The 60,948-nt window shown below is 50.8% G+C and overlaps 9 protein-coding genes across 9 annotated transcripts; 3 read left to right on the top strand and 6 right to left on the bottom strand.

Annotated features, from left to right (window-relative positions):
* Positions 1 to 8,240: 8,240 nt before the first annotated feature.
* Positions 8,241 to 11,066, bottom strand: IUM83_19082 (serine/threonine protein kinase; the record flags this gene model as incomplete). Its single annotated transcript, XM_067944111.1, has 3 exons — positions 8,241 to 8,761; positions 8,850 to 9,004; positions 9,928 to 11,066. 3 exons carry the CDS (start codon positions 11,064 to 11,066, stop codon positions 8,241 to 8,243), a joined length of 1,815 nt encoding a protein of 604 aa, XP_067784745.1.
* A 183-nt stretch (positions 11,067 to 11,249) lies between these two features.
* Positions 11,250 to 16,736, bottom strand: IUM83_19081 (adhesin-like protein; the record flags this gene model as incomplete). The annotated part of the gene is made up of 1 exon (XM_067944110.1): positions 11,250 to 16,736. One exon carries the CDS (start codon positions 16,734 to 16,736, stop codon positions 11,250 to 11,252), a length of 5,487 nt encoding a protein of 1,828 aa, XP_067784775.1.
* A 1,320-nt stretch (positions 16,737 to 18,056) lies between these two features.
* On the bottom strand, positions 18,057 to 19,406 carry IUM83_19080 (Adhesin-like protein; the record flags this gene model as incomplete). The annotated part of the gene is made up of 1 exon (XM_067944109.1): positions 18,057 to 19,406. One exon carries the CDS (start codon positions 19,404 to 19,406, stop codon positions 18,057 to 18,059), a length of 1,350 nt encoding a protein of 449 aa, XP_067784748.1.
* Positions 19,407 to 26,072: 6,666 nt separating this feature from the next.
* IUM83_19079 (Rab3 GTPase-activating protein catalytic subunit) lies at positions 26,073 to 28,732 on the bottom strand (the record flags this gene model as incomplete). Its single annotated transcript, XM_067944108.1, has 6 exons — positions 26,073 to 26,119; positions 26,212 to 26,303; positions 26,380 to 26,540; positions 26,629 to 26,717; positions 26,794 to 26,931; positions 27,631 to 28,732. 6 exons carry the CDS (start codon positions 28,730 to 28,732, stop codon positions 26,073 to 26,075), a joined length of 1,629 nt encoding a protein of 542 aa, XP_067784787.1.
* Positions 28,733 to 42,321: 13,589 nt separating this feature from the next.
* On the top strand, positions 42,322 to 43,714 carry IUM83_19078 (uncharacterized protein; the record flags this gene model as incomplete). Its single annotated transcript, XM_067944107.1, has 3 exons — positions 42,322 to 42,821; positions 43,497 to 43,553; positions 43,627 to 43,714. The coding sequence occupies 3 exons, from the start codon at positions 42,322 to 42,324 to the stop codon at positions 43,712 to 43,714; spliced, it is 645 nt and encodes a 214-aa protein (XP_067784780.1).
* A 7,076-nt stretch (positions 43,715 to 50,790) lies between these two features.
* IUM83_19077 (Carbohydrate-binding protein) lies at positions 50,791 to 53,217 on the top strand (the record flags this gene model as incomplete). Its single annotated transcript, XM_067944106.1, has 1 exon — positions 50,791 to 53,217. One exon carries the CDS (start codon positions 50,791 to 50,793, stop codon positions 53,215 to 53,217), a length of 2,427 nt encoding a protein of 808 aa, XP_067784786.1.
* Positions 53,218 to 53,370: 153 nt separating this feature from the next.
* On the bottom strand, positions 53,371 to 54,243 carry IUM83_19076 (uncharacterized protein; the record flags this gene model as incomplete). The annotated part of the gene is made up of 1 exon (XM_067944105.1): positions 53,371 to 54,243. The coding sequence occupies one exon, from the start codon at positions 54,241 to 54,243 to the stop codon at positions 53,371 to 53,373; it is 873 nt and encodes a 290-aa protein (XP_067784779.1).
* Positions 54,244 to 55,826: 1,583 nt separating this feature from the next.
* On the bottom strand, positions 55,827 to 57,034 carry IUM83_19075 (uncharacterized protein; the record flags this gene model as incomplete). The annotated part of the gene is made up of 2 exons (XM_067944104.1): positions 55,827 to 55,887; positions 55,956 to 57,034. 2 exons carry the CDS (start codon positions 57,032 to 57,034, stop codon positions 55,827 to 55,829), a joined length of 1,140 nt encoding a protein of 379 aa, XP_067784784.1.
* A 330-nt stretch (positions 57,035 to 57,364) lies between these two features.
* On the top strand, positions 57,365 to 58,592 carry IUM83_19074 (uncharacterized protein; the record flags this gene model as incomplete). Its single annotated transcript, XM_067944103.1, has 2 exons — positions 57,365 to 58,434; positions 58,517 to 58,592. 2 exons carry the CDS (start codon positions 57,365 to 57,367, stop codon positions 58,590 to 58,592), a joined length of 1,146 nt encoding a protein of 381 aa, XP_067784785.1.
* Positions 58,593 to 60,948: the final 2,356 nt, after the last annotated feature.

Genomic DNA, 60,948 nt, shown 5'->3' with positions numbered 1-60,948 from the left:
CGCCCCGCGCCTACTGGATGTTCGCGTTTTTTGTTGTTCCGCGGCGATGCCTAGCATCGCCACGACGGCCACCTCCAGGGGGCATGGCAGCTGTGCACTACCGTGCAAAGTGACCGATCCTTCCGCAACGGAAGCATCGCACGTTACCTCCCTGCTGCTGGTAACCAGCAGTTGTTGCATTCGAGAGGTCCATTGGTTCTGGACCTCCCGACCTCGCTACCGGGTGTGGTTGCGGCCCCAGCACGTTCACATGCAGTTTAGCCTGCCGCAGGCTAAACTCTTCTTGCATGGCAAGAGTAATCGCAGCTTCGAGAGTACTCGGGTACTCTCGGAAGAGATAGGTCTTCACAGGCCCATCTCTAAGCCCCTTCATGAACGTGACGACCTTGGTCGCCTCGTCAATCGGGTTAGTCACGATATTTGATACCAAATATCGTGCGCGCTGCGCGTAAGCATGGACGTCATGCTTACCCTGCTGAAGGTCGAGGAACTCCGCCCTCGACCGGAACTCGTTTTGCGGGGGCTCAAACGCTTGTTTGAGCTCCTCTTTGAACACTTCGTACGTGCTGAAGCACGTAGGATTGGAGAGTCGGCGTCCATACGCCCAACTCCTTGCGCGTCTGCCAAGGCAGGACATGGCGAACGCGACCTTCGACAGCGGGTCGACGATGCGTCGAGCCGCTATGGCTGTGTCGAGTTCGACAAGCCATCGGAGGAGAGGCTCACCCTCTCTTCCCACGTAATTGCTTACGCTCAACTTTAATGGTTGAGCACGCGGTGTCGTCCCTGACGACGCTGTCACTGAGGAAGCAGCGCCACGCTGCTCCTTCATGATGAACCCCAGAGCAACACCATGTTGCTCCGTCGGCGATAGTGTACGCAGCATTGTAGCTATCGCCGCTTCTCCAATGACTGTTGACAGTCGTTGGAGGGCCTCCCACTCTGGGTCAGACAGGTGGGGGCAGTCAGCGCGTGCAACATGCGTTGCAGGCGTGTTGGAGCTCTCCATGGGCACCTCCGTGCTCATGGGGTTCTCGGCTCCGCGTTCGTACACCGCGCACGAACGTCAAGCAGTCGGTCGTTGGACGGACTACAAAGTGCTACCAGGTGTAGTGGGTCTAACTTGACTCACTACTCTAGCTTACACGTTGCGCTACGTGTATGAGGAAGCGTAAGTACTTAGTAATTACTTAGGTTAATTATATTTGAGTACACAAATATACGTTAACTTAGACAAGACTCCAAGTAGCTAGTTTAAGGTAAAATGAGAACTGTATTGCTTGTAAATTGATCTTCCTCTAAAATCTGCTAAAAACTGTTTATCATCTATGAAAGGGTTGGCAGCGGCTGGCTGTCAGAGCCCCGCTAATATGCATGTCTCTGATTGGTAGAAAGATGCTGCTTTCTACCAATAGGATCTTTGGGTATGTGCGGACCACTCACTGTGGTGGCCCACTTCAACGTATCCATCGGTGTGTCTTACACCAAGGTGAGGAAGTCTCCAAAACTTTTAACAGATAACCTATCTGTTAAATTCACAAGTGGCTTGCAGCCACTTGTACGTGTAACCCCGTTACAACTTCCAACACTCCGACGGAGTCGGTAGTGATTGTAACGGAGCCTGCGCGAATGGCGCAGGCTTTACGCGTTGGCATACCTCGCAAGCACGGATGTACTTGCGCACCCACTTATACTGGTGGTGCCAGTAGAAGTCGCGCGTGAGAAGGACGTAAGTCTTCTCACGTCCGAGATGTCCCGCAGTCGGGGCATCGTGATACTCGTACATGATCCTGAGTCGCAGGTCATGGTCATTTGGCACGACAACGCGATCCGCGTTGTCGTCGACTGCGTTGTAAAGTAGTAGTCCTTCGTGCACACGAAAGCGGTGTGCACGCGCTCGAAGGTGCTTGGGCAGCTTCTGACGGGACTTGTCAGAAGGCGCTGTGCCATAGGCCAGCAAGAGCTTCGCGTCCGCGTCGTGCGCGTACGCGGCCTTCACATCATCCACAGGGACGATGTGGGTTTGGTCGATCGCATGGCGTCAATGGCATTGACGTCAACAGCTTCTGCATAGTCCGGCCGACATGATAACGCGTCGGCCACCACATTCAATCTTCCGGGTTTGTATTCGACCCGGAAGTTATACTCCGCAAAGAATGAGAGCCACCTCGCCATTCTTTGTGATATGTGTGGTGACTTCACTGCAGTGCGCTGTGATGCATGGTCGGTGTAGGCCACAAACGGTCTACTTCCAAGCAAATACACTCGGAACTTTGCGAGTGCATATTTCATGGCAAGACGTTCCTTGTCATGTACCGGATAATTACGCTCAGCTGGCTTCAGCTGACGCGATTGGTAGTAGACGACACGATCACGGCCCTCGTGATCGTGCTGCATCAACGCGCATCCGATCGCGAAATCGGATGCGTCACACACTACGTGAAATGGGCGATCTTGGTCAGCCACTGCCAAGATCGGTGCCTCAGTCAAGCCCCGCTTGACTGCATCGAATGCCTTTTGGCAATCGGGTGTCTAATTCCACACAGCTTCTTTCTTAAGAAGCTGTGACAGCGGGCGGATCTTGCCCGCATAATCCTCCACGTACTTGCACAAGTACGTGGCCAAGCCAAGGAACTGCCTCAGTTCCTTGACACTTGAAGGCGTTGGCCATTCGTTAACCACTCTGACCTTTTCCGGGTCAGGGCGAACACCATTCTTCCCTACGAGACACCCGAGGACGGGTATCTCGCTCGCCCCGAAGATACACTTCTTCAGGTTCGCGTAGAGCTTATGCTTTCGCATAAGCTCAAGTAGCTTCCGGAGATGCATCCTGTGCATCTCTACGTCGGTCTTTCCGTCCACAGCCCGGCTGTGGATGAATACATCATCGAAACAGCTCGGTGCGAAGTCGCGCACCGAGCGCAACAAGTGCGTCACGCACCTGTTGAAAGTCGCAGGGGCATTCTTAAGCCCCTGTGGCATTACTAGCCATTCCCAGAGCATGCCGCTTGGCGTGCTCACTGCCGTGAGAGGGATATCGCTCTCACGCATTAGGATTTGATAGAATCCATCTCGCAAGTCGAGAGCACTGTAAACGGTGCTCCCGGCCATCGAATCGATGATAACATCTTTTCGCGGTATCGGCGTCTGCGCCGGTACCGTCGCATCGTTCAGCTTGTTGTAGGCATGAACGATGCGCCATCCGCCCTGTGGCTTCTTGACACAGAACGTCGGAGCACTGTGCGGGGACTTTGATTCCCGCACTTGTCCTGCTTTGCGACGACTTTCAAAGAAGTCGTCGATCGCTTTCACTTGCTCTCGCGGCAGTGGCCACTGCCGCGTGACACAGTACTTCGTGCCCGGCACGAGATCAATCTCGTGCTGAATGCCCTTATCCTGCGGAAGCTCCGCAGGAATCTCTTCCGGGAGTACGTCTTTGTACTCCCTCAACAGTTCGTAATAGGGACTCGACTTCAGCGAGTCCCAACCTTGTTCCTCGAAGCGCTCTCGCTTCGTCTTCGCACTGAGAGTGTCTTCACTCTCAGTGGTACTTCCCATGAAGAGCTGCCTCAGCTCTTCGCTCTCGCTCGCCGTTCTTTCGCTGTCCGAAAGAACGCAGACTTGCTCGATGCGTCCATCGTGCAAGTCGCGCGTGAAGCGCTTCCAGCTCATGGCTGGAAGCGAAGTCAACTCCGACGCCGTCGTCGGAGGACTAGCGAGTTCCATCCCACGATACTGGAATCCAGTATCGGTGCGCGTCAAGACGCTTAGCGTCTCGACGTCCGGCGTCACCGCCCCAGTCTGCCCAGCAGACTGTTCTTGTTGCGTCTCGGTCCCGGACCGAGACTTGCGCAGCGTTCTCCGCTTGCGCCGTCTTCTTGTTGTGCGGAGCCCGGCTCCGCACAGTTGTTCTTCTGGTCCAGGCCTGGCCGTGGACAGTTGTTCGCCGGCGGACCCTGTCCGCAGGCGCGCGGTATCAAGCCCGGCTTGACCGCATATTCCTTCGTGCAGCCCGGCTGCACGGTAATGTGTCCCTTCACCGGCAGACCCTGTCTGCGGGCGCGTGATATCAAGCCCGGCTTGATCGCATGGCGCTTCGGCGTGCAGCCCGGCTGCACGACAGCATGCAAATTGCGTCAGTGCGGTACGTTTGCAACCGTCCGCACTGTTTGCAGCGTCAACTCCCGGAATTGACACGCCTTCGTCACCTCGACGCCATTCATTGGCGGAGCCCCTCATGACCGAGGGTGCGTCGGCTCCCGGAGCCGATGCGTCGTTGTCGGCCTGACCTCTTCGGGTCAGGGACTGTCCCTAGCACGCTTTAACGTGGGTGTTGGTTCCCGGAACCAACACATCTTTTTCTTCCGACGTCGGCAGCATTGCCGACGTGGGTCTCACTTGTGCACGCCCTCGCGCACTTCTTGAGCACTCCGGGACAGCAGCATAAAGCGCTGTCTCGACTGGTGAGCCGCGCGCACCTGCTGGTGCGTGCGCTGCGGTAACAGGGCCATCGCTCTCTGTTCCGCTGTCGCGTCCGAAGCGCACGAGCGTGCGCTTCTTCCAGTCTATCACCGGATCATGCCGTGCAAGCCACGGCATACCACGTCGAACTTATCGTCCAGGTCCAGGACGATAAAGCGTTCGACAAACACTCGTTCTTTGTACGAGAAGCGCACGTTCACGACGCGCTTCTCGGTCTTCACGATGGCACCTGTTGCCAGTCGTACCTCCAGAAGACTTCGAGGTACATTTACCTCCTCGAAGTCAAGTCTCGACAGGCTTCGTAGTCGAACAAAGTTGTTCGACGCGCCTGAATCTACCAAAGCTCGAAGAGAGTCACTCGCTCTCTTCGAGTAAACCTTCAAGATGACTAGGTTTGGCCTGTCATCTTGTTTCTTGCAGTGAGAGCTCGTCTCACTGGGGGCTGCAGTCCTCAGTGTCGCGTGCCCATTGTCGGCACGCGCGACTGCATTACCAGTAGGGCGCCCCGCGCCTACTGGATGTTCGCGTTTTTTGTTGTTCCGCGGCGATGCCTAGCATCGCCACGACGGCCACCTCCAGGGGGCATGGGAGCTGTACACTCCCGTGCAAAGTGACCGATCCTTCCGCAACGGAAGCATCGCACGTTACCTCCCTGCTGCTGGTAACCAGCAGTTGTTGCACTCGAGAGGTCCATTGGTTCCGGACCTCCCGTCCTCGCTACCGGGCGCGGTTGCGGCCTCGGCACGTTCACATGCAGTTTAGCCTGCCGCAGGCTAAACTCTTCTTGCATGGCAAGAGTGATCGCAGCTTCGAGAGTACTCGGGTACTCTCGGAAGAGATAGGTCTTCACAGGCCCATCTCTAAGCCCCTTCATGAACGTGACGACCTTGGTCGCCTCGTCAATCGGAGTTAGTCACGATATTTGATACCAAATATCGTGCGCGCTGCGCGTAAGCATGGACGTCATGCTTACCCTGCTGAAGGTCGAGGAACTCCGCCCTCGACCGGAACTCGTTTGCGGGGGCTCAAACGCTTGTTTGAGCTCCTCTTTAACACTTCGTACGTGCTGAAGCACGTAGGATTGGAGAGTCGGCGTCCATACGCCCAACTCCTTGCGCGTCCGCCAAGGCAGGACATGGCGAACGCGACCTTCGACAGCGGGTCGACGATGCGTCGAGCCGCTATGGCTGTGTCGAGTTCGACAAGCCATCGGAGGAGAGGCTCACCCTCTCTTCCCACGTAATTGCTTACGCTCAACTTTAATGGTTGAGCACGCGGTGTCGTCCCTGACGACGCTGCCACTGAGGAAGCAGCGTCACGCTGCTCCTTCACGATGAACCCCAGAGCAACACCATGTTGCTCCGTCGGCGATAGTGTACGCAGCATTGTAGCTATCGCCGCTTCTCCAATGACTGTTGACAGTCGTTGGAGGGCCTCCACTCTGGGTCAGACAGGTGGGGCAGTCAACGCGTGCAACATGCGTTGCAGGCGTGTTGGAGCTCTCCATGGGCACCTCCGTGCTCATGGGGTTCTCGGCTCCGCGTTCGTACACCGCGCACGAACGTCAAGCAGTCGGTCGTTGGACGGACTACAAAGTGCTACCAGGTGTAGTGGGTCTAACTTGACTCACTACTTTAGCTTACACGTTGCGCAACGTGTATGAGGAAGCGTAAGTACTTAGTAATTACTTAGGTTAATTATATTTGAGTACACAAATATACGTTAACTTAGACAAGACTCCAAGTAGCTAGTTTAAGGTAAAATGAGAACTGTATTGCTTGTAAATTGATCTTCCTCTAAAATCTGCTAAAAACTGTTTATCATCTATGAAAGGGTTGACAGCGGCTGGCTGCCCCGCTAATATGCATGTCTCTGATTGGTAGAAAGATGCTGCTTTCTACCAATAGGATCTTTGGGTATGTGTGGACCACTCATTGTGGTGGCCCACTTCAATGTATCCATCGGTGTGTCTTACACCAAGGTGAGGAAGTCTCCAAAACTTTTAACAGATAACCTATCTGTTAAATTCACAAGTGGCTTGCAGCCACTTGTACGTGTAACCCCGTTACAGTAGATACCCATAATTAATTAATATATATTTAATATTTAGTGATGGACTGTATATAGATAGAGTCGATAATAATTATGAGTTCAGTACGTCGATAATAATTATGAGTTCAGTACTAAGTTTTGGAAAGCATAAGTCGGAGACGATTGAAGAAGTTTATGCTTCTGACCCTGGCTATTGCCGTTGGTTGTTGAATCAAAAGATTCTAATCGATTCTAACCCTGCGATTGGTGATTTTCTGAAGGAAAAGTTCGTTAATGATGATGGGTCATTCCTGATGACCTGGGGAAAGCACAAAGGTAAGACGATCAAACAGATCTATTCCTTTGATTGTGATATATCGATTGGTTGAAGAAGAATTACTTTGTTAATGAGAAGATGCCTAAGCTAAAGGAGGCTCTCAATGAGTTTGCTTAAGTTTTGATGAATCGGAGACAATTTATTCACGAATACTCTCACCAAAGTGATGACTTCAGTGATCACTATTGCATATATCGAAAGGTTATGAAAGATGTGCGACTACAGCGTCTATTTTTTTAATAAAAAATACTTTGTGAATCGGTCCCTTACTACCATTTACTATAGTCCGGACCCCACCAGCCAAGATCTTGTGGGTATGGCATGGTGCTTATCCACTAGGAATGCTTTTCTTTATTACAGTGTTTAGCGAAGTTCCATCTCTCCATCGATGATCCACATAAGCAAGTGATCCATTCATTTATTGGAGCTGAAATTATTTTCTTCATCATATCTTCACCAACTTCTGGTGAATGCACTTTATCGTAGGGAATTTCGAAAGTGGATGCTTACCGCAACGCTCATGCAATGGTCTCGCCGTGCACTTGAATCCACTGTCTAAGATATAATTGCACATGATTATTACTAGTAGTATTTATTATATACTTACGAGATTTTTGTCTTAAGATCAGCTAACTTCTATCATCCTTTATACCTTCTTTGGATGTACACCCATTGTTGCTGTGTGCGGTGCTCGGAGGTGTGGAGGAGTCCTCCTTCGCACTAGGCGCTACTTAGCGGCGGTGTCGACGCTGGTGGTCAGGAAGGTGCAGAGCAGTGCTCGTTGGTAAATTACGGTCAGAAAAAAACTGGCGGTGTTATGTGCTACTTTCATCTGTCTCAGTCGTATCGCCGTCATTCATCTAATGAAAATATATTTGATTGCTAGCTCATTCACAGCTAAGGCATCGCAATGCCAGTAGGAATAAAATGCTATACGTACCGTTGCATGAAAGTCGTGCGAGCCCTTCTGTGAAGAAGAACCCTTGGATAGATTCTCGAGACCAACCAATTTATTGGCTTCAAGAGCGAGATCATTCTGCAAGTCAGCAATGCTTTGTGCTTTAGTATTCCATTCTTCCAGTGAGTGTGTTGCACCATACTGTTTCCGTCTAGCGAAAACGGACGCCGACGTCGGCGCACAGTAGCTACAAATTGCATGACGTGCACGTTGACCTCACGAAGGAACTCCAGTTTGTCGTGACTGGAAGGCTGAAAACGCAGGGCATTCAAGCTTTGCGTGTCGCCTGGGTCAAGCACCGTTGGTGCCTGCAAATATTGGATCAATTGCTCGACCTCGTAGGTGAGATCGTCTTGAGAGGCCTGGATGTCTGCCAAAATCTCTGCAGCAGCACCCAGGGGTCCAGATGACAGCTTTCCTTGGGTATCAACGTCACACAAAACTCGATGATAGCGGATAAACAATCGCGACAAACTGCAGCATGTCCAGTTCAACGCCACATAGCAGCTGCGTTCCACGTTCAACACAGCGGTCCACCTCAAGGTCACGGTCACTTTGCCCCGGTGGCATCACAACATCATGTGCAGCGTTTTCCATCGTCTGCCCCGGAATCGCCGCATGTTGAGCAGGCACTTGAAGCACTTTCTCTTCTTTCGGCGCGCGGGGTTTCTTCTTCCTTGTCTTCTGACGTGTCTGCGCAGACTCTTCCGCTCCCTCTGCCCTCACTTGTTTCGATGCTGCAGCCTCACATTTTCTCTTCTTCGGCGTCTTGGGCGTAGCAGCAGCTCTCCCCGTCCTCTTCACCGGTGCGGCGTCAATCGCTATTGTAGCTAGCGCCGTTTCCATTAATTCAGCCAGCAGCACACTCGAAGGACGTTCATCTCCAGCTGCAGCTTCGGCTTGCATTTGGCTTTCAGCACTGGGCGGCCAAATCTCCTCAGCTGACACCAGCCCTGCAGCAACAAAGAATATTACCGTTCGTTTTTTATGTTTACTTTAAATTGAGCTACCGCTGAAAGTTAATGATTGCGGTCCACCGACCGTTCTCCAGCACGTGGTCGATGAGCCCTTTGTCGTAGTCGTTCTGGCGCTCGTAGATGCGGCGAGGCCGCTCTGCCAGCCGGCGGCCTCCAGTTTGGGCCAGATGCAGCGCCAGAAGACGACGCCGGACACCAGCGGCCGATCGCTCGCCATGTCTAAGGAGCAAGAAAGGCAACGAGCCCTTCAACGAGATTTTTCAAAAGTGCAGCCAAAATCTACCTGGCGTTTCAAGATCAAATCACTAACTTTCGCAGGTTTTATGATGCTGCTGTCAAGGAGCTCGTAGCTACGACGCAGTTGGTTGAGGCTCGGAGGAGAATTGTGGAGGTGCATGGCCTGGACGTCAATAAAGAATTTCTCGACCGATTGACGTGGCGTTTTCGAAAGCCACGACATTCGCGGTGTCCGTCCTCACGTCCTATCGGGCGATGTCCCAGAAATCGTCGTGGTTGATGCAACTTGTGGCGGACTTGACTGACGTTCAGAACGCTGGGAAGGACACAGATTTGGCCCAAGTATTTTCACCTGGGGGAAAGACTCGCGATAATTTGATGAATTATTGCAGTCGCAACGACCCCAACGCATTGGATGACAAGTCGAACTACGTTATTTTGATCGAGCGTCATCGTGGAGTGCAGGCCAACCGGTTGCTCCCGTACCTTCTTACGGTGCTCCGGAAATTTATTTGTGACTGTGGCGACTACCGCCTTCGACAGGATGTTGTAGGAGCTTGTTCTTCACCAGGTCGACTGATTTCAATTATGTGTGCCGCCGAGAGGCTAAACAAATCTACTGGTAGCTTGCGTGAAAGTACATCATGAAAGTGGTTTGATCGCACATAGGTGTAGCCCGTGTAGTTATGCTTTCACCATACCTTGACCACCTTTCCTATGTTGTTCACAATTTTCAGAGTGAACGCGGACGAAAGCAGTAAATAAGTACATTGCAGTAGATGGTGCAGCTTAGCTTCAGTCATTCTACTTTATGTCTATCCTCTCGAAGTGATTGGGCATTAGAGGCGTCGTTGTGGAGTGAAGTGAGCGCCATGCTGTTTGTGCGAGACTGAAATCTACTAGACACTTTCTCGTTCTTGAGCCAGTTGGTCTCCAGTGCATCTCGCATAGTGAAGCGATCTCGAGGGTTTAACTGAAGAAGGCCTTCAGCAAATTCCAGGAGTTCCTCGGATAGTTTGCAAATCGCTGATTGTTCGAGATACATGACTTTCAGGTAGGAGCGCAGCCCCACACGCGAGAACATGACAAACCCGTTGTCGTCCAGCTTAGCAGCATCGAAAAGCGGTTTCTTAGTGAGCAGTAGGATAAAGATGATCCCCACAGCCCACACATCCGCCTTCTCGAGGTCGATCCTCTCTCCAGGCTTGAAGGCTAAAACCTCTGGCGCAATGTACGTCTTGAGCGGCGGTGGAGGTAGCTTCGACAGATACTGGCTCTGGTTATCCGATCCCACGAACACTGCGTGCTCGAAGTCGCCGATCTTCAAGATGTTCTCGCTGGTGACGAAGACATTTTCCAGCCCGAGATTGCAGTGCGCTATGCCGTGTTCGTGGAGAAACTGTAAACCTGAGCAAATTTGAAACATGGCATCGCACGCCTCGCTTTCTGATGGTGAGAACGTGAGTCGTAACCCTTGCTGGGGACTTTCGATGTAAGCGTCCATCAGAGTGCCAAGTTCGCAGAATTCGACAATCTCATGAAGCCTTTCGCTGGCGGTATAGTAACCAAGTAGATGAACCACGTTCCGGTGGATTGGCTGCTTGAACGTCTCGCAGAAGTTGACAATGTAGCACATGATCTCCAGCTCATTCTGTGCCAGCGTCCTGGTGTCACAATGCACATGTAGTCGAGTGCTCTTGTCTACGAAGAGACCTTTTTGTCGCTTGCGAAGCAGTTTGTAGTCGCCGACGACATCTACGCGACGCGCAGGGTCCACTTTATCGCACAGATTCCACTCCACATTCAGCGCGCGAGGGCTTGTGAATATTTGAGGAATGTCGTCTGGTCCTGGAACCACCAAGCTTGATCGAACGAAAGACTTGTGCCGCACTGCCGCAGTCACGTGTGGCTGGAGCTTCTCTTCGAAGAGCTGTTTCTTAGATTTCGAGCGCTTCTTGAGCAATGAACGCAGCTGTGGCTTCTGTGAGGTGTCGTGCAGGAAGTCCATGAAGAAGTCGGCTATCGCCCCGATCCAGTTGCCCATAGTTCCTCGTTTCCTGTAAATGAAAACGCCACGCTGCAGTTTCGAACTACATGTAGGGTCAAGAATAGCGGGCCGCTATCACCACACCATCGAAAACGCAACCATTTATGCACTTACATTGTTCCCAATTACGCTACGCTACGACATTGTGAACGCCTCACTGTCTCGCGTGCTATTGCTGATCTACACGTTTGGAACATCCTTTTCGTCGCTGTCACTGCTGGCTTCGTCGAAGTCGATCTTCTTAGCCACGTGCTCCAGTGCTGGGTCAAAGTCAACAGCAGGAGCAGGATCCGTCTGCTTCTCGACTTCGTTTGTCACGACGACCGTCTCCTCCACTTCAGTGGAAACGACTTCTTCAGCCTCCACGGTAGCAACCGATGCTTCAGTTAGCAACGCATCGTTCTCGCTGAAGGTCTCTTCAGCTACGATGGTCGATTCGATCGCTGGGTCCGTTTCCAGTTCAGTCAGTTCCGCGACAGGCGCTGTCATTATCTTTTTGTGTACAGAAGACGCCGATGACTTCTTGGATGAGCGTGAAGCCAATCCATTCGAGGACGACGCGCCCACGCTGGAGGTAGAAGATGATCCCCGAGAGTGGGTACGCGCAGTAAGCTCCCGCTGCTTCTCCTTCCGCAACTTCTTTTGAACCTCAATCTCACTCTCCTTTGCTAGCTTTGCAAACTCATGAGCTTCCAAGCCACGGCGAACTTCCTCAGCACTCAATTTGAGCGCTTTTTGTTGTCGTTCGGAGAAAAAGACGCGTAGTTCTTTTTGTCGCCTCTCTGACTTTGCTGCGTTTTCCTCTTCAAGGCGTTTGCGGCGTTCGTATTGCTTTTGAGCTCGCTCTGCGTAACCAGGGGCATTTTCGTAATCCAAGTATCTGGGAACCGTCGAGTTCAGCTTCTTTCGAGATACTGCTGACCGCATGAACGGCTCCGGTGGTCCTTCGATCGTCACTCGTGCAGAAAGCGAAGCACGCCGATCAAACGAATCCAGTACACTCTTTACTCCAGCGGAACCCAGGCTCTTTCGACGTTCGGCAGCGATAAACTCTTCCTTTGTAATGGTCTTGTGGGTGGCAACGTGCATAGACCCGGACTGGATGCCTTCCATGACTTTGCTCTTGACGCTCGAATACCGCTTGTTTCGGGGCGGATTCAAGGGTGCTGCGACTTCAACATCTTCGACTTGCTCAACTGCCTTCTTGGCTTTGTAAGAGGCTGTAGGTGCCATAATGGAGGCACGCTTCGGTGCCACGGGAACTGTCGGACCAGCAGTGCCCTTTGACTTCGATGCATGATTCTTAGCGGACTGAAATTCACTGGACCCAGCGCTACCTGAGACGTTCCTCGCCTGCCATGAAGCCGTAGGCGCTGTGATGGACGTTCTCTTCATCGGGACAGGGACTGTAGTAGCCGCTGGTAGAGGCTTGACAAATCCAGTTGGACCAACGGTGCCTTTTTTCTTCGAAATCGCATGGGGCTGCTTTGGCGGAGGGGATGCTCGATGTGCTTCCTCAACGTCAGCGGTCTTCCTCGTCATATAAGAAGCAGTTGGTGCCGTGATTGAGGCTCTCTTCATCGGAACAGGCACAGTTGGGGCAACAGGCGGGGGCTTGATCAATCCAGTGTCGCTAATCGTACCCTTCATTTTAGATGCTGAGCCTTGCTTTTTGAACTGTTGCGATGTCTTGTGCAGCTCGTTCGCTTCGGCTGCTTTCTTGGCCATAGACGATGCAGTCGGTGCTGTGATCGATGCACGCTTCATTGGGACAGGAACCGTAGTTTTTGAAGACGAAGACTTCGCTGATCCTACCGATCCTGCAGAAACCTTGCGCGTCAGCTTTGGAGACGCTTTCGAAGCATGAGCTGAAATGTTGTTTGAAGAACTGGATCTGTGTTTCGAATCAGAGGAAACTCCAGGAAATGGTTTGTCTGCTGGGCATGTCTTCGTCGATGATTGAGGTTCAAACTCATCTTCACCGTCAGTCATTGGACGCTCGCCTACCACGACAGTATCCTCCGTCTCAATTGTGTTATCATTCTCCATCACAAACGACCGCTCCGTCGTCAGAAGAGGACGGGGTGTCGACTTTGTTTCCTGTTGGGGCTCCTTTATTGCTTCGACATCGGTCGGAAGTTCAAGGGGTCCATTTTCAGCATCCGTGATGTCATTTGTGACTTTTGGTTGACCTTGTTCGGTTGCTTGCTCGCGAGACTGGACATAGAAATGTTCATTCTCAGTGCTGGTATCAACGCTTCCAAGAGCCGCGCTTGATAGATCAATTTGCTCACCCTGTTCAGACTCATTGATATCCAACTCCACCAGCCTATCACTCCGAGCCTCTACTTCAGCAGATTCTTGGTTTGCACCATGGCTAGCAGCGCTTCCAATTGTATGAGTGGCGGTTGTATCGGCTTTCACAGCTTTCGCGTGCTCAACGATGTCCACTTCGGTTTCGATATTGTCAGCGTGCTCTTCACTAGTTTCAACACCTGTTTCCTGATCCTCAAACGGCTTGATAACAGCATCGGTTGCGTCATCGATACTCATATCAGTTGACTCCACATCTTCGATCACCGACTCGCGATGATCTAAACCGGGGGACTCAATGTCAACACTTGACACAACCTTCTCGACCTCCTGCTCAACGTTAGCCTCGTCAACTGGCGTTTGGTTGTCCTCAGAATGTACAGGCTCCCCGAGATCCAGCTCGTTATGCGTACTTTCAGCGCTTAGAATTAGAACTTCCTTCTCGACCACTTGTTCAATGATGGCCTCGCCAACTAGCATCTCCTCGGGTTCGTCAGATATCCCAACGCCCACCTCAGCAGATCCATCGATCTCCTTTTCAATGATAGACTCGGCAACGGGAATCTGGTTCTCCTCGTGTTGGACAGACTCGCCAACATCTAGCTCAGCTGGTCCGTTATCAGAGATGGGACAGTATTTATCAAGTTTCTGCTCATCATCACATGATGTTTGGTTCTCCTCTGGTGAAATTGCCACACCGAGATCGAGCACCGCAGGTCCGTCTTCAGCACTTGACACGTCCTTCTCGCCCTTCTGTCCACTGGTAGCCTCATCAGCTGATGTTTGATACCCCCCAGACTGGTCTGCATCAGAGTTCTCCGTGATCGCGTCATTATCGTTGCCGCTGAGTGCTGAATCTGCACAGGCAGAATCCGTGACAACCTCAGCTTGACCCTGACCATCATCAACAGGGGAAGTGTTTGTCTGGTTGTCCTCCTGGCTGGGAGTTAGACCTGTTTGAGGCAAACCATCTTCCCCATCTTCTATTTTCACCGACGAAACCTCCGGACAATCCACAGGTTTGTCAGTCGTAATTGCATCCAGACTTTTGCTCAATTCGACGTCAGTATCAGCGTTTTCCTCGGTCGGTTCGGTCGCAGTAGTATTCTTCATCTCCGATGGAGCTACATCAGCGTCATTTTGATTGTCTCCTAGGAGAGTATCAGAGTCATCGCCAGCAGAGACACTCTGTGCTTCTTCAGAGCTCTTCACATCGGTCGACGTGGTGATAGGTGAGGGGGCACTGTGCTTCAATTTGATCTGATCTGCAGCCTTTGCTGCTTCCTCCTGTTGTCTTGTTAGAGCTTCAAACTTTGCCTTCTCAGCACCGACGTGGACACTGCGTTGTCCTTCTTCGGGGAAAAACTCGCGAACAGTTCGGAACTTCAATTTGTCAAGAGAGTTGTCCTGCTTTGCCTGCGCCTCGAACTTCTGTTTTTCGGAGCCAACACGAACGCTGCGCTCCTCGGGGAAGAATTCACGAACAGTTCGAAATTTGAGACTGTCAAGCGATTGTTCGCGCTTTCCTTCAAAACGACTAGCGATGCTTTTCACGGGTGTCACGGCCTCCGGGGAGCCGTCTCTAGTCATGCCTGGGGAATCACTGGCGGCATGTCCATCATCGAAACTGAACTTTTTCCTGCTGCCAGCTGCATCAGGAGTACTGAGGCTAAAGGGATCAACACCATTTCCAGACTCTTTCACAGCAGTGGCCTTGAGTTCGGGGGACGGAGCAGGTGACGCACCGTCTTTCCCGGGAGACTTAAAACTGGATCCAATCTTGTACTTCGACTTCGCTTCTTCTTCAGCCTTAGCTTTTAATTTCTGTTGTTGTGCCTGAGCCTCGTACTTTTGTTTTTCAGCACCCACACGAATACTTCGTTCCTCTGGAAAAAACTCACGCACGGTGCGGAACTTCAGACTGTCTAGAGATTGTTCGCGCTTGCCCTCAAACCGGCTGGCGAGACTCTTCACAGGTGACATCCTTTCCGACTTCGCTGGTTGAGTGGTTTCCGCAGGCATTTCTGACGTCGGTGGGGTAATCTTGACCGTTAGCAGCTCAGTGTCTTTGCTTCGCACAGTATCCATCGATTCTGTCACGGCAGATGCACCATCCTGAATAGCTGATGATGGTACCACGGGTTCTTCTTGATCTAACTTGGATTCGGCTGGTTCTTCGGCAGGCTCAAGATCGAGATCAAGTTCGAGCGAAACGGGCTCAGTCACTTCGACGGCAGTGCTTCCAGCTTCTTCTTGTATCCTTTCCTCCTTGGCAGATTCGACCACCGAAGACGTAACCTCAGTGAGATCCACATCCGTGGATGTTTCAGTAACCGTTACCTCTCTACTCGACACGTGACTTTCAACGCTTGATTCATGAATCGTTGTAGCCTCTGCGCAATTCGACTTCTCCATCAACAAAACAGACGCTTCGTCGCTCACCGGCAAAGAATCCGCAGCAGGGGCTTTCGAGTTCGCGTCGTTCACCTCCACATCATCCACAACAGCAGTAAGCGATGCATCCTTGTCCACATCATCCGACGACTGCGCCGTCGGAGCATCCGTAGGCGCGTCGACCCTCTCCTCATCCACTGCCTCAACTGCAGCAGCTTCGTCCTGAGTCTGCGCCTGTTCACTGGACCTCCTGCTGGACGGAGGTGACTGCCTGGCCGCCTCGGCCTCCTTCTCTGCCTGCCTCTGCTTCTCCAGCGCGTCGTACTTCTCCTTCTCGGCGCTCACGTGGACACTCTGCTCGCCGTCCGCGAAGAAGCCTCTCTTGGTGCGCAGCGGCAGGTCGTCCAGACTTTTCTCCTCGGCCACCTCCAGGCGCTTGACCGCCGTCTTGACGGGCGACGGGCTCACGAGCTCCAGCTTGGCCGCCGACTCGGTGCGGCTCGGCAGCGGCTTCTTGCGCCCCACCTTGAAGCGCGAGAAGAGCGAGCCCACAGCGCGGGTGCCCGAGGCCTTGATGGAGTTGATGGAGTCCAGCGACGACGTGCGCTCCAGCTCGGGCGGCGCCAGCTCGTCCTCCTGCTGGTTGTCCTCCTTCTTCTGCTGCTGCTCCTCAGAGGGCTCAGCCTCCACTTTGCTCTCCTCCTTCTCGTCCTTCTCCTCCTTCTCGTGCTGCTGCTCGTCCTTCGCCTCGTCCTGCGGCTCCTCGTCGTCCTGCAGCTCGGACTGCGCGCGCTCGAGGCTCTTGCGGCGGCTCTTCTTCTTCTTTTTCTTCTTCTTCTTGCTCTTGGCGGCGTCGGCGTCCGTGGGGCTGGCGGCGGCCTCGAGCTGCGGCTCCGGCTCGGCCTCGGCCTTCGGGTCCACGGCCACGGCGGGCGGCGCCTCGGCCTGCAGCGTCTCCATGGGCGTCAGGAGTGAATGCGCGTGCGAGTGCGCACTTTGACTTGTGGCGTTCGTCCCGCTCTCGGATATGTCCTGAAACTGCGTGTTGCAGGGCCGTGAAAACCCGCGGAAACCGATGTTAAGGCATGTTGAGGGTTTATGCTAGTGGGAAGGCGGGGAGAAGGGATGCAGTGCTTGAACTGGGAACAGGATCACATGGTGGAGGACAGGTCCATGACGGAAGACAGGATGACGTGCGCAACCTTATTCGCGCGAAAAACTTGGCCGGCATAGAGCGCTCGTGTGATTTTTGAGGCGATCTGTTGGGACGGAAGTTCTTCTCGTTCTTGAGATGAGGTGGTTGGCCGTCTATCCCGGAGAACATTGGCGCCGCATTTCTCGCCTCCGAAATGGCAGTGGCGGTAGTACCTGGTAGAACGCAGAAGTGCGATACTACTTCCATTGAATACAATATACACGAGTATGTACATGTTCGATACTTCCAAGCGCCTATCGGCGGTTCATGGGAGTAGATGTTCTCGGTCCGAAATGTGTACAAGGTGGTGGCGGTGAGTCAGGCCGGAGCGTACAGTATGCGCACGATCACCGCGATGTACAGCTTCCCTATTGCGGCTGTATTGGCCTTCGAGAGGGGTCAAGTGTCGCGACGATCATGATGCAACAATGATCATGATGTAACAATGATGCTCAGCAAGCACTGTTTGCGCAGCAAGTATTTCACTTGAAGTGATGAAGAACATTTACTGCGATCAACGAAACCGTGTATGTTACTGCCAGTAACTTACTAGTCCCAAGTTGTAGTGACCCAGTGTGCTGATATGATTTTACGAAAGGAATTCGAAACGATCGAGGCAATAAACAAGCAACAAATTCTAGGCAAGAGCTGCATTTTTGGCGTTGCTCTTCATGCGCAGATGAAAGACACCTTCTTCTGCTCGACGGTATAAGACAGCAGGAAACTAACGATAGAAGATTTAAACTATTCAGTACATTTTTCAGGATACACCAACCTAAGGGCCCCAAGTATGTGTTGCGACGCCTGACAATGACGAGACTAATGCGCGTCGCCGCGTTTGAATCCTATTTCCACGCGCTACGTGTGGTAGACTACGGCAATATGGTGCAACAAATAGGGACGAGTTGATCTACGTTACGTTGTCTTGCAGAGTCGGTAATACAGGTGTAAAATGGTTGTGGATGAGTACATACAACCGCCCCATCATAAACTTAAAGTAACGGTAGCAAGAAGTGATGACAAGATAACTTACGTGAATTACAATTGCTGCATCTGTATACACACTCTTGCACGTACCAACTAACTCACAAATCCAAGACCATAGCGGCAAACCCATCGGCATCGTCCGCAATGAAGTCGTTGACGAAAAGACTTTCCCAGCGGAGGACCACTGACGAAAACGCCTTGGCCAATTCTTCCAACAGCACGCTGCACTCCAAGCCGCCGCTCTCGAACTGCCCCACACCCTGAGCTAAGCAGCCCTGAACGCGCGTACCGTCCTGCAGCTCCTGCACCGTGTCTTCGAACACGTAGCCGTTGCACTCATTCTCGAGCGCGTACTCGCCGTCCGTCGGCTCGTCGATCGTGCGGTCGGCGTACACCCAGCGACTGGTTGAGCCGGTGGGTGGTGCGGCGACCGCCAGGAACCGAGCGTTCACGGCTTGGGTGAAGACTTTGCCGGGCAGAGCTTTCACCAACCTCAACACCAGCACGTTCTCGTCGAATACTTGAAGAATCTCCATCTTCTTCACTTCCGGGAAGCTGTCCATGTACCGCTGCGGATCTACAGCCTGCATGCGCTTGCCCAGCTCGAGCGCAGTGACGCCGGGGAAGAACTTGCGGTTGCGCCCGAAGTACTTGTCGCCTTCGCTCCAGAAGTCGAACTGCCAGCCGAAGATCACGGGGGACTTGACAGGCTCCACGTCCGACTCCAGCATGGTCACCAACTTCTGCGTCGTGTCCTCAACTGCGTGGTACACGAGCTCGCGACTCCACTGTCGCGGAGCATCGTCGGTGATGCAGTGCACGATGTCGTCGGGCAGCATCTCGTCCTCCAGCTTGACGGGCGTGCCCAACGGCACAGGCTCGATATCTTCAACACGAACTGCGGCCGCATTGGCCGCCGCGAGCTGCTGTGCCAGCAGTTGGTTCTCGTGCTGCAGCGCCTGGATGCGCTCGTGCTGCTGGCGCAGCTCCCACTCGTGCGACTGCATCGTGTGCGCGATGAACTCCTCCAGCTGGAAGACCTTGGTGCGCAGGTCCTCGGTCTCCTTGCGCTGGCGGTCGCGGCACCGCCGCGACGCCGCGCGCACCTGCTCCCTCCGGCGCTGGGCCTTGTGCTGCTTGATGGCCTCGGCGCTCATGCCGTCGGTAGGGAACGCCTGCTTGGCAGCGGCGGTCTTGGGCGCGGGGGCCTTGCGCTTCTGCGGCTCGACGCTGTCGACGCGCTCGAGCCCCAGCAGCAGCTCGTTGGGCTCGTCGTCGGACGGCCAGCTCGCGTCCGTGCGCGGCGAGGCCGAGTCCAGGTCGTTCTCGGCGGAGGGCGGGGGCGTGAGCATGCGCTTCTTGCTGGCGGGTGCGCGGTCGCAGTCGCCGCTGCGCTTTGCGCGGATGGCCGCGAGAGGGATACTGAAGCCCAGCGAGCCGCTCCCCATGGCTGCGGGCTGTGAGGTGGCGCTCGATTTGCGGAATGCCGGGAGGATGAGGTGGGCGGCTCCGCTTGACGTTCGAGCAAGAGCTCCGATACGCGTGGACCGGCTCTGTCTGGCCAGACATCAATCCTGTGTGACGCGCCCATCACCCCCGGGATGTCGACGAACACTTGGCGCTTGTATGCGGCTCACAGATGACAAGTACTGCGTTTTGGATCCAAGAGCGACGCTATGTAAGTACTCTTTAATTTGCATGTTTGCTGCTCTTCGAGCGACGGACCCGTTCGAAGTACTCTCCGCGTTGTTCTTTCGTTATTGTAGACAGTAAGTGCTCACTTTGTGATCGACCTGCCGATGACTTCAACAACGAATTGTCGATTGCCGTTCACACCTGCAGGCTATATGATGCCGCAGCTCGGTGGGGGCTCTTCGACGAAATACTGAGTCACCGCAGTGGTGGAGCCCGGTAACTACATGTACTGTTTTTCGAATGTGTCGTAATTTACGAGATTTACGACTCGTAAATCTCTCTACTACTTACTATAGCAACAAACTGCAGCAAAGTTCTCGCCCAACCTACTTATATAGTGTAACACCTTCGATCACTCCCACTCTCGTATCAGTGCATTGGTGCTCTGAGCAGCTCAGTGAACTCGACACGGCGTGTCACCGTCATTTGATTGGGGCTCACTGCGCGTGACGGGCACGGTGCAGTGCACTAACATGGACCTGCACGACCTCGATGCCACCGAGTAGATGGACGCTGCAGAATCAGCAGTGCAGACTCGCGCACAATGGCAACTCGCCGCGACCTCGACGAACTATCATGGTCGAAGGTCCGTCGGCGTTGATCTTGCGGCGAGGAAGCCCCTCCTCGTTGATCTTGAGGCTGGCAGCACCACCCGTCGAGCTTTGTACGCCACCCAGGTTCAACGTAAAACGGCGGCTGCGCCTGATACAGTCCGAGTTAACGGAACCACCTGGCGGGGGCCACGAAGCAAATGATGCCCGACACGCCGCCCGCCGTCGAAACACGGGTTCAACTCTCTTTCTTGTCGCCCCACGCGGCCTTACCGTCGGGTGCTGCGCAGCCCAACCCATGCCAGCGATGGCTATCAAGCGTATGTAAGCCCGAGGCTGCATGCACTTTTCGAGCAAGGGCTAGCCGGTTCACGTGGCGTGGTATGACCTGATACAAGTGCGATGGGCCCTGTCGACGAATGGGTCCCTCTTGACGTCGAAGGCATCGACGGCCATTTTGGGTGCGATGATTGTCGGTGACCCCCTAGTACTATAACTTAGCTACTATCGCCGCTGCGCCACTACAGTTCCTTCCATTCGCATGCAAGCCGACGCTGATAGCATACACTTCGTGCGCGGAACTTCAACGAGTTATCAACTACCCTGCCAACTATTCTGCAGCCCCCGTCAGTTGAAGTGCACGCATTGCTCACATGTAGACGAACGAACTGGCTATCCACTTCAAGTCAAGATCATCCGGAAGCGTGTCCAAATTCGTCTCGCAAACGTCGAGCTCGGAAAGGATTAGCGGGAAATCGAGAGACTGAAATCCAAGCGGAAGCATTTTTGGGTGGTGGGTGTTCGTAGTGGCAGCAGTCTTTCCCCAATTTGTAATGGTCGAGTTGTACACCGCAATTTCTTGCAGCCCTGCAAAATTCTGAAAACTATCGGGTACTTCGAGCAAAGAGCAGTGTAAAATACAAAACTTTGCTGCTATGCTGTGGTCGAACCTTGCCCATTCGCTGTCCATTTTGTCCTTAGTAGGGATATGCCGAGACCGTGACAGTTGAAGTCTACCTCGTAACAGGAAGGCAGAGCTCTACCAATTGGGTATACTTTCGGACTGTATTCGAAGAGTGTTTGCATCGTAGCATGCACGTGCAACACCAGTATGATGGCGCCCCAAGCGGCAAAGGAGTAATGAGCTCCCTGGAGTATGCTAGTTTGCAGTCCCGTGTCATTAATACTGACTCAGTATACGATGCATTGCCCCCCCATCAGCCTCAAAATATACATCGGAGAGCGAGTACTGGAAGCCTCGACAACTTGCTTCCCGTGTTGGTCTATGTAAAAAAGAACCGTGGAGACACAATTTCCGGCGGGAGTTGTGTTCGGCTCGACAGTATTTGCCGTTTGGATTTTGTGTCTAGGAGTATAACGCAGCAGGTCTTTCATATCGGCCGTCGGAGCTACAAGACCCAACGAGAAATAGCCTGACATGCCAGGTCTAGCCAAGATGCAATCAAAACAACTCGTGTTTCGTTGAGTATCTGAGCAATCGAGCCATCGTAGTTGTTGATATAATATTGATCCACATAAGGGAGCGCAATAACAAGAGAAACACCGCTGATAGTCATCAAATTCAGCACGCAATCCAGAAAAAATGCAGCAAGACGGCGGCAGGCTTCTTCACCCCAAAGCCGCCTAGATTAAACGAACACAGATGACCAGCAGTTGGGCACTAGCATGACCACGTACTGTACCCCAGGTTGAACAACAAACGTGGCCAGTACTTGTTTATACCAATGGCCTGGGCAGTTTGTAACGCCACCTCGACGAGCTCTCGACGGATGAAAACGCCGAATTCCTTTTTAAAAAACACCGAAAAGACCGTGGTGATTTGTAAGTTGGTACCATATAGCAGAAAGATATCGTACGATTCGAACTCAACCAGACGATACTTGTGCAACGGGGTGGTTGATGTGTCCTGAGCTGGGCCGCGGAGATGCTGTACTAGATGTCGACACTGTCACCTTCGTCCTTCTTGAGCCAATAATCATCATCATTGCACACAAATTGCAGCCAGCACCATGTACACACATGATAGTCTTCAGGTGGAGGTATTCCGGAAGTGTTAAATTGAAGAATATGGTAACCTCGAATACCCAATACAGCTTGGTAGGCGATATTGTACCACATACAACAAGGTGTACCCCAATAATCATCAACCATCAACCATCAACACGCAAACTCCTCAAATTAAACATATCAACTTGTGTACATGTACATGTAGTGCCAGCCAACCAAAGAAAATTACACCCCTTTAATTCCGCTGTACGCATCTTCGAATTCAATGGGATACCAAGTGCTTGGCCACGGGTCACACGACACAGCAGCTACCAGAACCGGCCAATTGCCCGCAGATGCGTTCGATAGGACGCGCGATTGATTTTTATGCCATGAAGCTGAAAAGTTGGTCTGTTCCCCATCATAGATTCGCTGGAGGTCGGTACAGTACGGGGAATTTGTAGCTAGTATAGGCTTCATTCCTTCAGGCGTTATAGGATGACTTTCGAGCACAGGGTCAATCCAATCCCAGAAAAACGTAATGTTCGTGTTATCCACACGGAGCACAAGCGAAGGGGAAACATCAGCCACAGTTTCGGGTAGCTCAGTGACAAGCGTTCCGCCGATGTGAAGAAAGCCGACGTTACCTTCCAACACGGATGAAGGAATAGTCGAGATTGGGTTCATCGCAAGCGAAAGATCGTATGGAGCAAGCCGCGCTAACGAAGCGGGGACCTCCGTAAAATCATTTTTCTCAAAGTATATGCTCGCACTCTGAGGCCATTTCAATTCAAAATCGTCTGGCAAGGTGCGCAAGTTTGTAACGCAGAACTCGATGTCCAACAGTATATGCGGGAAATCATCACTCAGAAGACCTGCAGGAAGTTCACCGTTCGTCATATTGACGCGTACGAGATACAGCTTCATGAGGTTGGGATGGTAGTTTTGCGAGAGAGCAGCGCTTTCGCTCCACCGCACAACTGTCGAATTATACATCTTTAAAAACTTGAGCTTTGAAAATCTAGTTAGCAGATCTGGTACCTCAAGACGAGGACAGTGCCGTACAACAATTCGAACAGTAGTCTTTGGATTGAACGCGCTCCACTGAGCAGCAACTTCGTTCTCTTTGCCGACGACATTCGATTCATAACAGTCTAGTATCAGCAAGGAGCATGACGGTTCTGACGTTACCCACGGTTTGACCTGCATTTTACACTGTGGCAGCCCAGGAACAGATTCGGCATACAAGTGTAGCACGAGAATTACAGCACCCCATATAACAAAAAGTATCTGCGTGAATCGAGACTCTGAGGCCACAATTATATCCAATTTGCTGTGCGTTCGAGTGTCACTCGAGTTATTCATGCTTGAATGAAGGGGTACCACTGAAGTCACTTGACGGGCAGAGTTCGATTTTTTCCTCTTCGGTAACTTCGCCGTCAAAATCTTCTTCATGTTGTTCATGTTATTGATCATGCTCAAAGCGAATATTCCTCGTAAAGTCAGATCTCCCCACGAACTCACCAGCAGAAGCTGGAACTCACTCAACACGTGCACGACCCAAATATCGTCATACCACTTGTTCATTGGAAATCCACTGAGCTGGAAGTCAAAATCTCTGTAGTAAATCGCTAGCAGCACCGATGTTATCCCAACCGAAGTAACCATATCAAGAACACTATCGCACACGACAGCTAAAAGCCGTCGCCTCGCTGCATCTGTGTGGAAAAAAGAATGCACGAGTGCGGTGCTCCAGCAGTTGAGAACCAGCAGCGCAGTATAACCTCGGTTTAGCTGACTGCGTGGTAGTAGCAAGCTCATGCGGTAGGCTTGCTGTGTCTGGAGCGCAGTTTCTATGACTTCTCGGCACAATAGCACTAAGTCAAAGTATGGACCATCCACTTCCAGTAGCCCACGTTTTGAAAGAGCCCCATGATAGGCGCTACTCATTATGGACGCCCAGCGACTTTCAATCTTTGACTCTTTTGTCAGTGGTCGAGTAAATAGGTTGTAGACAGCGAAAACAAGTCGCCTTTTCTTGAATGCCCAGCTGACCATCCACAAGAGATAGACCAGGTGAACTACTGCCATACACCCGTGGACGACGCCGATGACGCGGTCATACTTGCTGTCCATTCCGAGACTGTAAAAGAACAGCCACGTATTCAAAAGAGTCCCCGGCAAGTTCCAGTAACACCAGCCAAATACGGCGAAGTATACAAAGCAGAAGGCATGCAGAGCTATGAAGCCAAACCAACAAAATCGGAGGGTGACTGTCGAGAACGACCCATCAGGGCGTTTGACGACGACTTTGTCTTTTGGGCCGACACTACGACGACTGACAGCTTCAGCGAGACGGTGCATGCTCGGAAGTCTCGACAAATGAGCAGTGGTCATGCTGGGCTCATTTATAGCCAGTCCCGCATAGTACTGCACCAAACCCGATAAAATTAGAGAATAATGTTGCCCAGGAATAACAAAATACTTCAAGTATTATACTGGGACACCCGAAGGATGAGGGGGTGGACAGTCCCAATGGATTAATGCTGTTGCAATTACGAATGCTGCGTAACCCCTTAAAACTCCGATTCCGCCAAAACCAACGCGAACCGCACCGTGCTTTTCTTGAAAGCAGCATACATGCGGCATACAACCAGAGGACTATCCTCTAGCTCTTCGTCTGGCTGCATCAGACTCAACTCGCCATCCCCGTCCAAGGCTGAATCCCCGTAATATTCTCGCAGGAACGGACGTGGACAGATACATCGAAGCACGTATTCACGTTGGACGGGCACTGTCATCGGCCCTGCCTCTGCGAGTGTTGGGTTAGTGAGCAAAATCGCAGCAACCTGCTGGCGTAAGCTCTCTTTCTTCAACAATGCTGAGATTTCTAATTGTTGACGCTGCGAAAGCGAGGGGGCCAGTAACAGATTCACAAGTGCCAACGCTTCCTGGTCGTCCTTAGATACAGAAAAATAATGAAGCAAAGCCAGCGTCTTGGTGATGAGAGCTTCTGTGGCTTCCAGTGAGCGCACGAGTTTCCAACAAGCATCCAATGCCATCTCAAACGCGACTTGAAGCTGTTGGCCTTGATGAGCAGCTGCCACCGACTGCTCTAGCCTATCGCCGCGATGCTTGCTTCTGCCAGCAGCAGAGAATGCCACTTGTGACTCCGCCAGAGCCTCATCCAGTAATGCAATCGAACGGTTCCCGCGTGAACGAAGATTCTGCAAAGCGCGATGGACAACCGGTAGCGTCTGGGCTGACACGCGTACAGGCAATGCCGTCTCCACTGCGAACAGACTGCTAGAGATAGCGCCAGCTAGCATTTGGTGAAACAGTTCGTGTGGGGATAGTGTCTCCATATAGTGGTAGACTTTTTCTGACTCTTGTACGGGGTCAAATAAGCGTTTTTGGCGGCTTGCGGGCACCGGAGCACTAGTCTCCCACATTTGCTGCCACAGATGCTCGTGCCCCGGCCCAAAGCGCATCCGCTCCGAGAGCATACCGTGCTGCTCGAACCACCAAATCCCTCGTCCCACGGGTGGCAACTCCGTTTGCAATGGGTCCACTGGCTTTTTAAATGAAATCCAATCCTTTGGTGAATACCAACGGATAAAATCTGCGAGGCAACTTCGTGGGTTTGCAGCTTTAAATGACTGCATATCCGAAACCAACGCCGTGCTCTGGATCTGCTGCCGCAATTTATCAGACTCGACGCTTACACCGAGGCGAGTAAGAAGGTCCTGTTGCTGTTTCGCAACATCTTCCGTCATGGGTACAGCCGTTTGTGTCACAGGTTCTAACAGAGGTTCGTTGGTCTGCAGACAAACAACTCCTACCGCCTCACGAAGAACACCCTCAGAGCGCCTCGGTGCACGAGGAGGCGATGACACAGGGGTATCTTGCTGTTCAACAGAATCGAAAAATTCGTCATCACTTGGACTCCCGTCTGCGTCTCCTTCAACACCATCCACGTCCGAAGATTTTGTGGTTTGACCGTCCCCCTTCATCACAGCAGGTTGTTGTGCATTGTAGTTCGCCTTGATTCTGTCGCCACTATTTGAAGCTGGCCTTGATTCTTGGGCTTCTCTGTACAAGTATAAAAAATATATTCCACCAAAACAAATTAGAAAAAAATGAAACGAAACAGCGAACCAAACCATACCTTAGAATGCAGCTGTTTAGTAATTGGAGTTTTTGGTGCAGGAGACAGTGCCGGAAGTCAGGGGGAGGTAACTGCATCGCTTCAGAGTCCAGTAGAAATAACGCGTCCAAAGAGTGTGAACTGGTGTTGTGGTCTACACCGTTCTCCTTCGTGCTGGTACCCTGTAAAATCCCCGGCATTTGACACCGAGCGGAAAATGCAAATAAGAGGTGTGCAAAATTCAACACGCTACACGGAGATTTTACGCACCATGTACGGAAGCAACTGCTGTTGAAACCACCTCTCCCTCAGTGCTTTCACAAACTCAACCCAGAGGAGCGACATCGAGTTGATTCCATCTACATATCAGCAAACAAGCCGCGAGCAACATAAATATATCATTTGCCATGCTGGAGTTACATGACGTGCACGTACGTAATTGACTCATCCTTGTAGCCAGAATAGCAACAAGTTCCCCCAAAGGCGCACCGTGCTCCACCGAACTTGGCACGCTCACTAAAGGCAGTCCTGATCTGCCATCTAGTTCGCCGTTCTCGCCACTTCCATCGCCTTCTGCTCCATCAAACAGCTCCGAGATAACCCGCCTAATTTCTTCTGCATCAGAGCCTTTCCATGTGGCAGCTGACACTAAACTTGAGATAGCGCTACCCAACACACCTACTGCTCGTGCAGCGGGTATTGTAGACTCAGAGATACTCTGTGACGGTTGCGACTCGGGTGCATCGTCAGACCCACCAGAGTTTGTAACACCATGATTAGACGATGGTTTTGCAGGCGAAGGCACCACAGGCATGGGTGGCGCAAGCTCGGACACCAGAATATCCTTGTTTAATTCCCTGGAGTTCGAATACACTTGAACCAGGTTCGCTATCTGCTTGCATAAGGGGAGCTGAGGCTTGCGCTGGTTTTCGGATAGCAAATCTTGGAAGCGCGCGGTCAGCATCCACTCAGGCGCTGAATTTGGATCCAATGTTGAATGCACGACGTTGTCAACGTACGTGCCTTCCCGCAGTTGGGGCCAGCTAACCGTGAGATCCATTCCGCTCAAAGGAGACGTAGATGCACCAATTAATGGAGAAGGGTGGCTATCACCGAAGAGTTTAGTCGTAATTTGGCGGATTTGGTGTTGGTCCTTACTCGGTAGCTGAGATTCCAAAGTTCGCCAAGCCAGAGGGTTATCGGGTGTCGATGCTTCCCGAGGGTCCTCCGCACGACTCCATGAATACCCGAACGAAGCCGACACCATCATACCAATTGCGAGGCCCCCCGATTCGTCCGCCTCAACTCGACACTTTTCTTCAATATGCGGCGGCAACTGCAACTTCACTTTGAAGAAATCAAGCAAGCCGCTAATGCAGCTCTGATTGGGGTTCAGCTCCGGAACCGAGTCTGTGTCAAACGACATGGATACGTTGCCTGTCGCCCCGGGCACCGCCGAGCCAATCCACGTCCCCCTCGACGGTTCAAACACCGGCACGAATGCAGGGATGGTGCAGTTGCAGTTATTCAGCGCCATCGTAAGAGCCGACAGCAGCATGCCAGCTTCGTTCTGGTCCACGTGAATGTCCGCCATCGCGTCCTCACCTCCGTTCTCACCCGCATTCTCCTTGCCGCCTTCTACCTCCTGCTCCACACTCACCTCCTGCTCGATAGAGCCCCCCTCACCCAGCTTCTCCTCTGCGTCCTCTGCGTCCTCCGCGTCCTCCCTGCTTCTGTCACTCCTCTCTTGCTTCTTCCTCTCGTGGGGCGACGACCGGCCCAGCAACAGGAACTCGTCCACGCCAAACCACTTCTGGACGTTCTTGAAGGCCGTTCTGCGACTGAACGCGGGCTCTCCGTCGTCCTCGAACACCGACGTGTAGTAGGACGAGCGTCTGTCCGCCGTGTCCTGCTCAACGTCCTCCGGTTCCTCGTTCTCCTTGCTCTGCTCTCCTCCAACGCCCCAGTGGAAGTCGCGGCTAGCGTCCGCTACCGCCAGCATCGTGGGCGTGAAGTGCTCGAGCCCTTCCTGCCATCGCGTGGCCTTGGGCGCCTTGTTCTGCGTCTCGGCCGGCGGCTTGAGGCGCGGATCGGCGTGCGCCGCCACGAAGAGTGTCAGAGTGTAGGTCTTGGCGTCTTTTTGGCCAATGGGAGCGAGGAACTGCAGCTCCTTGGTCCAGATGGCGGCGTCCTCGGGCTTGCGGGCCCCGAGCTGCGAGGCGGAGGACGCGCCGAGCGCCGCCAGCGACGCATGGCCCTTGCCAGCTAGCTGCCAGCCGATCAGCGCCTGCTCCACGTCCGACACGAACTGCTCCGAGGCCGTGGCGTTGGTAAAGTCGACGAACTGGCTGCTCGGGTCCTCTTCCACCTGCATCTTGCTTCTTCTGGGCTTGAAGTGCGAGTGCCAAACGATAAAGGGCGGCAATTGGCTGAAATTGGATGCGGTTCGTGTCACGAACATAAGATTGGTGGAAGACACACACTGTAGCCACCTGGCGTGACATGCATTCTGCGCTATAACTTGCACCTGCGCACTCTACGTGGAGCGGCAGCTCAGCACGGTGGCGACGGCCGTGAAGCTGCTTCTGCGCGGGCAGGAACGCGAGCACGAGCACATCGACTGGGCGCAGGTCGCCGCGCTGGCGCTCGTGTGCGGGCGCGTCGAGCAGGTGCAGAGCGAGCTGCGGCAGTCGACACCGGAGATTCTGGAGATTCTGGTGCTGTTAGCAGGAGTTTATCAGTGGAAGCTATTGATAATAGTGAACAATTCGGATGTTACGAGCAGGAGCAGCTGTGCAAGCCTGCTATGCAAATGGAGGAGGCGGAACTGGTAGTGGAGGAAATTGGTAGGACGAACTAGGAGGGGATTCAGAAATTGATGTGGAAGTGGCGAAGACGGCATGGCATGTCCGGAGGACGATTTGAAAAAAAAAAAAAAATTCTCGCGCTAAGACAGTGGATACTGCAAACAATAATGACGAGGAGCACGATGGTATGGTAGAACGCATAACATACATGAAGCAGTGGGCTAACGCTGTGTCCAACTTTAAGGACACCACGCTACGCGACTGCCTTCAACCTGAAAAGTCGGTGGCAGTGTCAGTCATATCCTTGATCAACAGTACTGCTCGTTTTTGTCCGAAGCAATGCAGCGACACCCTAAGTTCAATTGCCGTTTGTGGATCCAGCGGATGCTCGTGGCCATAAACACCAATTTTGTGATGACCGATGACCCGGGAATTCTCGAAACGGTAACACAATTGCGGGAGAACTTCCGCAAGCTTGAGAAATATTGTCACAAGTACTATCCCAACTATAGACAAGGCATGCTAAATGATTTAAAGTCGATCGAGTATCTGCAGCAAGAGGAAAACTAAACGCAAACATACTAGCCGCGTTGACTCGATTTTTGTTTGACCAGCTAAGAGAGCGACAACTCAACTTCTCGCGATATCGAACAATGGAAACAGCTCTTGCTGATTTGTAGTGATGCGTTGATGTGCCAGCAACACGAGGGAACTCAACAGGCTGATGTGACTACAATGAAATCAGTTCAAGACAAAGAATCGGTTACATAGAATGTTGAGTGCAAAAACGATAACACTTCTGAGGTGCCGCAAAAGTTTGCTGGAAAATGCCAGCAAAAAATGCGTGATGAGGAAGTGGAAACGAATGTAAGAGCTGCTCGGCAGAAACGGCGGACACGATCAATCATTTTCGGTGCTGCCTCAAAAGTGGAATTGCACTTCCGACGCAGCGGATACGCCTCACTGACAGCATCAGAGATATGACGTGGGTCAGGGTACTAAATATAGTCGACACATTTGGATTGAACAAATGGTGGTGGCGTGCAACTCGATACTTCAAGGCATCCAGGGACTGAACTAGCGCGGGCCCTTTCACCACTGGCAGAGAGTTGTCGCCATCTGCAGCTTTATGTCAGCTCTCATTTTCTAGACCACTTGCCCGACATACAGAATGATATCAAAACAATTGAAGCGAAAAGACTTGGCTCAAGTCAACTGGCGTCTTGTCTTCCACGGTTTCTCCAACGACTTGGAAAGGACTGCTGGGCTTACTATCATAAGTTCATAGGTAACACTTGTGAGCTTCGAAGTGATGAAAAGTGGGAACTGTTAACGCAGAATTGCTAGCGAATATCGGAGTGGATAAAACAGATTTCACAAGCCAACATACAAAAACCTGAAGCTTATCTCCAGCAGACTTTGAAGACTCTGACAGCGTTTAACAGACTTTTCCAAAACAGGGTTCCTATGGCACTACTAAAGTGAGTGGTGTTTTTGACGAAAATTTGATAGTGGTGTCTAACGTGCACTGTGTGCGTAGCATAATTCGTGAAAGAGCGAGGCCGTGCGAGCTGCCCAAAAGTGTGAGCGATTAGAAAGCAAGAAGCGACAGCGAGATGATTTCAGGATGTGTTGGTCCCGACCAAAGGGGGTCAGCTCTCCAATCATCGCATGACAAATTCAATCTTATCGCTAAGCGATATGTACAAGTTGTGGGCGATGCGAAGATTACGATCGTAGACTCTGGGTCATGTACATGTATCACTGAGTCGTTAGCAGCCTAACCTTTCCTGATCTGAAGGCGATAGCAACCATAGCAAACACTGACCTACTCAAGATTCTTGGGGCGATGACATACCGAGTGCCAAGACAATGTGATCCTTCCGTCTCGCCACACACTTGATGGTTGAAACACTATGTAAGGTCCCTGGAAATGTTGTCAAGCATATTTTGCTAGGTAGAACGATCTTGACACTTCGGCAACTGTTTTATTTTGGAGCACCGACAATATTGAGGAACGTGATTCGCTATCAGAAAATATATCCATGCCAGAGAAGTACCAGGGAGGAATTTACCAAGTGGAAGGTGACGTCGTGCCTGCCCACGATGCAATTGAAGAACGAATTTGTCGTTTCCAGTACTTCAAGTACATCTTCATGACGGTAAAGCGTTCCATTCAATCGATTTCAAGCGGGCTCCTTGTCGATGCGGAAAAAATCGATTCGATGTGCGCAGAGAAATATCTGGTGCCGCGGTGGGACATGTTCTCTCAGTTTGGATGTCGCGGGCGCTGAAGTTAGCTGTGGTACGATCCGGGCTGTTGAGTCACCTGCTCGCGGAGCTACTGGAATTTGACGTAAAATACCCGGGCAGATTGCCACCTTCCTTGATAACGTATGTGCTCGTCCGTATATATCGACGGTGCACTGGTGATCAATTTTGTTATATCGCCGCAAGAAAGCAAAACACAATCAAAGCCTCTATTAATAGGAGGATATATCAAAGCAACGACCAAGTAGTCATACTTCCTCGAAGCGATGCAGACATTGGCTAGTTAGCGTTTGCTGTCACAGCTCTGGCTGCGGGCCGCTCTGAGATGGACGACGCAGGAGAAGGGACGGAGATTGAGGATGAATTGGAGTTCGAGGAGGAGAAAGTTAGGGTCCCGATTGATAACGAGGCATTTTTACCGCTTGAAGGAGGGTTGGAGGATTTTAGTCCTAGAGAAGTGAAACCCGAGCCGCCGCAGCAGCAAAGTCCAATTGCCTACAAGTGTTCCGTTTAACAGCGTGGATATGACGTGAAAGTGGATCTACAAACTAACGCTCATGAAGATGCAGGGGCAAGTTACGGGTCGAATGCACCTGCAAGCCCCGACAATAAAAAGAGACCCCGACTGGGCCTCCACTGTGGTGACCGCGAGGTGAAACAGCCTGCTACAAGTGTCGTAGAGCGATACGCTGACCTCGCAGCTGTTGTCCTGCGACAAGAATGGTACTTAGTACAAGCGATACGGTCGGCAACTGAAAATTGGGGGACGTTTCACAACTTTGGGGAACGCTGTCGCTGAATGGATGATGATCGCAGATGTATCAAAGAAGGCAAAAATGCAACCGAAATACGTCCAGGGCTTATCAGAGAAGCTGGCCAAGCTAGACAAGCAATATCCTGGCAGATTGTCCGATGTGCTACTGATGTACGTACAGTGATTCCCGCTGAATGGGTGTAGCGAGGCGAACACACAAAGAACGCTAACGTAGGGACTTCCAAAGCCTGTCAACATATATATAATAATAAATACTACGGTGCAGCTATGTCCCTTGGTCTGCCTTGCCCTCGATAAGGTGAATCTCATCAGATCTCTACGCAAGGTGCGAGCCGAGGATCAAGCAGGTCAGGTAGAGGGAAGTTTGTTCACATAACCTCTATTATTTCCGAGTAGCTGTGCGTTCAGGGCCTGGTTTCATGCGCTATCTCAATCCACTAACCTGTACATATCATCCCATGACTGTAACGGAAACGTAGTTACCCCATCCACCGGCGAGCAATTAACTGCCTGAGTTAGTGCCTCCCAGTTATCTTGCGAGGCGTTCATGAGTATCGACGAGTATCCCATACTGTAGGGCATACTGAAATCTGAAGAAGCACCGCTCATGATCATGTCGAGATCGGAACAGTATGGGGTTCCACCAGCTGCCACCAGCTGCATGCCTTCAAACATATCTTCAACCAACGGGTCCACCCACCACCAGAAGAACGAGATATTCGTGTTGGCAATATCTAAATAGAACATCGCTGTTGAGGGATTCGACACAGCTTGCGGAAGTTGTGTAAGCTGTGTACGATCCAGTGTCAAATACCCCAAATCAGCCTCGAAGAGTTCAGGAGGAAGCTCTACGAGCGGGTTTCCTCCCAGCATGAGATATGTAGGCTTGAGGAGGGCAAGTGCCAGCGGTATTGTTGTTAGTTTACTGTTCTCCATGTAAATACCAGGGTTGACAGGCCATTTGGAATCAAGGTCATCTGGAAGTTGTTGCAAATTCGTCTCGCAGAAATTTATGTCTCTAAGTTTGGTCGGAAAATCTGGAGATTGCAAACCAGGCGGAAGTAGGCCACCCGTCATATTCACACGAACTAAAGAGAGGGCAACCATGGCGGGATGCGATGCACTCGTGATTGCATTATTAGCATCCCAATTCACAATCGTCGCATTGTAAACCTCAATCTGTTGAAGCCGCTGAAAGTCTTGAAAGTTTCTTGGGATTTCCAGTGCTGGGCAATGGCTAATGCTGATTTTCATTGACGTGTTGCGGTCGAACCTGTTCCACGCGCTCTCCACTTCTTTATTCGAACCAGAAATCCCGAGGTAATAGCAATTAAAGTTCACCACGTAACAAGAGGGCAGGGTACCAGCTATTGGATGCACCTTTGGTGCACACTCAAATAGTGGTGTTTGCAAAGCAGCACACACATGTAGTGCAACAATTCCCAGGCCCCATGTAGCGAACAACGCGTGTGTACCTTTGGTGGCTATAATACCTACTTGACTCCGCATCTTGCTTCCTCTAGGTTGGACCAGAGCTTGATCGTGTTGTGGAATGTCTCGCGCAATGGGGCCATTTAATTTTTCAACTTGGGGCCTGGGTGCGTTGTTCAGGTTTCCACGTTGAGTTTCGTTTATCCTTAACCCCAAACGTTGGTCGGTAGGGACAATAGCATTGTCACCTGTGTAGGCTATTCGATTTCTGCGTTTCGAACCACAACGTAATAGGTCCTTCAAATCAGCAGCACTTGCAACAAGACCCAGAGAGAAAGCTATACGGCTTATCATATCAAACCACGACACGACAATAATCACTTGTGCATCATTGAGCATCTGTGAATACCATTCTTGGTCTCCTATCATGGTGAAATCGAAACCAATTATCTTAGCTTGATAAAAATCAATATAGCGCAAGAACACAATGGAGGACACGCCTAGAGTCGACATAACATTGAGCACACAGTCACACATGATTACTGCAAACCGACGGCGAGCTTCATCGTTCCAAAACCAGCGCGAATAGACGAATAATTTTGACCAGCAATTGATGGCGATCAAAACCACGTAGAAGCGGTTGAGCAAGACGCGAGGCAGATACTTGCTCATCCGAATGGCTTGTATGGTCTGGAGCGTCATCTGCAGCAGCTCCCGCCCGAAGATGACGACGTGGAAGTATCTCCCATTCACGCCAAGTAGACCTCTCCGACCCGCAATTTTGCCGTATAGTGACGAAACAAGCTTGGGAATACGAGCATAACAAGCTGGACTCTTTTGAAGATTTATGGCGCCTAGGCCACCCGTCATGGAAACAGGTTTGTTGCAACCTTCATTTTTCTTTGCTGACCTCGGAGAGAACACCAACGAGTGACGCCACAGTGAACCGATAACCATTACCAAGGCACAGATAGCGTGTATCGAGGCTAAAATCATGTGCGTGTATGATATTACGTGGAAACGATCGCGGGGCAACCCGATGCCGTTCCCTTCGAGAGCGTAACTCAAGTAGGTGTCCCCGTAACTCCAGTAGTAAACTGCATACGCCGTGTTATAGGCACATGCGACAATATGCAGACCAAGAATCACGATCCGCCAGAAGGCGAACCAGCGGAACGGAAGCCGCAAATACTCGGAGGGAGGCGGCTTGAGGGTGGATTCTGGTGCCAGCTGGGCCATATCGAAGAGTTTGAGGTGGTAACAGCCACTCGATAACGTACTGCATGGAAAGAAAAATATATCTGGCTCACGCATCAACCAACGCCAAGAATACATCACAGAGCTTCAAGTGATCAAACTTAGCGAAGTTGGGAAAAACCGTTAGTCCTCAAACTTAACATCCTTTCTGCGAAGTACAAATTTGAGCCAGTTCATACAACTTCTATTATGCTGTTGACCTGCATGCTCGCGTTGAGCGCTTGCCTCGAAGAGGCTGTCTTGAACGCACGTGATATGCTTCCCCGCAAAGAAAACGAAAACTGAGTTACAGATTCTGAATACCTCGGACAGCACACTGAACTTCTTAAGATGACCGTCTTCGGGCTATTCACCAAGCCGTCGCGACTTCGTAGTAGTCTACTAGTAGTGGATGACCTTGTCCGGACACGTGCCAAACTTTAATGCGGATCCAGAGAAAGTTTCACAACGGGGCCGTCGCGACTGCACACGGCTGTGTAGCTATGATCCACCTGAGCTATTTGGCATGGATGATTGGGCTGTCAATGTTTGGTATCCCAGATATTTGCAGGTCACGAAAGACAACAAGGAACAGCTCAGGTTTGAGTCAACGTATCTCTATAATGCAGCTGCTTCACGAAATGCCCTGATCGGTGTAAATGGTCCCTATTTTGACCTGATTATACTATATCGAGAAGTAATCGAGACAGCACTTCAAACGCCCCAAGCTTATCGTATGAGTCGTTTTCTCCATCGCGTCGGCCGCGTTATTAATTCTGAATTGTTGATCTACTGCAGTTATTTAATTTACCGAAAACCACCTATCCATGACGCCCTAAGATTCATGGAATCCTCGTTTCAGCATTCCAGCTGCATTGTTTGAAGGGAATTTAAGAAAATCTGGCCGACACTGAAGAAAGCGGTACCGTGAGGTGGAAAAGCTGGGGATTTACTTAACGAAAAGTTTGATGGCTTGACAGATCTGTTCTTCTCGGATATCGCTAAGGACGACGGGCACTACTGTTTATCAGGCATTCAGTGGCCAGCGGAATTTTTTCCCCTGAAATTCAGCGACGTTGTATTTCTACGAACTCATCCTGGGGAGCGCTTGTGATCGAATCATCACCGTCGAGCTCGGCTCTGTGGCTGCAATTCATTTTATCTACTTGTTATACTGTCTGCTACCATGTCATCGGCATGGGCGTGCTCAGCGCCACCCCACCTGGAATCCAGCGATCTATACGTCGCTTGACGCTGCAGCACGACATCTTCTCCTAGAGTCGCCTTAGCAACGGTCGAGAGCGTTTACACGTGTATAAGTGGATGGGCGTCTGCTTGGCGTAGTCTGTCGCGATCCGCCTGAGCCGCCAGAACGCCGTTGCACAGGCTGCAGGGGGTCTGCCATAGTTCTGGCAAATAGAGATAGTGTCCTGTGAGCCGTGGACGAAAACATTGTACTTATCCGATCGAGCATGAAGGCCTGTACAGCATGGCCCAGGAGAATTAGACAACAATAACTAGTGAAAAACTGCGCAGCCGTCAGGTATAACACCGATCGTGGTGCCGACGCGTCCACATTGACTTGTGTCGTGTAAAGAAACTGAGCATGTTCTAGCAACCCAGTCCAGTTCAAGGTTGGCTTTATCACGCTCAATCACAATAGTTGAACCAGGAATTATTGTTTGTTGTTTTCATTTCTATTTTAGCTTAATTTAATTCAAGAAATAGAATTAAAACGATGCTCCAGTATATTAAAAAAACTAATTGGATTTGCATAATTTTTGTTTAAGTTATTGCCTGTGAAAACTTAGCGTTAATCAAAATTAATTTTATTTCGTCTTTTGAAGAGTTTTGCTATTAGAATCTGTACTTCAGGAACATTGCAATGCAAATTATGGGGGGACATCAAAACCAAAATTCAATATAATGTGATATCATATTGTCTTTCTCTGCCAGGGTAACTTGCTTGTTCTAAAACTAGCACGTCTCAAATGACTTCCTGCCACTGAAGGATTGGGTCCGACGGCTTGTGCAAAACCCCATCTGAAATGGTCGCAGCCTTGTTGCATCGGATTTTGTAGGCAGGCGCTTGATTTTGCGGGCTTGGCGGCTTTTCTCGTATTTGCGAGGCTGGCGCAAGCGCAAACAGCACCGTAGACTGCTTTGCAATAGCTGACGAACTTCTCTCTCCGCTGGATGCCTTCAGCTCCTGTGCCGTCAAATTCCGGGGCATGTACCGAGAAAAGTGGGGACAGCGACAGTATCGCCGGCGGCGCGGAAAGAGCCACGAGAGCACGGGACATTGCGTAAGAGCTCACAATTTTTGGCTAGTTAGAAAGTGAAGCCGGTGCCAAGTCACGTTGCCGAAGTCGCGTATCGGGAGGAGTTTCGGATAGATGCCACGCTCGGTTGGTCGTTTCACCGGAATTTTTACTAAGATTTCAACACGACGAATATCTTCAGGAAGATCTTATTCTTGATTAGAGTTGACTGAAAGACACGACTTTGCCGCCATCTCCTTTGATCAACTCGAGACCAAAACACCATCTTTTTCAATCACTCGGTCTGGCTGAGTCTGCTACTTAAAGTTGTACTCAGAAACTAACTTCACTTTTACCTACTACTGCAAGTCGTCTTCCATACGGAAAGTACAATGAAATTTACTGCACAACCTTGATCCCGCTGTTTATGTCTTCTGACGCGATAGGATACAAAATTGTTGGCCACTCGCCGCACGAGACGGCCTGCCTCAACGTGGCCCAGTTCTGCGTTGAGGCATCGGATAAGTATCGCGATTGATCTGTGTGTTGTGGCGTTGACAATATGGTCTGCTCTCCGTTAAATATCCGCTGTAGAGCTGCGCAATATGGCGTGTTTGACGCTACGACGGTAGACGGCACGTCAGAGAGGACAGCACCGGCGCTTTCAATTACGGGATCGATCCAATCCCAAAAGTACGACACATTTGTATTATCAACGCGTATCTGCTCCAGCGGTGATGCATCGGTAACATTTTCAGGAAGTTCGGAGATGGGGGTAGCGCCTACGTGTAGAAATACAAGTTCACCTTCCAGCAATCGAGCAGGAATACTAGTAATCGGGTTCATCGCCAAAGATAAATCATATGGGGCCAGTCTCGCCAACGACGGGGGAACCTCGGTGAACTCGCATGCCTCGATGTAGATACTTGCACGCTGCGGCCACTTTGTATCCAAATCTTCTGGCATGGATCGTAAATTCGTGTGGCATATTTCAATGTCAGCTAATCCATGGGGGAAGTCATCCGCAAGCATTCCAGCAGGGAGTTGTCCATCAGGCAGCGTTACCCGGGCGAGGAATAACATGATGAGATTGGGATGGTGGGCTTGGGTGACGGCAGCACTTTCCGGCCACTGCACAATGGTGGAGTTGTAAAACTTCAGCAGCTTTAGATTTGAAAACTGGCGAACGAGGTCGGGCATCTCGAAATTTGTGCAGTGATGTATCACAACACCAGACGTACTAGTCGGGTCAAACGAGCTCCATTGCGCGACAACCTCGCTTTCCAATCCAGTTAATTGTGAGTCATAGCAATCTAGAATCATGAGGGAACACGCAGGCTCGGAGATGAACCAAGGCTTCACTTGCATTCTGCACTGATGAGGGCCTGAGATGGACTCAGCATACAAGTGAAGAGACAGAATGACTACCCCCCACGCCAGAAACAGAGTCTGCGTCAGTCGTGATTCTAACCGCAGCACTGTTCGTAATTTACTAGGGTTGCTTGGACCATGTAAATCCCTTACGCTTGGGTGAAGAGGATGCACCACTGACATTCGACGGTTTGCGCTGGCACGACTCGTTTCAGATGACATGGCCGAGGTCTGTAGTGTCGTGCTCAGCAGCTTCTTCATGTTGTTCATGTTCAAGATCATGCTTACTGCAAAGATCACTCGCATGATTAAATCACCCCACGATGTCACCAGAAGAATTTGAAATTCACTGATCACGTGCATCACCCAGACGTCTTCATACCACTTGTGTACAGGAAAATCATGGATCGTCATGTCAAACTCTGGTAGGTATAATGCAAGTAGGGCTATTGAAATACCCACTGATGTCACTAAGTCCAGTATGCAATCGCTCGCTATGGCATAGAATCGTCTTTTAGTATAACTTCCGTGGAACGCCGTGTGTACGACAGTCGTAGACCAACAATTAAGAACCAATAAGCCAATGTAGCCCCTATTCAGCTCACTACGCGGAAGTAGTAGACTCATTCGATATGCTTGGCTGGTTTGAAGTGAGGTCTCCAACACTTCTCGACAAAATAGAACCAGATCGAAATAAGGGCCGTCAACTCCGTACAGCCCCAATTTAAAGAGAAATGAGCGATAAGAATTCCAAAGTCTGTGAGCAAGTCGATGCTCGCTGCCGGTTCTATTGGATGGTGGAGTCCCGAATACGTTGTAGACAGCAAATACGAGACTTCTTCTTTGAATTGACCAACCAAGCATCCACAGCAAGTAGCCAGCGTGGACTGCAGCGATACAACCATGGACAATAGAGATAGTTCCATCGTTCGCAGGATCTAGTCCGAGATTATAGAAGTACAGCCATCGACCGAAGGTAGTGCCCGGCAGTACCCAGTACCCAAACGACATGGAAGCAAAATACAGCCCGCAAAATCCATGCAGAGTAATGAACACGAACCAGCATAACCTCAAGGCAAAAGGTGGGAACTCGCCGTCGCTGGTATCTTCCACTGCGGCTGAGGGGGCGTGGTTGAGTCGCGGGCCTGGTTGACCACGTTGCTTCTGGCGAACATTCGACATGGTTGGACGTCGAGAAACAGGTAATGACCTCCATAACTATGAAAAGCTCGGTTATTGCTGACATATATAGCCAAAATGCGTTTGAGGAGAATATAGGTTTAGTGAATTGCTATATGGTTGCCAAATAGATGTTGGCGTTGTATTGATCGACTAAGACATGAGTAGTGTGTCAATTAATTTTACTATACTCATCTTCAAAGTCTAGTGGGTAATACGTACTGTCCTCCACTTCGCAGGATACAGCATTTCTTAAAGTCGGCCAATTCTTCACAGAGCTGTCTAACAGCACCGAGGTATCTGACTCGTTACCTAGAACGAATACAGGAATTGAGAAGCCCGACTGTTCTCTTTCAAAAATGCGTTGGACTTCATCGCAGTAGGGCGTATTTCCAGCGGTTATTGGAGGAGCGTTTGTTGGGACTATTGCCAAGGTGTCGATCCATGACCAAAAGAAGGATATGTTCGTGTCGCTCAGATTCACATCGTACACTGTAGAAGCTAACTCAGTGACATCTTGAGGTAGCTCCGAGATAAAAGTCCCCCCAAAGCTTAAATATGCGACGGAGTCACTCTCGAATAGCTCTCTTGGGATTGCAGAAATCGGATTCAGCGATAGTGATAAGTCGTACGGTGCGAGACGTACCAACGATGGTGGAACTTCATCAAATTCGCCCGCCTCAAGGTAGATGCTAGCGTATTGAGGCCATTTCGTGTCCAAGTCATCAGGCAGCGTACGCAAATTGGTCACACAGAATTCGATATCCTGCAATGCCTCGGGTAACACTTCAGCATGGAGACCGGTTGGGAGCTTTCCGTCGGTGAAATTGACGCGCACAAGGAATAGCGTTGTTAACTCTGGGTGGACCAACTGGGAAATCGCCGCGCTCTCGTCCCATTTCCTAATCGTCGAATTGTAGATCTTAAACTCCTTCAGTCGAGTGAACTCGGTTAATGTTGAAGGTAGTTCCAGACCAGGGCAGTGTCGAGCTACCAAGCGAACAACAGTTACCGGATCAAATGAACGCCATTCCGAGATAACTTCGATATCTCTGCCGCTGATTCCAGATTCGTAGCAGTCGAGCTCGAGCAAAGAGCAGGACGGCTGCGACGTGGACCATGGCTTTACTTGCATCTTGCACTGTGATAGGTCTGGAATAGACTCAGCGTAAACGTGGAGGATTAGTACTACGAGCCCCCACACGAAAAAGACGACCTCTGTCGTCTTTCCCACCCAGTAATGTATCGTCTCGGGGTCCATCCCGTCGAAGTTGGGCATCGTCTTTTTCAGATTCGCCAAGCTTACGCGAAATGGGGCCACGACTGTAGCATGACGTGGATTAATTCCAGTGCGTACAGGTTTCGTTGGCCTTGCCCGCATGAGTTTTTTCATGTTGTTGAGGTTGCCCACCATGCTCATGGCGAAGATAAGCCGCATCGCCAAGTCGCCCCAGGAGCTCACTAAAATCATTTGAAACTCGCTCACGGCGTAAACTCTCCACACGTCCTCGTACCATTTAAGAAATGGAAACCCATAGGTAGAGAAGTCGAAATCGGGAATGTATATGGCTACGAGCATCGTCGTAACACCCACAGACGACAACAAATCCAATACGCAGTCGCAAACAAGCGCCAACAAGCGTCGCCTTGTAGCATGATGCTGAAAGACCGAGTGTACAAATACGGTGCTCCAACAGTTCAAGACAAGTAGCGCCACATATCCACGATTGAGCCCCCTGCGTGGCAATAGAAGGCTCATGCGGTAGGCTTGCTGTGTCTGCAGCGCTGTCTCCAAAATCTCTCGACATAGCAATACGACGTCAAAATTTGGCCCATCCACACCCAATAGACCATCACGGGTGAATACAGCTCTATAAGCCCAGTAAACGCCATTTCTCACAGGGGACACGAGAGGCCAGTCGTATCCAACGCCTTCTACGTTTATGGGGCACTTGAAAACATTGTAGATAGCGAAGACCACATCATTTTTGCGGTAGGACCACCCGATCATCCAAACAATGTAGGCAGCGTGAACCATAGCCACGAAAGCATGGAACACGCCAATCACCCGATGATACTCCGTGCCCATTCCGATGTACAGCATGGAAAGCCAAGCGTCGAGACGAGTTTTGGGTAGATTCCAGTAGCACCAACCTGCCATAGCGAAGTAGAGGAAGCAGACGAAATGCAGCAGGACGAAGGTCGACCAGGCAAGTTTCATTATAGCCGGAGAAAATTTGTCGGTGCGCAGGCGGGCGATACGCTCGTGAGCTCGGATTTGAGCCAGGCCCGGAGCCTTCATCGGGCCAACGCGGTGCGGCATGACGAGACGATAGCTACGACACCCTAGAAGCACAAACCCATGGCGGAGCTCGTGTAAGTTTATAAGGAAAAGCTATTTTTGAGTCTGCTTCGAGCATGTTGTAAATGCGACAACGTCACTGATCTGGGCACAACATTTTAATGAAAAAAAGCGCACCATACGCCTGCGGGGATATTCATTTGTTTGCTGCTGCAGTTTGCACCTGGCAAAGTGTACTGCAGCAAGAATTGGTGCCAAGCATACCCCCACTTCAATGACATTCGGTACAACGTCTTGATGGCAAGAAATAGTCCGGCTTTCACGATAAAGATGGACAGGCTGCTCGAAGTCCAGCAGCAGCTCACGCGCCTTGCGGCAGGCCTCGCCGAGCACTCACAGCTGGCCAATAGTAGTCTCCCTCCGGCGGCCGCGATGACCCCCATCCTCATCCACATTGAACAACTTCTGGACGAGATCCGGGCCTCCACTCGCGCAGTCGTTGCGAAAGCCTCCAAGTCGCGACAGCCCGAGCCCAGGCCGGCAAAACGTTTGAAAACGGCTGATTTCCGAGTGAATTTGGAGTCGGAGGATGTGGTCGACTACGAGTCCGAGACAGAGACGGAGGATGAAGCAGTGGTTGATCAAGTTGTAGACGCGGACGAATTGAAACAAGGAAAAAGTGGATGTAATGTTGATGAAACTGAAGAGTTTACTGGTTCTAATACGAAAGAGGACAGAAGTGAGCAAAACGACGATCAGGCCCACCAGAAAGTTCAACAACAGAGGTTGGACCCCGCCGCGGCTGAGGAGCTGGAGAAACAGCTGAAGAAGTGCGTGAAGAGTTATATCAGTATTACGAAAAAGGCAGCTGAATTAAATGATAAAACGGATGTGACTCGAGTTGGCCAAGTTATGGCCACGATCGGTCGTTGGAGCATCGCGTCAATGGCCAAATTACTGAAGCTCATAAGAGGCGGCGGCATCCCAAGTGTGGAAGTTGCCACAGCTTTCTGTGAGGCTACAGTGTTGTTGCCGTCGATTATCGAGCCCCATTGTTCACAACGAAGCATGAGCCAGAAATGGTTCTCCACTACAATAAAGAGGATTCAACAAATTGCCGCCTTGGCGAAAAGCAATGCTGGTCTACCGAACTGTCTATCGGCGTCAAAGTTGGACGCTACGCGGGAGCTACTCCAAGACAGGTGGGCTAACAATGAGCCAGATTTTCTGCATCAAATGGAAACTTACATTGCACGGATAAAGTCTCAACCGGGTGCGTTGGAACCTGATAGGATTGATAAACCCATGGGAAAACTTGCAAGTTTATTTCACCACGACTTCAAACTGTGTACTCGACTTCATAAACCTGGCAATACACCTCAACGAACGGAGGAAGGCTGGAAGCGGTTTGCTCATGTCGGCGAGGTGCTGGCGGAATGGATCCTCTTGAGTGAACGCGCGTCATCCGGACCTAAATTACCGGTACACTTAGCGAGTTTTGACAGACAGTTGAGGGGCTTTGCGAAGAAGAATCCGGAGCGAGTTCCTGCAACTCTACTAGAGTACGTACTTGTGAAGTCGAATCGTATGGGGGGTCACTTAAAACCAATGCACTATGTATGGTGGAATATTCAGGGCATCCACGGTTTTGAGGAATTTGATCCAATCCAATAACCGACGCAAGCAAGCAGTAGCTGCATTCAGCGAAAGGAATGCATCATAATCTGCTGTAATTTCACTTTGATATAAGAGAATAACTCTGCCTTGAAATGGTACACTCCTCTCGGCTTACAAATTGAAGAAATATAATAGTGTCGAATGTTGTTAGAGTTGCCTTCGAGTACACGCTGTGGTGTTGTCCTCCATATGTATATGCATATATCGCCAAATATCGGAAGTCCAATATTCCTCGAAGCATTGAACGTTATGGACGCTTCCGGCAGAGCACAAAAATAGTGCCTGATATTGGAGTTGAGGAAAACATACACTTGTAGAAGCTGCCCACGAAATGACATGGTCCATCCTGAGGGATTCGATGCTTCACTTTATACTGAATGCGTGAGTCTTTCGTCTTGGGGCTTTGCCTTCTGGTGGATGGTCGTCTTGGCATTTTATCTGCTGAGTAGTGCATACAACGCAGGTTTCGCCAAGTCTACTGGGATTTTGATGCCAAGTTCCTAAGTTACTTACTGGAGCCCTATTCGATTGGAATGGCCCGAGAAAACTTCCGCAACATCGCGTACGTACATGTGGTTTTAGCTTCAGCGCATGGATGCTGCGTTCTACATCAACTTGTTTGCTCATTTTGGCAGCGATCATTATCTTTCGCACTAAGATTGGCGCATTCAAGTACAAACAGCAAGGGAGTTAGGATGACTATCCACCAGCCTTCAAATGAAGTGGAACGAGATCGAACGAGAAACTTTGCAACTCGAAGCCTCACAAAGGTATACATGAAGATTGCACACCGGAGTGGATTTTTCGGTGTAAACGGAAAATACTTCCATAGCATTCTTGTGTGCCGCGAATTTCTAGAAACTGCGCTTCAAACTATCCAAGCCGTTCGTATGAGCAAGCATCTTCCACGTCCAGAGCTCAATCACTTTTACGTGGGACTGCTTGTGGCGAGTTGTTGGTCCTCCTTGATAATCTATTCACATTGGTTTTCGAGCGACGAAGCACGTCGTCGCTTTGCACTAGTCGTTTTTGATTGTGTGCTGGATATGATGACGACGGTGGGTGTATCCGCAATGGTTGTGGTACGTTATGTCAACCAATACAACATTGGGTTGGCTGGTTTCAACCTCGACGCTCTCTCTGACGACGATTGGATGGCTCAGATGCTTAACGAGGCCCAAATGACATTAGTTGTGTCGTGGTCAGACTTGGTGATGCGTGCCATTATCTCACTTGGCCTTATTATCACTACTGGAAATATGAAAGACCTATTGAGTAGATCGCCGATGCCAAAGCGGCAGATCGGACCTGTTGCTGCGCCGCAGTTATACGTGAGAATATCTACAGCGGGGATCCGTCACATCAACGGTTATTCTTAAAAATAAACGATCGACGTTTAAGACCCCAAGAGACAAAAACTAAGCCACGGGTGGTCTTTGTGGCCCATTTAATTTTCGTGGTATGAGGCGCCGTCGTTATTGCCCTCCATGCACACGCCAACATCAAAACACCGTTACTGGGATGTATACCGAGGGTGCATCCCATGGCTGGAGCACTTCCGTCTTGTTTTGCCGTGAATTTTAACTGTGTCAATATGGGCATAGCCGGCACACAAGAAGAGGTACTCCTTTGGTAGGGAAAATTTGATCACTCGGCGGTTGTGAAACTGCACATTTTGCACTGCCAAACATTCGATATGCCATCTATGATCAGAGATTTTCGTCTACTGCAAGATTTTCGAATCTATAACTCGACAATTGTTTTTTGGGAAGAGGATTCCGCTCTTACAAACTCCCAACATCCGAGCCTGACTACTGTGTCTGTGGTGCGTACAAATATGACCGCGGGGATAGTTCCCTTAGGTTTGCGATCATCGGAATTCCCCTTGAGTCTTTTGGGTATTCACCCCTGTGAGACGAACCTTCGCGAGGTTCCTGATGACATTGACTCCAAATGGCATCTGGACTCAAGTGTTTATATCGAGAATAGTCAGTTGAGCTCTGTGCCACCAGCGCTCATTCGACTGCAATTGTACTATCTCGTCTTGGCGGGTAACCCCATTTCAGAGGTACCTCCCGAGCTCTTCGAGGGCGCTGGTATGCTCTACCTAATGTTGGGATGAACCAACATTAGTTCACTGCCACGATCGATTCCTTGTCCGACCACCAGTCCGCCGTCTGTTGACCTTAGCAACACCGCTATCTCTTTTTTCTGGTCTTGGATTGACCCTCTCGTCGTATCGATGCTTGCGTTTGGCTCCCCGATGATACTCGCTAGTGGCTCCGCCTACTGTTCCGACCTAGAAAAAATCATGGATGGATCTTCACATGATTCAGCACTCCGTATGAGTCTGACTTCTCCCTGCTACTCATGGATCCATCCCTACAAAACCGGGATTTCCTCACCCAAGTTGTTGACTGCTCGCCGCCTCTATTCTCTACAGCGTTCCCTCTAGATGACTGGGACAAAATGTACAGCCTTGCGTAAGTGAGTAACTTCTCTCTCTCTCTCTCTCTCTCTCTCTCGAACAACCTTTTATATGAATCAAACCATTTTACATTTTGGGCTGCAATCCCTAAGCCCCACTTCTGAATAAACTCGCTACTCGACCTCCAGCTACAGCTCTTGCGCATACCAGTAGACACTCGCAACATGATGACCCCCTCCCCCCCCCGCTCGATACCGTATGTCAAGATGTATACTGAGATGCCGATCGTTGTCGAACCAGATATCGAAACTGTGGTAGTGAAGCAAGTGGCGAGGCTAAAACACTACTATACGATGACGCTCCAGAAGATTGTCCCCTAATGCGTAACGACAGAATTGTCGGTGAGGAAGTTGCAGCGCATTTTAGGGCCGCTACGCTGGTGCTGTTCCCCGAAATTATTTCATAGTGCTTAGAGCATGCTGAAATTTGGGCGAACTGGATCAATGTCACGGTCACACCATCGGGCTTTTAGCGAACCTGGCCACAAGGAATCATCTCTACAGCGGCATTATTGGGCTTAAGAGTGAAGTCTGTTCGACTAGCGATTGCTAACGTAAGCCCACAGTATCGTCGGAAAATGGAGTTGCTATAAATCGAGTCAAATCGGACGGGGTATCTGGATCCCGAACGCATGGAGAAGCAACTAGGGAAGACCGCCAGCTTTTTCCGCAACAACCTTATAACTTGAAGTTCCTATCGCGTTAGTGATATTCTGGTGGAACTTGGCGGAGGGCGCCGGCACTGCACATTTAGCTACATTTGAGCAACAGCGAAGGGCTTTAAAACGAAGGATTCCGGACGAGTATCGGTCGCACTGTTGAAATTCGTAACCCAAACGGATGCTGCTGTATTTGATGCAATTAACGGTACTATTTGTTCTGTATATGCTGTCATCGTGGTGCGTCCGCGGTACTAACAAAATTAGTTGAGATCAATCCTTCTCGTCAATAGATCCCAACTGTATTGACAATAATGCCGCCTTTACTAGATAGAGGATTGGGCTGACGTGTATACTGTAGAACAATTGCAGTACGGTATTATATTGCAGTACGGTATTATATAATATTGCAATGTCCGTAATAAAGAATGTTATACGAAGTACGGCTGAACACAAAATAAAATTATTAAAATAGTATTTTTGCATATAACTGTTAGGGATGTAAAATATTATTTAAATAATAATTATTGCAATACCTCGGTCCCCAATAATCGTTTCAATAATGCCTTTTTGGTAGGAAAAGTAATACGACGTCTTTGTTGCGATCACTTGATCTGAGGGGAATATATATATATATATATATATATAGGAAATAACTCAAGCTCGAGGAATTTCCGCAATCGACTCTAGATCCTCTCTGAGCGGAAGCAACTGTTTTTCTCCTACTATCAGTTTCGCTTTCACGAAGCAGCGCAAACGGCCGCTGCGGCAGCCCGAAGAACCACCCATACTTGTCCAGAATCACAAACAAACTCTTACTTGCGCTGTCCTTAGCAATACGATTGTGGACTTCTGTGAGCGTCACCTCCTTCTTTACGAGAAAGTCCTCGAAGGATTTCACAGCCGTCGCTCTGCTTCGCTGACTCTTGGCTGGGACATGCGTCGGAGCGGAATGGAGTCGATGATTGTGTCGTGGGGGTTGAAAACCTATGAATATTTATTCTATTTGTAACTCACTTGTAGTTTGTAAGGCATACTTGATATCAAATGATGATTCCAACCGGATTGTTCTCTGGATTTTAATCCATTGTTGTTGGGGCGTCCCAAAATCCCTCCCAATTTTGAAATTATAGACCACAACAGATTTATATCTGCATTAAAACGTTGCAATCATATCACACCAGAACTGAATGTTGCTTACACATCCAACACAAAGATGGTCACGTAAGACACTCACAAGAGCAACAACCAGAAATACCTACAATATTGCATACTAGAATATTACGTATTACTTAGCTCAAGCTCACAGTCCTGTCGTATTGAAGTTAGTTTGGTGCAACGATAGCACGCGGAGCTAACGGGCGCATGCTTTCTCTCCCATCCACGGGAACTAGCTCACTTTCGTTTTTGCGGCAAAAGGCACGCAGGACAAGACCTACTCTCACCGCTGTGGTGATGCTTCAACGCATTCGAGAGCGTCGCGCACAGGAGGACCAAGCACTTGATTGCACAATGCTGAACAGCTTCGTGTTCAAGCGACAAATCCCGTCGTGGGAAATCATACTCCAGTTCGAGCTACGATGCGTCTTTACGGCAAAGCGTTGTTTGCGCGTGGAGTGCACTATCAATACCGGTCCTTTTAGCAGCGGAAGGCTTGCGCTTACGTTCCTTCCTAGCCCCCACTACTGTAGCTCGCAACTTCTCCGCGCGTTTCAGGCATGCATCACGACGAACCTAAACCAAGCTTCTTTCGATGGAAGCACGCGAAGGCTCAAAGCAAAGACAAACCATCTTCTGATTATTTCCAAGAAGGCTGCCAACTTTTGTTTTGCTTACCACAAAAATGAGGGACAAGCCCAATTACCGTACCTCACAGAAAGAATGATTTGGGTGCAGCTTGCTTGGCACTCTTGTTACCATTAGTTGAAAAGGTAAATATGCATTCTTTATGTTAAGATTTAGCTGGCAAATTTCAAAAGCTGGAAAGCGTTCTGCAGCTTTCCTACTCAATGGTTTCAGCTGTCTAATTCAGGAGGAGCGAATCGTAAACTTTGTTGTTTTGCAGTCGATCCATGTTGTCGTTTTGCAGTCGACCCATGTGCTCTTGAAAAAGGTGATTATTGGGCTGTCGTGGGTCCTGTCCGAGGTGGCTGAACATGTATTCTATCTTGCGCACCGAGTCCTGCTGCTCGTTCACCATAGCACGTGTGGACTGAGGTGGCATCCCATATGAGGCCTATCTTTTGTCCTGGAAAAATACTGACCAGGAAGCCGACATACTTTTTGCCGAATCCTATTGTAATGCTATTTTGGGCTTCTAACACTATGTAGGTAAAACGATACCGGTAATGCATCAAATATTATGTTAAGAGAGCGATTGGAAACTGTTTTCTATGTGCTAAGAAATAGCTATCAAATGCTCGAAAATTTGGTTTTGACATTCCATTTGTTACGCATTCTGTCTGTGAGGCACTTTAATCATCACATTAATTTAAATAAAAAAATTGAAAAAATGACTTGCAAAATCCAGAGCTTCCCCGGGCAAAGCACGGCTTTGTTGGAATGGTCATATCAGCGGTTGCCACTCTTTCCTTCGATCCAATTGGGCAATATTATAAGCAACAACGGTGCCTATTGGTTGTATATGCTCATACCCATCATTGGGCTGTTTCTAGTAGCTGGAAGCGCAATACTAACGTACAGATTCTTTCCTGGCGTTAGAATCGACCATACCGCATCTATACGTTGAAGGGGGTACCTGATATTACCCTTGAACTATAGGTGCGGCGTTTTCATCGCCAGCAACGGCATGTACCGTGCTGTACATGCATCCTCGGCAAGCCTGGATCAAACGTCGTCTGCTTGACTTCAACTTCACCATCCGAGTGAACTCGGAGTTCAGAAACGCAAAGGGAAGGGAGGTGATACAGTACCAACAGGCAGTGCGCCTGCAGCACGGACGAGGACAGGCGCACCGAGTATTACCAAACGTTGGTACACTATTTTACAAGTACAGTACATGTAGTTAGAGCTCCCTCCGCGTGTTGGAGCTGAGAGCATCGAATTATAGCTGCGGGGGGGGGGGGGGGCTAGCTAGCAGTGCCACTCGTCCCTATGAGCAGTGTTACCGCTACCTTCAAGTGCACTCCATCCGTATGACCGGAAATGCTTGCCTTGCTGTTTTGGTGTGCACGCATCAATAGTATTTACCGCTCATTTAGGCTGCATGGAATTGGGCATTGTTCGCTAAGAGTATGCTGGATCCCTCGTCGCACCCACCTCAAACCTTGGCAGCATGTACTCGCCCTACAAGCGCATCAGCAGGAAACTACGGGATGCTTAGAGTATGCATACGTACAAGCACAATGTGGCAAATGCAGTATTATGTGTGGAGTCATGATATCCCAACCAGATCCATTACACTCCAAGGTGATCCATGATACCCAAACGGATTCATCACCTTTTAGGCTCGTTCTAAAAGTACCAACATTGGGTAAATTTTGCAAATCGATCCTCGAACCATATTTTTGTACGAGTAGCCTGTTTCTTGATTTTAGCATCTGTTCATCAATATAGGAGTTTGTATAGACTGACGCTGCGCTCGACGTTGGTACATGCCATAATACATGTTCATGTAGTAGTAGTGTAGTGTAGTAAACGTGGTCTCGCGTTCATTACGCTGGTTAAGAGTTAACTGATTGAGCGTCCTGGTTACATGTAGTGTAGCGTTCGCATTCGGAAGATCTCTCGCTTCTGAGGACATGTATTAATACATGTATCATTACTCCCAAAGTTGCGTTTGGGACAAACGCAAATCATATTTTTTTCTGTTCGTTCGTGGCCGCAGAAAGGAATGGACAACCGAGTTTGTATGGATTCGTATGTTACGATCAGCAACTGGTGCCAGGCGCGAGCAGGCAGGCAGTCGTGCCCACCTCTACCACCCTTGTGACGACCGTCCTGGAATCCGATTCGGATGGAAAGCTCGCTTCAGTTCCGAAATCTCCACCTCGAGCTTCGAGGTCGCATCTCGCACCTCGGCTCCATGCGACTCCCGGGGTTCAACTGCTGGGCCGGTGCGTTGCTGGCACTCAGTGCCGCCAACTTCGGCGCCAACGCCCAACTCTATGACGCCATCGTCGTGGGCAGTGGTCCCGGCGGTCTCGTGGCTGCCGAGTACTTGTCACGAGACTCGAGTGTATCCGTGCTCATCCTCGAGGCCGGTCCAAAGTCCCTAGCTGCCACCGGTGGAACCGATGCCCCCAGCTACGCGCAAGGCCGCGGACTCACCAAGTTCGACATCCCCGGCGAATATGACGGCACGACTTACAACTCCACGAACGAGCAGTACCGAGTCGACTGGACCAGCGTCGCCTCCATGTGGCTCGGCAAACTCGTGGGCGGATGCTCGTCCATCAACGCCGCACTCTACTTCCGCCCGCCGGACTCGTACGTGACAAACGTACAGTGGCCGTTTTCAGCGGCGCAGATGGTCTCCAAGATGGATGAGAACGAGAAGCTTCATGGCCACACTGACAAGCCGTCGCCGGACGGCGTGTGGTACATTCAAGAGGGCTACTCGATCGTCTCCAAGGCTCTGCTCGCGAGGGGGTACGCCGAACGCACCCTTAATGATGCTGCGGCTCGAAATAGCAAGAGCAAGACCTTCGGTCATGCCCCGTTCACCTTCAAGAACGGCAAGCGTGACTCTCCTGCCAATGCGTTCTGGGGCCCCATGAGCTCGCGCAGCAACGTGAAGCTGCTCACTGGCGCCAAAGTGGACTACATTTTGCGTGCTGCTGGTGGGAAAGCTACCGGTGTCGTCTACAACGGCGGAACTCAAGCCACTCTTTCTGCGCGCGGTGCTGTGATCATGGCTGCCGGCGCGTTGAGTACGCCCAAGGTGCTGATCCAGAGCGGCATCGGTCCGTCTTCGCAGCTCAGCATGCTCAACGGACGCAATGGCTTTGCTGGTGTATCGCAAGCGGCTGGTTGGGTGGTGAACGGCAATGTCGGGCGGAACCTGTTCGACACCAACGTGGTGTTCGCGTCCTTCTCGCACCCGCAGATGAGCTCGTTCCGGTACAAAACTAAACCAAGCTGGGCGATCGACCAGTACATGAACAAAGGCTTCACTGGCCCCTTCTCAAGCTCGGGGCCAACCCTCATCAGCTACGAAAACTACGATGTCCAAGGTCGTAATTACGAGTTCCAGTCTACCGCACTCACAAATGGGCTCGGCGAGTTCGCCACCCGCACCAACGCGTTTACGCTGTCACTCTATGTGAACAACCCCGAGTCAAGAACAGCCTCGGGTTTCGACGGTAACGGCAACTGGAAGGCATTCAATGAAGGCTGGCCCTACTTCCGAACCAGTCGCGATCTTGCTGCAATGCAGTCGTACGCGCAACGCACTGTTAGCGCCATGGTAGCCCAGGGAGCCACGTTCCTCTCGGCTGGATCTGACGACGCTTCTGTCGCGAACTGGGTGGCAGCGAACCGCGGGTACATCGCACACCACTTTGGCGGTAGTTGCTTCGCTTCGAAGAACTCAGCCGACAGTAGTCGCTGTGCCGATGAGAAGCTACGTGTGATTGGCATGAGCAACGTATTCGTTGCCGACGGTAGCGCTATGCGCGATGGTACGGTGAATCCCTACGGTTTTATCATGTACATTGGCCGTGAGGCTGCTGACCAGGTCAAGAGCTACCTCGCGTCGAACAACGGAGGTTCGGGTGCCACATGTTCCAGTCCAGAGAACAATGTGAACTACCAAGGCAGTGATGTCGGCAGCCAGCAAAGTGCATCAGCTAGCGGCTGCTGCACTATTTGCGCTGCCAACTCGAACTGCAAAGCTTACACATGGACAAACTACAACGGCGGTACCTGTTGGCTCAAGAGCGCTAAGGGGGGTGCGGTGACCCAAAGCGGCGCTGTGTCGGCTACTCTCGGTGGAAGCTCAACCTCGTCCTGCTCCGCAATCGAAGAGAACACCAACTACGGCGGGGCCGACATCGGTAACGCTCTCAGCAGCTCAGCCGAGGGCTGCTGTGCCATTTGTAAGGGAAGGACTGGATGCAATGCTTACACGTGGACGAACTACAACTCCGGAACTTGCTGGCTGAAGAGCGCCAAGGGCACCGCCACCTCACAGAATGGAGCCCGATCGGCTCAGATCAGTTCATCCTCATCAACCTGCACGTTGGTGAACAACGTCGACTATGCGAACAACGACATTGGCAGCTCACGCAGTTCGACGGCTTCGGGCTGCTGCGCAATTTGCCGGGCGAAAACAGGGTGCAAGGTTTTCACGTGGACGAACTACAATGGTGGTACATGCTGGCTCAAGTCCGCTCAAGGTACAAAGTCTACGAGTGCCGGTGCTGTGTCTGGATCCATTTGAGCAATTACCTTGTCTGGATCCATTTGAGCAGTTACCTTAGCTGGATTACATACACTGCAAATAAAGCTTGATTTTACTGTGTAATGTTATTATAACGTCTTCAAAGTCGACCGAATGGCACGCTGCATCGGGTTTTATTCGTAGTTTACTCTTTTATCTTAGCGCGCTCTTGGAATCTTCCAGTTCTATCGGGTAAAATGGTGCTCCGTATTGAAGCTCGCAGTTGACCGTGCGCAGAATGACAGCTCGGTTGGCTTCAGACGGATCCATCAGCGTTGCTGAGTAATTCGACGAAGGTGAAACACTAAAGCTGCTAGCTTTACCACTTGTGATCTTTTCGAGATCGGAGCAGTAGGATGATCCGCCCATAAGCAAAGGGTGCGAAGAGTCCAGCTTTCTCTCGACGAGTGGGTCGATCCACGGCCAAAAGAACGAGACGTTGGTGTTGGTGATGTAAATGAACGAAAGCAGCGGCGACAGATTCGTGACATTCTGTGGTAATTCGCTGATCAATGTGCTGCCAATGCCTAGATACAACATATCCACGACCTCGAAGATCTCTGGCGGGAGTTCGGTGATAGGATTTCCAGTTAGTGCCAGGCAGTACGGGTCTAGACGCGTCAGAGCTAATGGCACGCTCGTAAGTTGGCTAAACTCAATATAAATCATCGTCCCGATCATCCATGTTGAGTCCAGATCATCAGGGAGCTCGCGTAAATTAGTGTAGCAAAGCTCGATATCGTACAGTTTAGAAGGAAAATCGCCCGAGTGCAGCCCGGCAGGGAGAAGACCATCCGTCATATTGACACGGATCATGAAAAGAAATCCAATATCTGGGTGGTTGGTGTTGCTGATTGCGGCAGACACCCCCCAACTGGCGATGGTTGAATTGTACACCTTGATGCCACTTAGCTGATGAAACTCACCTATCATATCGGGCACTTCAATTGCAGGGCAGTGGCGCATAACCAATGTGGCAACACTGGATCTGTCAAACTCGCTCCACTTCGCCTCCACTTCCTCCATCCGACCGCTTATCTCGAGGCGATTACAGTCAAGCATTGCAAGATAACATGTTGGCTCTGTCATAGCCCACGGGTGCACTTGCAGAGTGCATTGTGGCAGCTCTGCTCGCAAAGATGCATCAATGTGAAGACCTAGAACTACCACGCCCCATACGCCAAATAATAAGTGTGTAAGGTACAGAACGATCTGACCTCCACGCGATTGCACTCCTGTTTCGGCGTATCTACCGGCGCCAACCTTGGCGGGTTTGTCATGCTGGTACGCTCCAATGATACCATCAAGTGTAGGCCCATTTGTTTCACGATGTCTGGGTTTGTCTGGGATTCGAACACTATCAGCAGCACAGGCAATACGCCTTTTACTTCCACTTGGCGATCGGCGTAGGAGCTCCTTTAAGCTTGTAGTCGCAGATATCAACCCAAAGGAAAGTACTGTGCGGCTTATCAAATCCGACCAAGATGTAACGAGAACCATTTGGAACTCATTCAAAACATGCGCGGACCATTGCTCGTCGTACCATCTTTCCACATCGAAACCAGTGATTTTGGGATTGTACTGCCCCATGTAGCTCAAGACGATGATGAGCGGAACACCCATGCAGGAAACCAAATCCAGAATGCAGTCGCATAGCAGGCACGCGAAGCGTCTGCGGGCCTCGTTCTTCTTGAACAGTAGCGAATACACAAAGACTGACGACCAGCATTTCAGCACTAGCAACACTAGGTAGAACCGGTTAAGCAGTATACGGGGGAGATACCAACTCATCCGGTAGGCTTGCTGCGTTTGAAAACCTGTCTCAATGATCTCCCGGATGACGAGGATTGCATGGAAATTGCCTCCATTCACACCTAATAATCCCTGGTGGCTCCATACCTGGAAGTACATCCGTGCTGACTGAAGCCTAGCCGAGGTCAGTCGAGAACTGGTTTTATCTCCCGCGTTCATTTCCTCCGGTTTCTTCGACGAACCTCGTCTGCTTGTTATCGACCTGTAGGAGCCATCTCCCATCCGCCATGGCGAGAACATCAACGTGCGCTGCCAAATAGACCCTCCTATCATCAGTAGGATGCACACGCCATGCAGAGCGGCCATCACAGCGTTTACGTTGGCAATGATGTGGTGGTCTTTCGCCACCATGCCGATTCCAAAGGACTCAAAGGTCTGGTACATGGAAGTCTTCTGCAACGAATAGTAGAACATCGCATAGGCCGTGTTGTATCCGAACATAATCAAATGTACGGCGAGAATGATGAACCACCACACCGCAAAACTCCATGGATCCAGGTCGACATACTGTGACGAAGATTTCAAAGGCTTGATTTTTCCGGGCATCGTCCACGCTGTTCGAATTCTGTCCGTGTCGCGAGATGAGAGACTTCAGGCCAGCACCTAAAAGTAGAGGGGGTCACAGCACCAAACTTAGTTTACCAAGGTCGAACTCGCATTCAGATAGAACTGGCCTCGCTTCTTATCAGGTGACTTATTCAAAGCAGCGCGTTACTTCGAATTCACGGCCCATGGCCAATGGCTATTCGACAAACCTCATGTCCATACAATGACTATTTCGTCCCGGTTCAGGGTCTCTAGTTTTTGCTTCCCTTTCCTTTACGATCGCGAGCCTGCTGCACTCGACGTTCAGTGTTCCTATAATGATCATAGCACACGTTAGAGTAGATCCTTGCAACAACGCTAGCAATGCAGCAGTCACCTACTTGAGCAGGATGGCTGGGAGCCTATCAGGAAACTCCTTCCGGAGTTTCTTGACGAATCGAGTCAGTGTTCTCAGTTGCTGGGTAGGCACCGCATTATTTGGTATGCGGCCAATCCAGTCCCCCAACACCCCCGCCACTTCTGTAAAACCTGCCCAGCGTTCTTCCGACCGCTCCGGAAGGCCTATTTCTTGATAGCGATAGTACATGCTGATGTCCTGTGCCATGTTAGCTGCAAGCGTCTTCACGGCGCGATGCACACGAACGTCCCTCACCGGATCTCCCTTCCGCTTCTGTGCAGCTTGCATGATCCCTCGCATTTTCGCCAACGTGTCGTCCATGTGCTCTTCCGCGTACTTCTTCAGCTTGAGCCTGCTCGAGCGCAGCTCAGCGCTCGAGAGCGCCGCGGGCGTGCCCGCCACTGCATCTGCCAGCTCCAGAATTCTGCCCAGTCGACTCACCACCTCCACCAGGAACTTGACAGGGATCTGCCCGCTCACTTGGGGTCCTCCAGCGGCCCCCGCGAGTCTTTCGACCGTGTCCCGGAACAAACAGGCCGACGCGTCGTCAAGGCGGCCCCCGCTCTCCATGAGCGCCACCAATTGGCCAGTCACGGAGCGGCACCTGTTCACCGCAACGGAGGCCTTGCGGTGCTTCTTGCCCGTGTCGGGCTGGGCGAGCACCTGCCCCGTGGCCTGCACGAAGGTCTGCAGCGACGTGGCCAGCTCCTCCGTGGACTTAGGCGAGTGTTGTCCGCCACCAGATTTGTGCTCGGGTGACTCAATTTCCTCTTCGGTTTCGGTCTCGGTGTCCAGGTCGACGACCTCGTCGGTTGGCTGCGGTGGCGTTGGCATTGGTGTTGGGGCTGCAGCTACGCGCTTGTTCGACTGGACCAGGACGGTCGCTAGGACCGTCTGAAGCTGGGCCTGCAGGTGCTCGATTGCGTTGCTCAGAGTCGCAATCTGATCTCTGTCGTCTTGGGGGCACGCATCGAGGTTCGCCGCCACTTCGACGTGGAACTCCGCGGCTTCCACGGCGAGCGCCAGCTGCTGCTTCACTGCTCGCAGCGAAGCCAACGACATGGTATTCTCACCAAATTTTGGTCCACGGTGAGTGCTCGATAAAATTTGTATACCTGGCTTCAGTTTTGGCTCGGTCAATTTAGTACTATCAAAATAATAGCAGTGCAAAACAATTGATATCATATTACTGTAATTTATTGATTTGTAACTATTATATTAATGCTATATTACTATATTACTAATGTTAATACACATTGCAGTTACTACGAACCCCTGCTTAAATTAAGGATCGCTCTTCAACACAAGTTGAAGGCCCATAAATCAAAAATAAAAAGTTATGAACCCATGTATCAAACTTACCAGTAATTGATTACTACTAAGATCGCTAGCATGTCGCTGGCCACGCTTCGCGCAGTGCAGCAGCAGTTGCGGCTCACGGTGGAAGCTGCCCAGTTCCACCTCGAAGTCGCGGCGGATTTCGACAGCCGCCAAGACGACGCAGATCAGGCTGAGGCCCTCGCTCAAGAGATCGAGAGCCTGCAGGCCGAGCTGCAGTCCGTTCTTGCCACTGTCCTGACCAATTCGCGACTCAAGCCTGCCACCTCTTTTCCACAAGCCGCAGCACTCGAGCAAGCTGACGAAGCTCTTGCCATGGCAGCAGAAACTGAGGAAGAACCGCCAGAAAGGGAGCCGCAGGATCCCAAACCCAGTGGATGGCAAGCCAAGCCCAGGGAGGAGCTGCCCGCAGCGCTTCAGAACTTCGTGCAGGCCACGGGGCCGGTGCTGGAACCGTCGCACACAGCCGCACAGAAGACCAGGCTGGCGTGCGTTGCTATGGGCAAGTGTCGAGTCGTGACCAGCCAGTTGGTGGTGCTCATGGAGAGCGGGGGCTGCCTCGACGAGCCATCGGCCTGCTTGTTCCGGGTCACAGTGGAGAGACTCGCGGAGGCTGTTGCTGAGCCTACGATAAGTCTCGCCGTTTCTATCAGGACTGTCGCTCTCGTGGTTGCTGAACTGGGGAAAGTTCTGGAGCTGGCGAACGTTGTGTTGGGGACGCCCGCTGCGCTCGCGAGCGCTGAGCTGCGGTCCAGCAGGCTCAAGTTCAAGAAGAACGCTGAAGAGCACATGGATGACGGGCTGATAAACATGCATACGTTCGTGCAGGCTGTGGAGAAGCAAAAGAAACCTTTGGCAGGAGATAGCTTGAGTCGCGCCGTGAAGAACCTGGCTGGCAGCTTACGCCAAGATATTGTCGTGTACAATCGCTGTCAAGAAATGGGACTCCCTGATCGATCAGAAAAGCGTTGGGCACTTTTCACGAAGGTAGCAAGCGCGCTGGGGGACTGGATCGGGCGCACTAACATGCCAGCCACGCCGTCAAAAGAGCTCAAGCGGATGTATCCAGTCGCCAGGAAGTTACGCGAGCTGTTTCCTGATAGGGTCCCGTCCATGCTGATCGAGTGGGAGATTATCAATACTGGTGTTGTTTACAGCATCTCTTTCACTAAGGTTTTATCATTGTTGTTGTTGTTGTTATCATAGGAACGCCATGTTTCGCCTGTATCCTCGCAAACCGAGAAAATCACAAGCAACATGGAGCAAAATCACGATAAAATAATACTTCAGTAGCACTGTACAAGAAATTTCGGCGTCATGGAGTGATAAGCTGTAACTTGCACTTGTTTTACTCCACGCTAATCCATGCACTGTAGCTCCGAGCTTCTAGCTCGAAACACTGTGACAATATGTTCAGCAACTTCTTTTCAGCCCGACTATCGCCGTCATCGGAGTGTTAAGACTTCTGGTAGAATCAGGTAGGCCCAACGTCGTTTAATTGTTCAATGACGCTAAGCATTGCCTCTTGGTTTACTGCATGTATGTACTTAGTAATAGGAGCCTTCGAGTTATCAAACGCTGGCTCAGAGAGTATAAAACAGAATGTGACAGCTTTCCACGTTTAGGTAATCGCACTAACACTATCCTCGAAATCAATGGGGTAGACAGTCACGAGAGGTTGCTCATCGCAGATTATGATTTGAGAAATAATGTCTAGGTTGGTTTCGGAAGCATTCATCAAAATTGTTGAATACTCAGGCGATGGTAGTGCGCTGAATCCCGAAGCTTCCCCACTCTTGATCTTTTCAAACTCAGCGCAGTAGGGAGATCCACTTATAATAATTGGCACCGACCTCTTCACGAGTGGATCAGCCCAGGACCAAAAGAACGAGATATTCGTGTCTACCATGTAAATAAATCCCAGTTGTGGCGATAGATTTACTACATTCCGAGGAAGCTCTTCAATTGGTATTCCACCCATGTACATATACACCATCTCCGCGACTTCAAATATCTCGGCAGGAAGTTCAGCAATAGGGCTGCCCACCAGCGAGATACTGTAAGGCTCCAATCGTATGAGCGAAGCTGGAACGCTTGTCAGCTTGCTGTACTCGAAGTAAACCGTCGTTCCAATCAGCCACCTCGAGTCCAAGTCGTCGGGCAGCTCCCGAATGTTCGTGTAGGTGAACTCGAGGTCGTACAATTTGCCCGGGAAATCGGTTGACAAAGCACCGGCAGGCAACACTCCACCAACTAAATTGACACGAACCAAGTAAAACCATATAAGCTCGGGGTGGTTCGTGTTAGTGAGCGCCGCAGAGACTCCCCAGTCATTGATTGTTGAGTTGTACACTTTTATTCCAGTTGTGATATGGAAGTCGCCAATCGAATCAGGAATTTCCAACGCTGGACAGTGACGAATAACCAAAGTGACGACCGTCGATCTGTCGAATTCGCTCCATTTGGCCTCAACTTCATCTCTGTGGCCAGTGATGGCGAGGCGATGACAATCTAGAACGGCCAGGTAACAGGCTGGGTTGGAAACAGCCCACGGATGCACCTGCAAAACGCATTGTGCCTCTTCAGGTTGGACGGAGGCTTGTACATGTAGCGCAATTATTACCAGACCCCAGAACGCAAATACTGCGTAAACGAAGTGGAGCATGCCGTGTTCCGTACTCGTTGGCCAGTTTATTATTCTGCGGCGCTCGCGTACGTGCTCCATTCTCGAAAACGGTTTCGGGACAATCTCGAGATTTTCTCTAGTTTTGAACACCTTGACTTCGGTATCCTCGCAGCCAATGACCGGGTCAACCCTACCAGATGCTTTACGTAGGAGATCCTTGAGATTGCTAGTCGTAAAAAACACTCCAATCGAGAAAATCGTTCGACTAACCAAGTCTCTCCAGGAAACCACAACTACCATTTGGAACTCGTTCAGCACACGAGCAGACCACTCATCATCATACCACAATTCCTCCGGGAATCCGGTGAGGGCCCAGTCGTATTGACCCACATAGGTGAGGACCACAATTAGCGGTATGCCGATGCAGGATACAAGATTGAGAGCGCAATCGCACATAATGTAAGTAAACCGCTTGTAGGCCTCGTTTCGCTTGAACAAAAGCGAGTAGACCAGCACAGACGACCAGCAATTCAGTACAATCAGTGTCAAATAAAAACGATTCAGCAGCATGCGGGGCAGTAAACAGCTCATACGGTAGGCTTGTATCGTTTGGAGTGTGGTCTCCACTAGCTCACGGACGACGAGAATGGTATGAAAGTTACTTCCATTTACACCGACCAGCCCTCGTCGGCCTAATACCTGCGAATAAAGGCGGGCCAGTTTAGGTTTCGGCGGCGGAGAATGCTTGGATTTCAGTCTTGCTGATTTGTCAGTCGAGAGGAGTTTGTTTAATCGAAAGGTCTGGTCCATGTTTTTCCTCCACGGGCTGGAAACGAGTTCGCGACGCCAGATTGACCCGCCAACCATCAGCAGTGCACAGCCGCCATGTAAAGTAGCCAGACCAGCATTCACGAGGGAGATCACTCGATGATCTTTTGCGGGCATGCCAATACCTGAGTAATCGAGGCACAAGTACAAATAGGTATACTGCAGTTCCCAATAGAAAAGCGCG

Source organism: Phytophthora cinnamomi, assembly GCF_018691715.1.
Source record: "Phytophthora cinnamomi strain GKB4 chromosome Unknown Contig85, whole genome shotgun sequence".
NCBI classification, from domain to species: Eukaryota; Oomycota; class Peronosporomycetes; order Peronosporales; family Peronosporaceae; genus Phytophthora; species Phytophthora cinnamomi.
This window is presented reverse-complemented; position numbering and strand designations above follow the sequence as displayed.